Source organism: Ictalurus furcatus, chromosome 18 (assembly GCF_023375685.1).
Source record: "Ictalurus furcatus strain D&B chromosome 18, Billie_1.0, whole genome shotgun sequence".
NCBI lineage: Eukaryota > Metazoa > Chordata > Actinopteri > Siluriformes > Ictaluridae > Ictalurus > Ictalurus furcatus.
The window spans coordinates 4,266,769-4,338,857 of NC_071272.1; the positions used below are offsets into that span (position 1 = coordinate 4,266,769).

A 72,089-nucleotide genomic window follows, 5' to 3' on the forward strand; every position below is an offset into this window, starting at 1 on the left:
TTCACACCAAAAAATAAAAATGGAGACACTTTACATGAAAAGAACAAATGTCTCAGGTTTTCACTCTCACCATTACGAAAGGTACATGTATCAGTTACTTCGCAATATCTTGATAATAGTGCACTGCATGGATAGATTTTGTGCAGGATTCTAAAATGAACTTCCATGATTTTATTTGGTATGCAATACTTATATGGTAAGAACCAAGTTTTTTTGAATCTATAATCAATAAGAGACATCCAATAAAAATTTCCTCTTGGGGCAGTTGAGGTTTGAAATTGGGATAATTGGCACATAAATTTGTTATTGTCATAGAATAAAACGTGAAAATATCTTGAGCTTGTGTTAATCACAGACCTTATTCCAGGATTTAATTTAAAAAAAAAAAACAACAACAACTATTTACTGCACTCTATTGTGGTGTAATGTAATGCGTGGTTGTAATTCTTCTCCTAGGGCAAATTGACCAATAGCACCATCTGTTGGTTTGGAAGAGGAAGTTGCTTAGCTGCATTTGTGAGAAAATCAAGCAGACACATTTGTGAGAAAATCACTTTCTGTTTGTTTGAGAGTCGAGTTTTACTTTGCAAAGCAAATTGTGTTTGTTTACAAAATGGTATATTTATTTGTTTAGTTTTGGCACAAATTGAACTCCATACTCTGTCCGTTTAAAATTCTCCTCTGAAACTATTGGAACAGCAAGGCTAAAAATTGTTTGCTGTAGACTGAATACATTTGGGTTTGAGATCCAAAGATGGATATGAGAATAGAGTTTAGAATTTCAGCTTTTATTTCTTGGTATTTATATGTAGATGTGTTAAGCAACATAGAACATACCACATTTTGTATCAGACCACCCAGTGATAGATTTGGCAAAATGGCTTGCTTTTCTCCCATAGACAGCTCTCTGATCTTCATGTTGGCTTAACCGTTTTAACAATAAATGCCGTCTTCACAGGTGAAATTGAAGGCTAAAACTAAGAGTAGCTGTTCAGAGCTAGTCATTGTTTAAACAATCAGTCTAACAGGACATACCTGGGTAACAAGAAACACCTGTCAGTCACCTGTTCCAATATTTTTGCTCGCCTAAAATTGGGTAGTCTGATACAAAATGTTTTATGTCAGTCCAAATATGAGGAAATAAGAGCTGAAACCCTAAACTCTCATCTCATATCGACCTTTTGTTCTCAAACCCAAATGTCTTTGGTGTATAACACAAACAAATGGCCTTGCCATTCCAATAGTTTTGGAGGGGACTGTAATTCTCCTGTGATGGATGGAAAATCCTACATGCTTACACTCTACAAAAGCATATTTTCTATAAATGACATTCAAAATAATATGGAGCATCTAACATGTGTTTTAGTACATTTTCACACCCAATTAATTCATCACCAATTCCCACCCATTAATTAGTTCTCCACAATCTCATGACAGCTACCACTTTGGAAGGGTGAGGGCCAAGTTCTAAGCCATTAATTCATTAAAAAACACTGTAATTAAGTTGTGTGTGAGATCAAATACACAGTCTACTTCTGCAAACATGTACATATTAAACGTTTTGTCAGGTTTTCTTTTGTTACAATTGTTACAATTAAAATTTATATACTGTATGTCCATCCATCCATCCGTTTTCCATACCTCTTGTTGTGGGGGAGCCTTGGGGCACCCTGGACGGAATGCCAACCCATCGCAGGGCACAATCGCACACACGTTCACACACTACTGACAGTTTGGAAATGCCAATCAGCCTACAACACAAGTCATTGGACTGGGGGAGGAAACTGATGTACCCGGAGGAAACCACCGAAGCACGGGGTGAACATACAAATTCCGTGCATACAGGGCAGAGGCAGGATTCCAACCCCTAACGTCAGAGGTGCAAGGCAAACGTACTCACATTAAATGTTGTGAAGCATCTGCGAAACAAGATCATTCCTTTTATCAGTTATATTACAGTAACTATAAACTCTTGCTTTCTCTCTCTCTCTCTCTCTCTCTCTCTCTCTCTCTCTCTCTCTCTCTCTGAAACTGCAAAGCATAAAATCCTCAGTCCTTAAGATTTTCCCAAAACAGAAAACATACTGACTGTTGCAAAGCACTGAAACTGGAGATTCCTTCCATGAATGTTTTTTTACCAAATCATTAATTATAACAATTCACATTAACAATTTCTCAAGATTTCAATTGTCAATTCAACAGTGATGTATGTAATGATGTAGTGTGTGTGTGTGTATATATATATATATATATATATATATATATATATATATATATATATAACAGATTGTGAGATTGTATCCCACCCTTTGTTTGTATCATTTTGTCTTCTTGTGGATAGATAGCTGGATAGATAGATAGATAGATAGATAGATAGACTATATGGCCAAAAGTATGTGTACACCTCAATACTGAACATCTAATTCCAAAACCATGGGCATTAATATGAAATTGTTTGCCCTTTGCAGCTATAGTAACCTCAGCTCTTCTGGGATAGTTTTCCACTAGGTTTTCAAATGTAGCTGTGGGGATTTGCCCGTTCAGCCACAAGAACAGAAGTGTTTGGACACCAAAGTTGGTGTGAAGTTGGTGCTCCAGTTCATCCTAAAGGTGCGCAGTGGGGTTGAGGTCAGGACATGTCCAGGCCTCGTGAGTTCTTTTACACCAACCTTGGTAAACTATGTCTTTATGGACCTCGATTTGTGCACAGGGTCATTGTTGTGCTGGAACAGGTTTGGGCCAACCATGGAGATACGAGGAAAACCTGCTAACAACCACTGTGCCCCTTACTTGTTTCATAGGCTCTTTTAAATGCCAACGTTTGGATTCCACCTCCATATATAATCATATAGCTCCATCTGCAGGACAAGTCGCATACTGCAGCAGTGTTATGTTACTAATAACTTACAGTATTTTACCCAAACGACCTTGCTTAAACATTTCAGTAATACATTTAAAATGGATCTCACATTTCCTGAACCAAACAACTAATATCAACAAAACCTGACTCTAATGAAAACCTAGGCTATTCTGCACTAAGTAAATAACACATAATCTAATAATGCAGATTTCATAGAATGGGGTTTGAAGAGTGAATGAATGAATGAATGATGTGCAGTATGTTGTGCATTAGTGACAACAAATTCTGAAAAAGGGTTCGTTGAGACTATACAAGGGGTTGGAAATATTGTTCAAGTGTAATTAAGACCTCATTCGCGTTTAATTCACGTTTTCTATGCCAAAAATCAATCAAACAAACAAACAACAACAACCACAACAATACACACACACACACACACACACACAGACACACACACACACACACACACACACAAACACACACACACACAAAAACCCAAAGAACATAGTGAATATAGCACACTAAAAGGCATGCTAATGACCTTCAAATTAAAGGAAAGTGACAAATACTATATGAATATGATTTGAACAAACAAAACAAAAAGCTTTGTTTAAAGTTCATTTAAAATAAACAAACACAAATATAATGGATATATATGTATAATACATGTTTAATAAATGACAATAAATGTTCATTTCCACCAGAAATTGATCTTTGTTTATTTATTCAGCCATACAGAGCAGTTCTGATGAAAACGTGCGGGTTATACTGAGGTTTAATTGAGTTTAATGAAATTTAATTGATTAGTCAGTGGTTATGAACATAAAAGACCGTATATACAATATAACACATTTTATATTTCTCGTAATTTTCATAATGCAAAGTGCGAATTTACTAATAAGTTCCCCTATCAATAATGAAAATAAATTTGTTTGTTTATTTCTCTCTATCTATTTGCTTGTTTGTTTCTTTTCGTTTATGCATTTATTGATGTATTTGCGTATGTATTTCTTTTATATACTACTTCATGATTATGTACATTGAATCTGAGAGACCATTTGTAAAGGTTGTGCGTAGAGTAAATGAATAAACAACTGAATAGTAGTAGTAGTAGTAGTAGAAGAAGAAGAAGAAGAAGAAGAAGAAGAAGAAAAAGAAGAGGAATTAGAAGAAAAAGAAGAAGAAGAAAAAGAAGAGGAATTAGAAGAAAAAGAAGAAGAAGAAAAAGAAGAGGAATTAGAAGAAAAGAAGAAGAAGAAGAAGAAGAGATATTAGAAGAAGAAGAAGAAGAAGAAGAAGAAGAAGAAGAAAAAGAAGCGGAAGAAGAATAATTAGAAGAAAAGAAGAAGAACAAGAATTAGAAGAAAAGAAGAAGAATTAGAAGAAAAAGAAGAAGAAGAAGAAAAAGAAAAAGAAGATGAACAACAACAACAACAATAACAACAACAACACCAACAAAGCTGAGAACAACAACAACAACAATCTGCTTTAGGCATAGCAGTTTCTGGGCGTGGTCTTATGAATTATTCATTACTGCGTAAGGTGGGCGGGGTTTGTGTATCCGGAAGTGAAATGTTGGCGTTACGCTATTCCCCTCCACCCGTATTCTGACGAATCCCGGCTACTGCGTTTAGGATCGGTTAGGAGTATTCCGCCTACGGTGTGATGTTTGGGTAACAGCTGATTGGCTGATACAGAGCAACTGGTCAGCTGACAGGTTGCGTAAACGACCAATCCTAGAGAAGGAGGCAGGATTTCACGAAATACGGGTTGACTAAAAAAAAGAACGCGTTGACGTTGAGTCACCTCTGACCAGTACACCCAGCGTAGCCGTTAGATAGCTAACAACAAACTGAAATGACACCGGATATTTCCGACTGATTAAATGCGTTTTCCCAGTTACCATTTCAGCTTAAACCTCGGATATATATTGTGTCAGAAGACCGTGTTGCCAAAATGATGGAAGAAATGGACAGATTTCAGGTCCCACCAGTGAACTCGGAGATGCAGCCGCTGGTGAGTAGCATTTCCACTAACGCACCGGCGCATAAACAGCAGTAAAACAGCCTGGCTCGCTGAGTTCTTTACAAAGCCTAGGACAGAATCATAAATAGTCCAGGAACATTGGCGCTAGAGGCTAGCAAGAAATCCCAGTATTCTGGAAAAAAAAAAAAAGGAGAAAAAAGAAAAAAGACTGGACTGGTCAATAGGCTGAGAATGATAGGAGTATTGCAGGACTGATTTTATTGTTTACAAATGATAACTGTAAACAGTCCTAACGCCAATTCTTCCCCAGCTGTGTCTCGTCTACCTCCGTGTCCCATCGATATTACATGTACAAACATTACACACATTTAAAATCTGTATTAAGTGTCCTTCACAACATCCTAAATAACTTAAAACCTTTATGAAACCTAAAAACAACATCTACAGCATGTTTTCTTGTCCACTATTATACCAGCCCACTATAACTACACTTTACCTCCAAATAGAATCATTAAAACACATGAAACACATCTTATTTTATGACTAACATGTGACATCTCATGCGCGAACCATCCTCCTCCATGAGTCAGCCATTATAGGTAATTAATGAAAAAAACGTAGATTTTAGTCTGACAACATTCCCCCTGGGAAATATTTGGAATATTCCACAAGTCACATGATCATCAGGAAGTAGTGAGGTCAGAATTTTCTGTCGATCCTGAGAAGAAGAAAATCAAGTTCTGATCTGGTGATATTGATTGATGAGGTCACGCAGTAGTTGATTTAATTAGTTTTTAAATGGTTTGCATTTCTTACTTGTACAAATAACCTGCAGAATACTTAGTACAGGACTTGACGACAAATGTATAATATAACGTGGTCAGGGCAGTATAATGTGGCTGAGAAAACCCATTCGGAAAACTGACTTCCGGTCCTTAATGCTTGTTTGTGTTTACGGTAATCATTTCGTAGACACTCTATTCTATGGGCCACTGTCGAGCCTTGCTACGGCAGCACGTATGCTAAAATTGGAACGATACAGAGAAGATTAGCATGGCCCCTGCGCAAGGACCTCACGCAAAATCGTGTAGGTCCTGGGGGTAGAGCTTTGTGAACGTGGGCAGGAATGGAGGTTGGGGGTTGGTCGGCTGAAGGGGTTTTAAAAAAAAAAAAACGTTCAAATGTCTAACCTACCTATGTAACTGTTAAACCTAAGAGCTAAGCTTGAAAAAAAATTGATTGACTAATCGTATCTAATGCACCTTTAATTACATTATTAGAATGAGAGGTGGACCGATCGATCGGTTTTGCTGATTAATCTGCACCGACATCTGAATCGCTGGATCTATCACTTATCGGCAAAAATCCACTCATAGTTTTCCCCGGTCGCGTCCGTTGCAGGAGCAGCTGAGAAGGGTCTGCTGTCATTAAGCTATGTAGCATGATAGCGGCCTCTAGAGGCGAAATAAAAACTGTCACTGTCCAGTTTTGTTGTGTTATTTGAAGTGTTTTTGATTCATTTTGCATGTCTCTATTTTTATTTGTTTTTTGGAGGGTTACTTTTTGGTTCAGTTTATATATATATATACAATCATTAAAAAAAAGTACAGTAGATTTTCATGATACAGTCAGTACTGTTTATTTTTGTAATAAAGTTCAGCAATATTTTACTTTGAGTGTTATGTTTTTATTGTTTTCAATCGGTTGATTAATCGGTTATCCGCAGGTACTGCCCAACTTAGTTATCGGTATCGGTACAATCCTCGATCATTCGACTTCTAATTAGAATGTCCCGAAGGTTCTAGTTGCTAGTAAACCACAGTTACTAAGTCTGTTGGTGTTGATTAATTGTCTATAACAGCAGCTCTGACATGAGTTCCAGCTGCAAAGCAACACACCTTCTAATTATCATTATAATATGCTTTCATTTCTGTGCTGCATTCAGCTTACCTTGGAAGTGGGAAATCGAAGCTCAGAATTGTATCAATTTCAAGCTACAAATTGGGGGAAAAACATGTTCATCTCTTGTAAGCAACAAGCGCAACATACGTTGTACGTGATAACAATAACTTGTACGTAATAACTTCTTTTGCGGACATTTCACAACAGTAAAAGTAACTATAAACAGATAAAAAGTATGATCTATCACTCTTGAAAGTTCGCGTGAAGTGCCTTGAAACACGCAGTGTTATTCGGTTGTTATTCGGGCGGTTGTGGCTCAGGTGGTAGAGCAGGTTGTCCACTAATCGTAGGGTTGGCGGTTCGATTCCTGGCGCACATGACTCCACATGCTGAAGTGTCCTTGGGAAAGACACTGACCCCCAAATTGCTCCCGATGGCAAGTTAGCGCCTTGCGTGGCAGATCTGCTACCATTGGTGTGTGAGTGTGTGTGAATGGGTGAATGAGACACAGTGTAAAGCGCTTTGGATAAAAGCGCTGTATAAGTGCGCCATTTACCATTTATTTGTTGTGTTTGCGTAATTTCCACTGAAACAGGAAGTCAAGGCATGACTCCTCCTTCTTTTAAAAATAGCCAATCTCGTTTAGCTTACTTCACAGCCCGGGCTAAGTCATACTTGACAGTTAGTACCGTGTATATTTATAATGTTGGGGGCGGGACACTTCAGATTCTAGCGAGCATTTGATTGGACAGAAAATCTGATGAGAAGCTGAAGTGCAGATTGATGTCATCAAAATTGTTGATCCGTATCGGTGGTAGAGAAAGACTGTACATTTTGAACGCATATATCTTCCAAATGCGAATTTTGTCATTGTTTTTTTAACCTATTCATACTAAAAGATTTCACGGGCACTTTAATAAGTTATAATTTGTTGGTGTTGGCAAATTGCTGTAGTATAAAAGCAATGAAACGTGTCAACAAAAAACAAAAAGTCCTTTCCTCAGTGAGATAAAACGCCCCAAATGGATAATAAGCTAGCACAGTCGGTCCAGCTCTGAGCTTTCGATCGAGTAAGCGTTTCCTGGCTGAGATACGTTAAGAAGGATTTTTCACTCGGTTAATAGGCTTATCCTATGCTGAAGTGGGAAATAGAAATTCTTAATTACAGATGAAAGTAATTACGTTTTCTAACAGCTGACTTACAGAGAGTCATTTCTCAGACTACTGCAAAATTTTATTCACACTATTGAGCACACTGAAACTGACAGGGCGAGATAATACATCGGATGAATTTGCAAATAGATTTCACGTTTGCCGAATATGGATGAAGACGAGTAGCCTGGCTGGAATTGGACTAATCTACATGAGGAGAACGACCGGCAGCAAATATATTTCACAGCTTACAATTGTGAAATGGGAAACGTTCGGGCTGTAACCATATAGCGTACCATATCTTGTCATTTGATACATCTGCGTATCGAGCGGTACACTTACCAGTCCGCATGCTAAAGTAGGTCATTTGTTGTAACATACCACTTATTGTAATAAGTGGTAATAAGCACTTAATAAACACTTCAGCTTGCTTAAACCCACATGCCCAAAGTACTGTTTCATTAGACATGTTTCGTTTTTGTTGCATTCTAATGCACAGGTTTTGTTTCGTCATATGCTGTTTTTAATCCATTGAAAATTGAAACCATTTCCAGTTTTTTTGTTGTTGTTGTTGTTTTTTCATCATTTCGAGACACCACCGTGAATTTTGTGTATCGTAGCAGCCTGGTGCAATATGTCCCTAATGATCGAGAGAATTAAACTCCCCATGAAGTCAAAATGGAAGTTTTTAGTTGGCTTTTAGTATGAACATGTTAGCCTTAAGTTTCTCTGTAAGCTAGTACGCTCTAAAAACAATGACCAAATTCGCATTTAGACTCAAATTCAAAATTTACACTCTGTCTCTACGACTAATACGGATCAACAGTTTCGATGACATCGTTCGGCACTTCAGGTTCTCATCCGATTTTCTGTCTAATAAAATGCTCTCTAGAATCTGACGTGTCCCGCCGCCCAACATGATAAAAATCACCTTACCGACATGGTCGTCGTTGAGCGAGAGAACTCATGTCAGCGAGCATGGGTCGTGAATGCGTCTTTGGCTGTTCGAACGTGCGTTTTATTCCGTTTTCCAACTTAAGAAGGAAATGGCTTGAATTCATTCACTTTCAATTTTTTCAGTTGAAATTTTTTGTCGCATACGACTTAGCCCGGGCCGTGAGGTAAGCTGAACACTATTGGCTATGTAAACAGGGGGAGGGGCTACTTGATATGTCCTGCCCTGACTTCCTGTTTCAGTGGAAATTTCATCAACACATCGAATAACACTGCGCGTTTCAAGGCACTTCACAGGGACTTGAAGTCCTAAAGAAGTATAATGTAATGGTGTTTTTTTTTCTTCAAATAATATAAAAAGTCTGACATAGACTGATTAAGTCTGATTAGTGAGCTAGCATGGTCAAGAAAGACCAGAGACTAGGCTTAATCTATAAATCATATTCTTATGCAAGGAGACAAAACTATCTTTTATTACTTTTATATACATTTTATACATATATAGCAGTTAAAGGATAGTCAATAGGGTATTCAGGTTATTTTTTTTTCTTCAGTAATTGACCTAAAAGCTAAGCAGACTAAACACAGTGTGTTATGTCTGATCCAAGACGCATCCACTTCACTCCATCTTCAGACTTCCACTTCCATAGTGATCAATCTTGCACTTGACATGAGTGTGTGTAGTGTGTTGAGCTCAGCTTCGACATTTGCTCATTGAACTGGAGCTGGGATGAGATGACACAGCCTGGGGTGATATTGTGCCTCTTTTTCATCCTGTCCTGCTATTCAGAGCGCCAGCTGTTACCCAGCGCTACACTTTTCTCATGCTAATTCCAGATTTAAGACTATTGTGCGTAGACCTTAAAATGGGTTGTGCCTCAATGGTTGGAATTATTGTTATCTATCTTTAGACCACAGCGCTGTTGAATTCTCAAATCTGATTGGACAGAAGGTGTTCATTTGTTTTCTAGAACAGCATTGCACCGAGGGTAGTTCTGGCTGTAAGAAGTCCCTCCAGGATTTAGCAATTTTTGCAATAGATAGCACTAAATCAAGCAAACGTGTGGACGTGAGGCCGAAACAGAGAGGAAAAAGACGTTTTCAAATTTATCCAGATTAATGTAGACATAGCCTTAATGATGACCTGTGGTTTGTGTACCAGGTCTCATGATCTGGTGGAGTGCCAAGCCAGCCCTAGGTCTACTCACTCTGTGTGTGTGTGTGTGTGTGTGTGTGGAATGAATTGCACGGCCAATTAAACCTGTAGGCGAGCAGGAATAACTACTCATTCTTCTGATGTTGGATTTTGGTTGGATCTTTTTGTCATCTGTGTTGTCGAAGGAAAGCTGTCTGTGTAGGGAACTGCACTAATTTTCTTTAGTGGCGCATCTTGTAAAAGTGCGAGTATTTTCTAATTAAAGAAAATTGTTGATTTGAGACGGGCACTTTGTGCTTCATTGTTTACGTGTTTCCATCTTTCATCACGTTCGATTTCGGAAGTGTTGCGTTTTTGCAGCTCGAAGAAGAAAAAAAAACCCATCTGGAAACAGAACTAGTTTCTATTTGAGAGATTTTTTGGTGTCAGATTTAATGTGCTGACTTTTTTTCTTCGTGTCAAGCTTACACGCAGCGTGATCTTTTTCACATTCATCAGTCAAGCTGAATTATTTATCATTCCATGTGTTGCCTGTATAAGCCTGTACAATCATCTTTTACTAAAAGAACATACAGTAGACATTTTGTGCACTTGGTGTATAATAATGACATTTACAGGCTTTTCCCAGTGTCCCAGTGTTCCCTGAATCATCGCCCATGGATGTGTTCTGAAGCATTGTGGAAGTTGGCCCAGCTTCGTCATGAGTCCAAAAGGAGTGCCCAGGCAGGACGGGTTCCAATAGGACCACCCACCACTGCCATGTGTGTACATGTTCCTCAAAAACAGAGCTTGTTCCTATCCTGGTTCTTCCCCAGAGGTTCAGACGGAACCAGATGACTGAATGTTGTTGCAAAAATGAATTAACTATTAAGCTGGACAACAGCATTTGTTCATTGTTACAGCAATAATGAGAATATGTCAAAAAGATCCAGTATTCCAATAATCCTGATAAACCACCACACAAAGAATAATACTAATAATCATTTTTAACCACTATTATAGTATAAGCTTTTTGATATATGCAAAGGTGGAATTTGGGGAAGCAGAATATTGTCCTAATCTGAATCGGGGCAGTCGGACTGCTGCGTGTACATGACTCAGTACTAAGTATACTGACTCAGTACTAAGTAGAATACAGACAAATTCCAATTAATATCAGAATATTGATGCGCATGTAAATGTAGTCATTGAGCATCTAATCGGTTTTTCAATTTGAGAGAAGGGTTGTTCGAGGTTCACAGTTAGTCGCGGTGTATGATCGAATGATTACCTCACCGACAGCTTTTTCAAAATTGAAATGAATTTCCATCTAATACACATTATTATTATTATTATTATTATTATTATTATTATCTTTTACCCGTTCAAGTTGCTTACACCAGTAGTTCTCATCATGTTTGTATCCAGCTGTGACTCGCCAAAAATGTTCACAACCTCCCCCCTCTGGACTTCTCAGTGAGGAGGGTAAAATACGTACCACGAAACCGTGATCTGATATGATTCTGTGAACATATCAAACCGTGACCCCCCTATTTGAAAGTGACGAACAACGAACGGTATTAAAGTGTCTTTCTGGTCATGTGACCTCTCTTTACCTCAGCTGTATTTGTACGAGCCTCTTCACTGGCTCGGGGTTTTCAAGACAAGGTCGCACATTGAATTTGTAATAATGCCCAGCTTTGTTTCAGTTCTGTGTTCCACTTAGGAACCTTAGTCAGAAAGTAAACATGGTCTGACAGCTACAACGGATAGCGTGGCTGTATGCTGTGAGCACCCTGCTCTGCTCTGATTGGTCTGTGACATTTACCCACGGTGCCTCGTGGCCTCCTGTAATAAGGCCAGGCTTGTGCTCATAATAAGAGCTCTGTTGGCAGAGAATATTAGTCTCCCTCTCTCACTTTCCCTCTAACAGACACTTTCTGTTCTCTTCTCAGTTTCCATCAAGGGCCCAGACCTTACAAAGTGAACAAAACGCTGGCATGGTCTTACGGAGGAAATACTAGGTGGTAGCTATGGCATCAGGAAACCTCCCATCTTTCTCTCTCTCTCTCTCTTTCTCTCTTTTTTTTTTTGTTGTTGAGAAAAGCAGGTTTAGAAAAGAAAAGTGAAGGTGCACTGTATTTAGCAGCAAGTATTCACATCTTCATAGCATTCTCCTATGAAGCTACATATTATGTTTAAGGAACATCTTACTTAAAAGCTTTGCCAGAACTAGTACTGCTCCTTTAAGATAGACGGTTTATGCAGCTGTTCATAAAGTTGACCAAGGTTGAAGTTTTTTAAATTATGACAAAACTCCCACCACAGTTTTCAGAGTAAACCGGAATGCCAGCCAGTATAGTGTGTTTTCATCGATAAAAGTAACCACATCGCATTTTATTATTATTGTGTCTACATTAGATCGCCCTCTTTAAATAAAGTCCTTTGTTTGTCTAAACATGGGCATGTTTTGTCTGGTGAGATCATCTGATATTGCTAACCACAAGTTTCCAAATCCTGAATGTTACAAGCTGATTGGCTTTGATTGGAGCAATGTAGGGAAAGGATTGTCATCAGCATTTATTCGTACTCATAAAAATGCTCCAATACCAACGTCTGATACAACGTGATAGTATATGACGTAAGCGTAGTGTACGTTGCTATGCTAAAGAACACACAATACAAAATTACAACTATCTGGATGTCAGTCAAAACAAAGACTGCAAACTGTGGCCTGTTAAAATATCAAGAAAAGGATGTACCACTCAAGTTTATTTAACTCAAAAAATGTGAGGAAACTAATTACCTCAAACTTTTTAAGTTGATAAATCAATTTCTTTAAGCCAAATACACTTAAATATAACAAAAATTTAACTCAGTCATGTTATATTTAAGTGTATTTGGCTTAAAGAAATTGATTTATCAACTTAAAAAGTTTGAGGTAATTAGTTTCCTCACATTTTTTGAGTTAAATGAACTTCTCCAGTTTTACAGTGTACTAGAATCTCTCTATGTTATAAGTAACTTGATAAAACATTTTAAACATAAAACTCAGCTCATTGCTATAGGCCTGTCAGGATCACTATATTTGTTTGAAGATATATTGTCCCAGAAATAATTGCCATAAATGATATTATTGTCATTTTAAGTCCATTTTCTGCCATTGATATAATGATAATATTATGGCATAACAATGCAAGTATACCCTTTCGAAGAGCAATGACTTCTGAGGAAAATATCCTTTAAATTTAGTCATTTGTCCTTTTAGTTGACGAGAAAGTGCCAAAGTTAAACCAAATATTCGCACGTTTTATATATTAACTTAAACATGTATCAGAAAGAACATGTGAAAGCTCCCCTTGTTGTGAACCCAATCTCCTGAAATAATAAAATTACAATGAGTGCGCTATTGTACTACAATATTGTGAATTATTTATGCTTAAATAATTAATTATTAATTATTGCCCGTGTGTTGTTATGAAAAGTTACTTAAGTTCTTTAAGTTCGTTACTTAAGTTCAAGTTCACTTGTGCGTTCGCGTCATTTTGTGAAGTAGCAAGTTGTAATATTATATGTATGTAGTGTATATGTCTGATAATAATATCATATGTGTATCGGATGCATTTGGGTGATTAATTAATTAACTAATTAATTAATGAGTTAATTAACCCGCTAGTAAAGCGCTTCAGTTTACTGGTTGTCAATGCACCGTTTAGCTTCAGCTCACTCAGCTCAATCCCCGACATTATTGACTATGATGGGATTGTTTGAAACACTAGAATTCTTATTTTTAGATTTTTCTTTTTCAAAAAACATTGTTAGTATTAGCAATCATTTAGTTTAAAGGAGAACTTCGATACAAGAGAGTAGGATGAAAGGAGATCTTTGGTCTGACAGCCAAGAAGCGACAAAAGTTTTTGTGAGAAGGTGTTTGTTGGAATCAAATGAAAAATATAAGAAATTAAATGCCATTCAACATATAGTTCATACAGTATATAATACTTAGGGCTTGTGTAAATTGGCTAATCTTTCATCAAACTGAAGATGTCCAAAGAACAACAGGAAGAACCAAATATGTTCTTAATCAGTAGGCTGTGTAGAATTGTCTTCTACATTTCTCTTAGACCTTAATCACTGAGTGGCTAAACTGGGACAGGCTCTGAGAGGAAGATTAAAATGGGTTCTGAAGACTGCTGAGTCATGCAGTGCGAGTGGACTAACACCAGCTTAACCGACACTCACCCCAGCTAGACACTCTCTGGAGGCTATTTACTGTTTGTGCACCGCCTTTCTGTTGCTATTTCTTTCTTTCTACTCATGATATATGTATAGACCGTTTGGAGCTTAGCAAGTGAGGGTAAAATAAATAACCTTCATCAAAGCATGTGCATGTCTCATTTACTAACAAGCATCACTCTGAAAGGTTGGGCAAAACAATTTCACGCAATTGCAATTTCGCTAATTCAAGTAGTTTTCTGCAAAAAAATAGCACAGAAAATTTCAGAAATTGCATCGTAAATTTTTTTAAAAAACCTCAGCAGAATCAAGCAAAAAAACCAAACAAAACTCTGTACTGACTGTTAGCGAGGGCTAGCGATAAAAGTATATTGACGTCATAATTACGATAATTACAAATGTGCTGTTTTTAATGGCAATCCACACAGCAGCTTAACATATTTACAACACCTCATTATAATTAAAAGCAAGTTTTTGTTTGTATAGAAATGCACACAAGTAATTACAGGTTTTTTGTTGGTTCGATCGAAATGCACAAAACAAGTATTTGGAAAAGAGGTCTTCTATTATATTCATGATTACTTAACTGTTATTATTGTTTCAGTTTTTCTTGTTTATACCATGATGTCACTGTAAATAACTCAACAACGATTCGAACAAAAGCTCGTGAGTACCGGAAGTACAATGACGTGATTTCACTGAGCCATGACTAGCTAGCAAATTAAATTAGGTGTCTGAGAGATTGCATTAAATTAGCTAGCTAAATTTAGCGATCAAGTGAACAAAAATATAAACATCACTGACATTAGATACAGCGTTTGATGCCTTTGTGATAGCAATATAGCGTATTGAATATTTCCGTATTGTGTAATTGATTAGAATAACATGACTAGTTACATCTGTATTGCCATTTAGAGAAAGTAAAAAGCATTTATCTACTTCCTTTTAACGTTTAACGTTGTTCTTGTGTGTTTCTGTGTGTCAAGGATCCAGCAGCGACATCCACGTTAGAGGCTGACTCTGAAACTAGAGAGGCCGAGTCCGTGCCCATCAACTACAAGCCCTCTCCGCTACAAGTGAAGATCGGTGAGTTGTCTTTGTGTTAAGCCACTGACGTGTAAAGTTGTTCAGGTCAGAGTGCTCTGGACGCGATATAGTACAGTTCAGCTATCAGTCAAATGACTACAAAGCTATTATTTATTAGTTGATGGCACACATACTGTGTGTGAAGCAAGAGCACTAATTCCTAATCAGCTTCTATGGTCTCAGACTATATTGGATGTACCATGACGTACAAGCAGTATCTGCTGCTGAACATGTTATCCATTGTTTTCTGTTTTGCGTTATCATTTGTGATTTTATGGATTGTGCAAAGGGTCAGTGGACATGTCTTTCCAAAGCCTAGTTGACCAATAGTCTTACGGTGTAGGTCCACCCAGGTGTGGAAGAAAATAGTCACATAGAGCAACAAAATAGAAGCAAGCGTAAATAATTGTCGATAATCTTATCAGTCCTAGCTGTTGTTAAAATTTCAGTGTATTAATGTCTTATTTAATGTCCTATTGCCTTCAGTTTATTTTTTTTTTACTATGATTAAGGAAGTCACCAAACTGAAAATATAATACAGCATAATGTGTATAATATCTCTTGGTTTTAATGTTAGCATTCATTTAAACATAATGCCACAAGCACAGACAGATGAAAAATCGTTTTCCTCTTATTGAGAAATACGTAACCAGCCACTTTAATAGGAACACTCGTACACTTGCTCTTTCATTCAAGAAATTATTAGAACTTTCGTTCAGTTTCGGTGCCCACTACAGCCTCAGATTCCTGTTCTTGGAGGACAGGAGAGGAACCCAGTGTGGTCTCTGGCAAGGTTTGAAGTGTTGTGCGTTCTGAGATGCTTTTCTGCTCACCATCGTTGTAAAGAGTGGTTATTCAAGGTACTGTACGTACTGTGCTGTATTCAATGGTAAATGGCAGTTCTCCTTTGAACTGCTGATGAACGTCTGATCACTGGATTTTTTGTTTTTCGCAAAACAAAAATCTAGAGACTGCAGTTCGTGAAAATCCCAGGAGGTCAGCAGTTTCTGAAATACTTAAACCAAACTATCTGGCGCCAAAAACCCAAGTCACTGAGATCTTTGACGTGAACATGAACCGAAGCGCTTGGCCTGTAGCTGCATGCTTTTTGTTCATTATAGTGCTGTCACATGATTGGCTGATTGGATAATTTCCTGAATGCGCAGGTGCTATTACAGCTATTACGGCTTTTAAAGTGGCCAGTGAGTGTATATTCTTATAGTTCTTCTTAAAAATTTAGGTCATAAATGCATATTGTATTTTTTATACTATTTTATCATCATGATTGTTGAAAATCTGCCTTGCGATACCGGCTACTTGCTTATCGCTACTTAAAGTCTAGGCTCTGATGTATTTTCTCTCTGACTGCAGAGAAACAGAGAGAGTTGGCCAGGAAGGGCTCGGCGAAGAACGGAACGGTGGGCAGCCCGGTCAATCAGCAGCCCAAGAAAAACAATGTTATGGCTAGAACACGGTAAGGCAACACGGCTGTTTATTATACCCAGGGAGAAAATACCATGGAGCCATGGTCCTGTTGGACATCATAACTATAGAGCTGAAACAACAAGCAGCTCTACTGAAGTGTGAGAACAGACAGTGTGAGCGCTAACGAAAGGCAGAGAGAAGACAAGTCCTCGTCGCACTTCTACTGGGAGTTAAAAAAATGAGAACACACTGGTGTCGATCAATAGATAAGTCTCCTCAGAGAGTGGACGGACTGCAGATTAGGCCAAGCCTTTGTTCTATGGAGGGAAAGAGGAGTGTGTCTTCTTCCTGCAGGCCTTCTCTTACTCCTATAGAAGATCAACTAATGATGTGTATTGCTTTGTTCACTTTTTTGCTATCGATTACATCAGCTATTTTTCGATAGCGCTCATATTATTTCTCTCCACTCAGAATTCCAGTTTGTCTGTAGAGAATGGCTATTTCAGTACTTGGTTCTTTAGACGAGAGAAATGTTGCTCGTTGCTGTAAAACTAGAGATACAGGACTAATCAGCAAGCCCAGGTGGACCTCCTGTCACAATTAAAGAAAGCAAAAAAAGAAAAACAGCTCTGCTACTCGATACATTGCGTCATGGAGTATATAATACTTGAAATGGTCACAAATGGCCTGTATAGCCGAAAACGGCCAAAATTGACACGCGGTTTCAGAGTTAAAATGCAGAGAGATTTCAAGTTTATACATTTGTCACATAGTCCATGCTTGATTTTGCTACGGCTTTTTTCAAAATCTGTGAATTGCAGTGACACGAAATTGTTTTCCACGGTTTTTCACAGTGATGTTTGTTGGTAAACGAGACCTCTTACCTGTACTCGTGTTCGACGTATGTGAATTGAACAGGGCTTCGGCTGAATCATCACATGATGCGTCTTGGCCCAAATCTGTGGTGATTTAGAAAAATTGCAAGCTCCTCCTAATATCGCGGCGTTTGCTTGATTTTGCGTTCATTTCTGCGATCGCAAAAACGAGAAAAATCCTGAAGGGAGAGCATTGTATGAAAATGTGCTTGGACGAACGAGTAGATTGGAATTTTAGCATTTTACTAATCACTTGTTAGTTGATGTGTTTCAAACGTAAACAGCTAAAGACCGTTGCAAAACTAATCGCAATTTCGCCAGTTCAAGTAGTTTTCAATAGTCTTCAACAACCCCCAAAATTTTTTTGTGAAATCCTGTACAGACTCTTTCATGCTGAAATATGTGAATCTTTTTTTCTGCTTTGATTGAACAAAACTGTTTTATTTACCTCTTGTTTCTGCCGCAGGTTGGTCGTTCCTAATAAAGGTTACTCGTCTTTAGACCAGAGTCCTGACGAGAAGCCCCTGGTAGCACTGGATACAGACAGGTACTGTGATTTTGAGCATTTCATTTCATGACGTGATTCGCTACAGGAGCTTAGCTGTAATCTCTTCAGTTGATAGTTCATTCTATTCAAGACACTCGCTTAAGAATAATAATAAAAAAAAGACAAACTGTAGCAGATTTCACACCCGCGTGAGAAATTTCCATCCATAAAAGCAGGGTAATTAATCCGTATAACCCATCTATGGTCTCGTTGCACTTGGGAATCTATATAATTGGTTTTGGCCAAAGTCTTTTCTGAACTGCTTTCAACTTCAAAGAGGCTCTGCTAATTATGTTCATATTAAAAAAAAGATTTTTTTTTTTTTTAAATGTGTTGGAGAGACATGCTGACTGCATCTCAGTCTCGTCTTTAACGGTCCTTATTAACCAATAGAAAGTCTATCAATAGGAAGTGCTCTGCTTTCAGAGGAAGTCCAAAGGGCTTTAAATAGCATTACGTATCGAACGATTGATACTCCGGTCTGAAAACATGGTAACACAGTATGTCTGTATGATTTGTTGGAGTTATTATTTTGCCTGCAGTCAGCACGTAACACATATTTGGACCTCACTGTTAAATCCTCATATAACGACGTGCCGTTGAATTCTCGATTCTGATTGGACAGAAGGCTTGACTAACATTCTAGTCCAACCAATCAGACCAAACAATTGAGAATTCACATAAACATTAAATATCTGGTGTAATTGTTGATGTTTTGTTGATTATTTTCCTGTAATAGCACACCATGTCAGGTTCTCAGCTGCCAACAATGGTCTCCCTGTGACGTCATGTCTATGATGTCAGGCCATTGGCTCATGCATTAGATCACTCATCTCCGCTCTCTCTCGCTCTCTCAGTGCTCCATCTCTTATTGTCACTGCGTACGTTAACGTAGTCCAAGCTTAGCTTTCTTTCTCTTGTTCTCGTTTCACCCCTGTATTTTTAGTCTCATTCATTAAAAGCAGGCTGTAATTAGCAGAAGCGTCGATAGACAGATCAGGGTTGTCTCTGCTGGATACCACTGTAAATCAATCCCACTAAAATGCCACATAATTGCATCTTGTTTACTCCTAACGGAATCAGTGTAAACGTGCTCTTAATTGTTGACAGTGGAAATAAAAATTCTACACACCTCTGCTAAAATAGCAGGTTGAAAAAACAAAATGAAACCAAGATAAATCATAAGAGAAACTTAACAGTTACCTGGTTGCACAAGTGTGCACACCCCTTGACTAATACTTTGTTAAAGCACCTTTTATTTGTAATACAGCACTCTGGGATTTCGGTTAAGTGTCTACCAACTTAGCATAGCTTAATCTGGCAATTTTATTCCAGTCGTCCTCGCAAAAACGTCCCAGATCTATCAAATTGCGACGGGATCTCCTGTGCACAGCCCTCTTCAAGTCATTTCACAGGGTTCCGATAGGATTTAGATCTGAGCTCTGACAGGTCCATTCCAAAAACGTTGATAATCTTCTTCTTCTAAAGACATTCCTTCGTTGACTTGGATTGTGCTTTGGATCATCGTTGTACTTTAAGATGAAATTTCTCTTCATCGTCAGCTGTCTAACAGAGACCTGCAGGTTTTGTGCCAAAATATATGTATTTCGAACTATCCATGATGCCCCCGATCTTGAATAGTGCCCCAATCCCAGCTGAAAAGAAGCAGCCGCATAGCACAATACCGCCGCCACCATGCTTCACCGTGGTTATGGAGATCTTTGGGTGGAATTTTTATATCCACTGTATTCCAAAGCAATTATTATCATTATCTTTATCATTTTAGTCAGTAGTTCTCAGTTCCAGTCGGACGGCCCTCAGTTTTTGGATGTCCTTGCTTGATCATAAAATAACAATTAAGCCATCTCAATTGTGCTGTTCTATGAAAAGAATCGACTTCATGATAGGAACAGTAACTTTGCCTTGTGTCGGGCCACATCACATCACTCCGTTATTGATCATTTTCATATAATCGCACACCTCTTCATGTTTTATTCCTTACATGTGGTGCTATAACTATTCATTGGAGTGCCTTATATATGGTACGCTGGCCTCTAATTGTCATTTATTTCCTTATTTTTCAGCGATGATGATTTCGACATGTCTAGATACTCGTCGTCAGGATACTCCTCCGCCGAGGTGAGATCTATGAGGGACCAGGTACCTGTGCACTACAGCAGCGTCTTTTAGTCATCACCGTTGATCCACACCATTTTGACCTCTACGTGTCTGCTCATCATCACCCCTTTCAGTACTACCCTGGAATTTCAGAAGTCCTTTCAAATATGCATTCCCATTATTCCCATTATATATTCTTCCTTAAACCACAGCAGTGCTGAAAATTTTATACTGATTGATCAGAAGGTATTGATTAATCTTCTATAACAGCAGCTCTGGCAGTAAATCCAGCTGCGAGGCAAATCACAGGTTTATATGAATAATTAATTTATTATATCAATGCACTCGTTCATGTGTGCATTTATGCTCCACATAAATAGATTAGAAATGGTAATTGTTTTTAGGGTGGTTTTTCTTCGAGGAGACATTTATTTAGGATTTTTCCTAAAATAGGATTTTAGGAGTCTCCAGTGTCAGTTGGAGGTAACCATCATACCACTCCATTATTTATTATTTTCCTATCACAGCACATCCGGTGGAGTTTATTCCTTAACTTTTGTGAGCTATGAAATAAAACAGATTGACATCATTTTAAATCAGCGATCGACTGACTAACACCAGCTCTCCTGCTTTTACGTCCTCTTCAGCAAATCAACCAAGACCTGAACATCCAGCTCCTGAAAGACGGCTACCGTCTGGATGAAATCCCGGATGACGAAGATCTCGATCTGATTCCTCCTAAATCAGTCAACCCTACATGCATGTGCTGCCAGGCGACCTCTTCTTCAGCCTGTCAGATCCAGTAACCCTGTCTTCATCATCCCCTCTTTCCCAGACTCCCTGTACTGTGAGTTTAACTCACCGCTCGACTTTAATCCTCGAGTAATTACTAAAATAATTAAAACGGTTATCCTACAACTAATATAGGGGAAAAAATATCAGAAGGAAATGCAGTAATAATGATAAGTCATTGGTTCCTCCTATGGTAGGACATAGTGTTGGTATCATCACCAGAGGGAGTTAGATTTAGTTAGGTAAGTGTATTGTATGTACTGTATATGATGCGTTGACATGAAAATGAATGCATTTAAAAGGCAGAAAGGAGTAACATGATTATTTGTAAACATTTCACACAAAGTTATTCTGTAAAATCTAAAAAAAGAGCCTCTGTTACAGCTTTTTGTTTCTGTTTTTGCTTGTCTTGATGCACAGTGGTGTTCAGATATTGGTACAGTTGCGTGAAAATATAAGTACGCCCCATGGAAATTGTTGGCTTTTTATTTTGACATGTTTGGACAAGCAAACATATGATCATCTTTGAAACAGTGCCTATTAATAAAGTTGAACTAGGAAAATGAGCTTTTTCCATCATTTATTCAACTGAAATATCAATAGATGTGATATTCTTCTGTGGATAAAGTAAGTACACCCTTGGCCTCAGAAATTCGTACTGCCCCTGTTAGCAGAAATAACTTCTTGTAGGCGTTTTGCATAATTGTCCACCAGTCTCTGACATCGGCTTGCTGGAATTTTTGACCACTCTTCCATGTAATATTCTTTCAGTTGCAAGATGTTTGAGGGTTTTCCTGCATGTTCTGCCCATTTCAAATCCCCCTGCAACATTTCAATGGGATTCAAATCTAGGCTTTGAGTAGGCCATTCCATAACCCTCCATTTCTTCTTTTTGAGCCGTTCCTTGGTGGATTTGCTCGTGTGCTTAGGATCATTATTCTTTTGAAAGGTCCACTTTTGGTTCAACTTCAACTTTCGGACTCACATAATCTTCAAGCACTCTTTGATATGATGCAGAATTCATAGTTATAAATTAATGCAAGCTGTCCAGTCCCTGAGGCAGCAAAGCAACCCCAAACCATAACATTTCCACCACCGTGCTTCACAGTTTGTATGAGGTGCTTCTCCTGAAAAGCTGTCTTTGGTCTGCGCCAAACATGTCTGCTGTTACTGTGGCCAATCAACTTTACCTTTGATTCATCTGTCCAGAGTACATTATTCCAAAAGGCCTGGTCTTTACCTATATGCTCATTGGCAAACTGTAGTCTTGCAAAGGCTTATTCATGGCATGCCTTCCATGCAGGTCAAATTTGTGCAGTTTCTTTCTAATGGTAGACGCATGCACTTTGACACCAACAGTTGCAAGACTCATTAGCAGATCCTGTGATGAAATTTTTGGGGATCTTGGAGACTTCTTTTTGCATCAGATGCTCTGCTCTTGGGCTGAATTTGCTGAGACGGCCAGTCCTGGACAAATTGCCAGTCGTTTGAATTCTGAGCCATTTGTAGATTATTTTCCTTACAGTATTTCAAATCATTTGGAGATCTTTTTAAAAACCCTTGCCAGACTCAGGCATCCACAACCTTTTTTCTGAAATCTTTATAGAACTATTTAGATCTTGGCATGATGACACCACACACCTCAATAGCTAAGAGAACACCAGACACTAGATATGAGAGGGGTTCCACCTGCACTCCTTAAGCAGGTTCTAATCACTGGCATCTTGAACACCTGATTCTAATTTTATGGATTTGAAGGTCTGATAAATGTAGGGGTGTACTTACTTTTTCCATGTGACTGATCTGTTTTTTTGTTCATTTAAATTGTGAAAATTACTACAAAATGTCAATTTTATGTCATTTGATAGACTGTATGAACTTTATTAATAGACACCGTTTCAAAGAGGATCATATGTTTGCTTGTCCAAATATGTAAAGTAAAAAAAAAAAAAAAAAGCCAACAATTTTCATGGGGTGTACTTATTTTTCCACATGACTGTATGTGAGGAACAAAATGCTGTTCTCTGTCTTAGGTAAATTTATTTACGATCCGTTCATTCGTATCCCAAATTGCACTAACTGGATACTTCAATACACGTACAGGATTTCACAGAGTTTTTTTGTGCTTTTTTTTTTTTTTTTTCAGAAAACTACTTCAGTTGGTGAAACTGCAATTGCACAAAATTGTTTCGCACGGTCTTTCGCAGTGATGTTTGTTGGTAAACGAGACCTTTTCGCTGTACTCATGTTTGACACGTGAATCGAAGAGGGCTTTCGCTGAATGCGCGTTGTGATGACGTCACATGACACGTCTCGGCCCAAATCTGCAGAAAGTCCGCGGTAATTTTGAAAAATTGCAAGCTCCTCCAAATATCACGGAATTTGCTTGATTTTGTGTTCATTTCTGCCATCGTGAAATCCTGGAGGGACTGTTTAATCGGAACACCTTTACTGCTGTTCATTCCAGCAGTTATTGAATCATATAATAGTGGCGCAATGCATAGAATCATGCCGGTCAAGAGTTTTAGTTAATGTTCACATCAAACATCAGAATGGAGAAATTGTGGAATGTGATCTCAGAGTTTGCACAGAATGTCTCTACAGTTTACACAGCATGGGCTGGAAAAGCTAAAAACATCCAGCTCTATGGGCAGAAACGCTTTGTTGGTCATAGAAGTCAGAGGAGAATGGCCAGACTTATTCGAACTGACAGGAACTCTGCGTTAACTCACCGCTCTTTACAACCGTGGTGAACAGAAAAGCATCTCACGACGCACAATCGAACATCACCTGGTCTATTTGTCCAGTTTCATTTTCAAGAACTGCCACCTCTCTCATCTCTACACAAAGAAATACCACTTACTAGATGTTTTTTTGTGTTCACACCATTCTGTGTATACTCTAGAGTCTGTTGTGTGTGAAAATCCCAGACTCGGACCAGTCCATCGGGCAGAACCCAGGCACTGAGATCACATTTTTTTCTGTATGAACATTTTTAATGTATGAACATTAACCAAAGCGATAGGTGTGGTACATTAAAACGATATCAAATGCTTTTGCATGGTTTTCATCTACCAGAGTAAGGACAATAGAGTTCTGCCAGTGTTTGCATGGTCGAGCTTGAAGAGTCATTTCATTGAAATTGCAACAGCACACAAGTTAATTAATTATTTAAGATCTTCATTCATTCACTGTTCAGACTTGACAGATGCTTTGGATAGAAATACGTGCCGTTGTTTTTTAATGGGTTTTTTTTTTCATCAATTATTGTTTTTTTAGATGCTGTTGATAGTTTTTTTTTTAGATGCTTGTTACTTACATAATCTGTTTACCGCTGCATGAGGGCGATGATGTGAAATGAAGGGCATGAGAAATGGATTTTCAAGACTTGCCGTACTACCATAATTACTTAGCATTTCTTACTACAAAATGTATCTGTGTAGGACAATATAAATAGCACTGTGTCAGGGTTCATTGCACAAGTACATACCGTATCATAAACGACAAAACATTTTTGCGTGCCAAAAGCACATTACCACAAGTTTAGAATGAGACAGTATTCAGAGGTGCCAATATTTCGGGTTTAGCCATAGTATTTATGATTTTTGACTCTAGAGCAATGCCGAAGACACTACACGTTTCTGCCTTTTTTTTTTTTTTTTTTTTTTGATTAAAGTAGCGTTCAGACCAAACACTAATAAAAAGCCAATTCACTGAAGGGGAAAGGACGTGGGACATCATATTTTTTTTTACATTTGCTTCTTTTGCTTAGCTCTGACTGTATGTGAGTGAACTTTGACCCGTGAATTCACACGCCTCAAGTTTGTGAGCCAACAGAAAACAAATGGCCCTGACTTTTCCCTTTTCGCTAGGATTTTCTTGTTAGCAGTGTTGGCATCTCTGCAGTATGAATTTACGACTTCTTACCATGTGACAGGTTTTCATTCGACCGGCTTTCTTTTTTGTAACCTTTGTCAAAATATGTTTTCACAAGCATGTAATTCATTTGCTTTTAGCCAAAGACTAGTGAATTATTATTTCACTACGTTTGGACTGTGATCTGGACCACGACAGTGTGACCGAAAAACACTTTTTGCGACAAGATAAAATTTAGTGCCACTATATAACACAATATAAGCAGGAATTGATACTTCTTTAAGATTTGAAATGCAGTACAGTTGATGTACACAGTAATACATATATATATATATATATATATATATATATATATATATATATATATATATATATATATATTCATTACATAGTAATATGTAATTGTACCCTGATGATGCTGTTATTCACAAGCACTCAAGCTTTTCTAAAAATGACGTACTGCTTTAGAGTAACATATGAAGGGAAATAACTGTAGACTTTTATACATACTATTTAACTTATGTGGACTTGGTATGCTAATTAAACGACCGGAACGGTTCTTCAGCAAAGATCAGAATGATGAGTTACTAATAAGACGAGCGAGTAGTAAATAGGTTGAACATAAACTCATTGAAGTGCCCGTTTAAGGTTTAAGGTTTACACTCAAATCTGCTTTCAGTATCTACTTAGGTACTGTGTTATCTATCAAATCCAATGTAAATCCTCCATTTCAAAACTAGAAATGGTCAACTCCATAGTTCTGAATTGTGTATTTATTCTTAGCAGTAATTAGAAATTAGAAGAAAAGGAAAAAAAATCAACATTCTTCTCTCTACACCTGAATTTGTGTTACCTGTATTTTGGAATTGCTTTGGATGTAAATCAAGCACTCCTCTTTGTTTTTGATCCGTGATCCATCGTCACGTTCCTCTCCTGGTCTGCTGAATTACCCGAGTATGCTGAGTATGCCTTAAGTCAGTGTCTGTAGAACATATTATTTATTACGTGGGGTTTGTTTTAATTTATTGAAACAAATGCGAAAGTATGCATTTTTAACATAGATATATTGATTTTTTGTTTGTTTGTTTGTTTTTTTATCCTGATCAATATCATGACTGTAAAAATGTGAAGTTTCCATACCAGTATTTAACAATGTTGTAGTGTACCATTTCAATAAATATATCTGGAACATAACACTTGCAGTCCTTCTGTGTGTTTGTTGGGCACAATTTACACCGTGTGTATCTGTATCTGCTTAGTGCTCCAAATATCTGGAGCTGCATTTGGATTTAAACCTGAAGTGGGTGTGGTCTAAAACAGAAGGTTTCGTGTGTGTGTGTGTGTGTGTGTGTGTGTGTGTGTGTGTATTTATATAGGAACCAAATATACCACTATGCCCCAGGAAACACGGTAATGGTAGGCTCTGACAGTTCCTCAACCTCAGCTATATCACTCGAGTTTATAATTAGTTTCTAATAGAAATGTGCGCAGGGTTGTTTTTTAAACAGTTTGTACCTGCCTACGATTTTTCTAACAAAGGTAGTTGCTACTATTTAACAAAATAGAAACAAACCAGTACACTAATTTAATCCACCATGACCCTGACCAGGTGGTTACTAAGGATGCTGTAAATGCATCATGCATTGCCGCAAGTTTTTTGGTCTTCCTTGTCCTACAAGCTTCGCATCGGACCGCCTATACTGTACATGTCAGCATAAAAGTAAAAATCTCCATTTTTTTTTTTGCATCCTGAGAGATCCCAGTCCTGATGCAGACCTCGAGTCACATTCCAGATCCCTCATGAACCTTCCTGTCAAGCTTTCTTAAACAAAACAATTCACCTCCTGTTTGGATCTGTATTTGTATGTGTTTAGAACACATTATCTATTCATTCCAAATAATGTATTTGTATTCGGTTACATCCCTAGTATTTGTGTGGGTGTTAATGCACCCTGTCTGGTCTGAAATAAGAAAAGATAATAACTACAAGTTGTCCCTGGTGTATGTCAGATAAAGTGTACTACTCCATGGTAATTGCTTGCAGTATTATTTGCCATTATTTGGTATGCCGTGTTAACCAGTGTTCCAGGAGAGAGTGTTTACTGAAGATGGATCTATGACTTGGTATGACTTGGTATTAGGATCTGTGCTAGTGATAAGCCAGGAAGTGGTAAATCTCGCACTCGTGTAGAAGGAGGCCAGGGATTGGTGGTCTGGTCTGATTAGCCGTACTTCATCCGTCCTGGAACAGATGGTGCAGACGGCTTACCTTCAGGCCTTGACGAACCGTCTTAAAAAACATTTTGCTCATGCTGCGGAAAGGGCCCGAAGACCACCTCGGATTCAGGTAAGATTTCAAACTTTAGGGTCACAAGGGTCTTTAAGGTTTCATGTACTTCTGAAAAGCTTTTGGGATGCATTGATCCTATATGGATGGAACATAACCACTGAGCTTCAACACTAGTGCATTTTGAACTTTCACTCTTGGTTTGTTAGACCTACAGTATATCCGTATATATTATAGTATATACAGTATGTATTACATTATACAGTATATATTATATTGTAGATTTGCTTGGTATACAAGATGACAGAAACGTGTAGCAGAAGCATGACCTACAGAAGCTTGAGAATTGTGGTTCTGCTGCTGCTCTCTGCACACTTTCTACATGCTTCGGCTCTTCCTGCTGCATCGTCGTACGAGTTCACAGCCTACAGGATGCAGCAGTACAATCTGCAACAGGAAAAACGCGGTACCATCATCTCATTTTGATAAGGGTTTTTTTGTTCCCAAGAAAATTTCCTGTACTAATTTTTAACCCCCAAATGTTAGATTACACCTTGAATTTTGACTTGCTTTAATTTAACCTACGACTGGTAAATAATGTTCTACCCAAGTTGATATGCCTGAATTCCCACAAACTTTCTGTGATTATGATGAATAATTTAATATGAGTAGTTTAGCAAATTTCCCAAAGTATACAGCATTTTACTACAGTATGTTTCATGAACAGGTTGTCATGGCGCCATGGTTGTTGCAGAGGCACGTTCACCAGACCATTCGAGTCTGACTCGTCGCTGCGTGATCATGAAGCTGTCTGACTTTACAGTAGACCGCTTTCTAGAGTCTAAGAGGCAGAAGGCAGCGGCAGTGCTCATACTGATACCTCAGAACATCTCGACCATATCTGAAGATGTCATCCAGGTGGTTACCAGCGAAGTATTTTTGCATACTATTAGCCTAAATACATTTTATGTGCACTTTCTATTTCTCTTTTATGACCAAGACAGTATATCTGCTTTATTTATTTCCTCAACGCAAAACTCTAGTTTTCAAAGCCAGTGATATCACAAGCAATCGATTTAGCTCATGACATGAAATGATGAATCGGCAGATTCCTTGTTCGTGTTTGGAAAAAATTACTTGTTGATTGTTTTGACATGCGAAATGCTTCTCCCTTTGTTACTCATGCTGTTAGCTAGCTAATTTGCCAGCATATGCTAATGTAAACTTGCTGACTTGTAAGTCCTACAGCTACAGCTAGGCTACTCTTGATAACCCTGTAGTATAAGCTCAGTAGTATGAACGAATCCTCTTGTTGCAGCAGCCACATTTCATTGCTCATTACTGTTCATAATTACAGCACATTACTCTTGAGTTCTCAAATCTGATTGGTCAGAAGTTGCGGAATCATTTTCTATAATAGCAGATGCTCCACATACTCTAAAACTAATAAGAAATGGGATTTAACAAATGCACAATCATTGATGTGTTGAAACTGTCTGTAAGGACAATTTCAGAAATGTTTTATTAAACATTTATGGAAGGAGTCTCCAGTGTTAGTGCTTTGAAAAGCCAACATGGAGAGTCTACAGGACAGAGCACTTCCGGTTTCTTGGAAACGTATTCTGCTTTTTGTTGTCATACTTCAAGAGCGAGAACAAAGAACGGAAGAATTGTTTATAGCTGTGATGTCCATTCATCCATCCATCTTCTATACCGCTTATCCTCGAACTCCCGACCCTGGAGGTGTGAGGCTAACCACTAAGCCACCGTGCGCCCTAGCTGTGATCATTAATGATCATTGATGTTTCACAATATTCAGTGTAACTATACATAGTTAAATACTATGATGTGTTTCTTAATGAATGAATAAAAATAAATGTTGGCAAATTGCTGTGGTATAAAACTTCAGGATGTGCTGTTATAAGATCAACTTGGGGTGGTTTGCTTTGCGTTGGGCTACTTTACACCACACCATTGTTGATTATTTTCCTATAAATGTCTCTCATCTGTTGAGCTACTGGTTTAAATAAGAAAACTCTCATCTCCAGGGTTTCATGGTTACAGAGTCGGAGGCTCTGAAGATAGACACCCTCATGCCTGTTTACGTGGTCCCTGAGGATGAGCAGCTACTATATATGTATGCAGAAGTGAAGCATGCCACAGCCACCAAATCTGCCTCCATCCTGATTAGAGGTGAGGACAGATGAGCTTCATTCTGTTGTGTGTGTTGAAAATTAGTAAGTCAAGGCTATTGAACTTTAGAGACTTTATTAGTTCACCAGCATATAACTATTTCATGGTAGTCCAATCCATGTCTTTTTGATATCCTGTCTGCTAAACTTTTTTAAGGCATGGTTTGTTCCAGTTTGACATTCATTTGAGGTCAAGGAGATAGTTCTAGAAAGTGAAAGAAAATAATGGCTTACAATTGCAAATGTTGTCTGTTGGTGTATAGGTAGTCTAGTTCTTTTGCTGGCAGAGACAATTTTGCAACATGTTTTACTCACTGGTTTAAGTTCAATCTTGATGGAGTATGTGCGTGATGTTACAGGAGCCTGAATTTAAATTTTTCAATCTTGTGTCATTAGTCAATACTGGTTAAGTTGGATGGTCCTCAGAGCCAGAGTTTGGATCAACTTGGGTCTTCTTTTTCAATGTTCATCAGTTTGAAAATGTTCTTGGGTTAGGTCTTGTCTTTTTCATACTGTATACTGGCTGGCTCGCCAATTTTGATAAGAACTAAAAAGCTGTGGAGGGGTGGTTTCTTTATTTACAGCACAAAATTATCATACTTCCACAAACAGTATATGTTTGACCTGTGTATTCATGAAGACCAATCCCATTTAGAACAAATGTGTGGAAAAGGATTATCTGCTCTGATTAGACCAAATGAAACTTTTTGGCTATGTTTGGCAGAAACCCAACACTGCTCATGACCCAGAGAACACCTATCCCTGTGGTGTAGCATGGTGGTAGTAGCATCAAGTTATGGGGATGCCTTTCATCATATGGGACTGGGAAACTAGACAGGGTTGTTGGAGCCAAATACAAGGCAATCCTAGAAAAAAAAATGTTTCTGTCTTCAGGACAATGACCCTAAGCCAAAAGGTACTGTATAAGGGAGTGGTTCAAAAACCAAGAACCTGAAAGTGTTAGAATGACCCAGTCAAAGTATATGGCGTTAACAGAATTCATTAACCTTACACTCACTTTTAAATTGCAAGAAATACTCCACAATTTAACAAAACTGGTGAACCCTTTCAGAAGAGTGATGCAACATTTCCAGTCTGAACGATTTACTGCCACTAGAGATTGCAGGATGACCTGGATGACTGTTTCGGATCTTGTATTGAATAAATGTAGTAATCTTATCCAGTTTGCATCCTACTGAGACTCTAATGTTGTGTTGTTTTTGGTGTTCTAGTTCTCTGCAGTATGGTCACAACCACTGCCTTTCAGATATTGGTGAACAACAACTCCCCCATCAAGGCCATCACTGACAACTCTATTATTACATTAGAGGTGAGCTTGATGGACTGCCTTAATGAGGAAAACCACCAATTTGAATATTGACATTTGAATTGTCAGAATGAGAGAAATTTCTCTATTCCAAGGGTGTGCTTCCTGGAGTTGGTGAGGACCCGCCCACAATTGTTATCACCGCCTATTATGACTCGTTTGGCCTTGCACCAGTAAGCCATGATTACTAATAAAACTAAATTCACGCACTATCAAGTCATTATACTATACTTATGTTTGTATTAGTAATACATATGTAACAGGGTTTATATATATATATATATATATATATATATATATATATATATATATATATATATATATATATATATGGCCAGCATTCTCTTTCAATGTTAAGTTGCTAAAGTTGTTAATGTTATTTACTTTTAAAGATAAATCATTCAGCATTCATCTACATCTGTGATTAATGTATCTTTAAACCATCGTGCTGTTAAATTCTCAAATCTGATTGGTCAGCGGGTGTCGATTAATTTTCTCAGAGCTGCTGTTATATCACAAGTCAAGTTTTATATTAATGCGCTCATTCGAATATGTTATTGTTTTTATACTAACAGCTAGTTCGCATGGACTTGTATAATGGACACCCCACATAACTTAAGCGTTATGAAAAGATAAACGGATTTAACAAAGAAAAATATATAATCGTTGACATAGTGTAGGTTTCTGTTAAAAGATGTTGATTTGACATTTATGGATAGTGTTGCCAGTGTCAACAGTAAGTTTTCCTCATTGCGGATTCTTCAGGACAGAGGGCCTGGTTTCTTGGTAACATGGTAACAACTTCAAGCATGAGAAAGAGACTGTTTATAGCTGTTATAACATAAATTATAACAGGAAGCATCATTTTTTGAGGACATTCCACTAGCCTCTAGTAGCTTGTAAGGTTGCTACTGGAGGACTTTCCCATGAATGTTGTTACAAAGAGAGAAGAGACTATTTGCAGGAAGCTTCAAATAGTATAAAACGTATAATACCACTACTATTTTATACGTTTTTCTTCAATAACACGGTTTTTAATCCATTATTATTCACCTTTCATTATGTAGACTACCATAAAAGTCCCAGTGAATGGATTGTTACTATAGAAACACTATATAACCCATTAGAACAAGTACATTAGTAAAACCTGTGATTTGCTTTGCAGCCATAAGAACTGTCAGAGCTGCTGTTATAGAAAACCCGACTTCAACAGCGCTGTGGTATAAAGTCAGACGACCAGTGGTCAAGATATAGGTATATTTGGTTTAGTTCATGCATGTAAAGCCTGTATGTTTCCCAGTGGCTGTCATATGGAGCAGACTCGAATGGCAGTGGCGTCACCATACTGCTAGAACTGGCTAGACTCTTTCAACGACTTCACAGCGATCCTCGCAACAAGGCTCCGTAAGTTCCGATTCCATTACTAGTCTGGAGGAAGCTACAATACGGTAGAAGTTTTTAGTACACAGTGCCTGAGGAGCATTTCATCCAGCCATCAGCATAAACTAAAAAACAAAACCAAAACTAAAAACCAACCTACTATATGCTATGCAAATATATTATAATGATAATGAGTCTTTATTGATCACATATACACAGTCAAATTATTTTCTTCGCATAGCCCAGCATGTCAAGAAGCTGGGGTCAGAGAGCAGGGTCAGCCATGATACAGCACCCCTGGAGCAGAGAGGGTTAAGGGCCTTGCTCAAGGGCCCAACAGTGGCAGCTTGGCAGTGCTGTGGATTGAACCCCCGACCTTCCGATCAGTAACCCACAGCCTTAACCGTCAAGCCACCACTGCCCCACTGTAATATAACATGTCCTACATGTTAATGACTAAGATCTCAAATAATTACAAAACAGTATCATTAACACTTTGATCAATATGTCATGTTGATTTATATATGCACTTTCATATTTTATATATATATGCATTTATATATTACCACTTACCTTGTTCTGTCATTGTGTTGTTTATAGGTTTCACCTCCTTTTCTCTCTTACTGGTGGAGGGAAATATAATTTCATCGGCACCAAACGCTGGCTGGCTGAAAACATGGACCATGCAGGTTAGTGACCTGGTAGGATGATAACTGCTGAGTTTGGCCATTGTGGGAAGTTAACCGAATGATTATTAAATAGAATTGGCATTGTGGGATGCTCTTGCTTGATGCACCCCCTACTGATTCAACCCCAGTAGATTTCTCGTCATCATGAGGCGGGTGCACAACCAACCAATTTGCTTAAAGTTTGTAACTAAGAAGAATGCCCAATGAAAACCGTTCAACAACCAGCATTAGAATAAAAACTATTGACTTTTACGACACAAAGCATTTCATTTGGTTTGTAGCTATGTTTAAACAGTGTGCTTCGTGGTGATGCATCACACCTCGATGATGTAACTCTATCACAAGCTACTCGTTCTGAATCCCACCTCCTGCTGCACTACATGCATCGGCCAAACTGTGACCTGGCTGAAAATAGAAAGAATTTTACTAGACGGATTAATTAACATAATTAAGATCATTAACTCTACAGCTAGCTCAACATGAAAATAGCGACATATATTTTTACTTGTGATACGAGGACAGAAGACTTTTAGAGCTCATTCGCCCATGACTTCTTGTCACCATATTGGTGATAATGCGCTACAACAAAAAAATGTTATCTGGAGAGAATAAGGACTATGGCTACACAGTCGTCTCCTCCCTGGGAATTCATATATTCGTTCATATCCCTTAGTCTGTATTAATGCACTTAACTAGCTAACTCGCTCCCATACGTTACTACACTTTTTACCATGGCCAGTTAGGTGTGCAAGCAACCAAAACATGGAACTGAGTATCACACTGCACACCGGAGTTTTCACTTTGCTTGGTTGGCGAGCTAATAAATTTACGATTTGCCAACATTGGTGTCCCTCCATTATACAGAATCCAGTCTTTTGCATGATAATGTGGCCTTCGTCCTCTGTTTGGACTCTCTTGGCTCTGGTGACGAACTGTTCCTCCATGTATCTCGACCCCCAAAACCAGAGACGCCTCATTTTAGCTTCGTCCAGCAACTAGAAGAAGTGAGACCAAATCTAGTACAAACCATCATTTAAAAAAAAAATCCATACACTTACTGAATATAACGCAACATGCATGCATCCCACATTTGTTTTCGTCTTGCAGGTGATCTCATCCAGGTTTCCATGGGTGCGGTTTGCAACCGTCCACAAGAAGATCAACCTGCAAGAGTCTACTCTAGCATGGGAGCATGAGCGCTATGGAATGAGACACATCCCAGGATTCACTCTGTCTCACTTGCAAGACCCTAGATCAGAGCGTCGGGGCTCCATCCTTGACACCATGTAAACAGAAATCAACATATCAATTGGAATCAAAAGTAATAGTACTTTAATTTAAAAAAAAAACAATCTATTATATTTGCTGTTTTATTTGTACATGTAGGTCTCAGGTGGACATCAGAAAACTGAAACGTAATGCAGTCATTGTTGCTGAGGCCTTGGTGAGGTACATGTATAACCTGTCAGACAAGGTGAGGGAAAATATTACTGCAACTTTTCTACGCCTTATATGCTGTCAACTTGTAGCTGAAATACTCAAGCTGCTCACTTAAATGGTATTCTCTTTTAATTTATGGTACAGGGTTCTCCAAAAGAATTGCAAGTTTTCCGGGGCAGTTTGGTATGACTTATTGACCTTTTGTTGTTTGATGTAATCTTTTTCTATTAGAAAATTAAAATGTTTATTATTGAGGTTTTCAGTCATTAACCCTGATTGATATTGTGTGAAGAAACATTGAAATAAAGTGTGACTTCAAAAACATCTATTTTATATTAATGCTCTCGTTCTAATGTTTCTATAGTAACTATTTGGGGGGCATGGTGGCCTAGTGGTTAGCATGTTTGCCTCGCACCACCCAGTGTGCACGGAGTTTGCATATTCTCCCCTTCCTTCAGGGGTTTCCTCTGGGTACTCTGGTTTCCTTGCCCAGTCCAAAGACATATGTAGTAGGCTGAAGTGTGAGTGTGTGATTGCGCCCTGCAATGGGTTGGCACATCGTCCAGGGTGCCCCCTGCCTTGTGTCCTGAGTTCCTTGTTATAGAGCCTGGAGCCTTCCGACGACCCTCTGTAGAATAAGCGGTATAGAAAATGAATGGATGGAGGGTACCTATTTGGAAGGAGTATCCAGTGTCAGTGCTTTCTTTCCCAGACAGAAGTCATGAGAAAGTCTTCAGGACAGAGAACCTTGCTGTTCAGGAGGGTGTGTCTTTGTGTGTTGCAGGATGTCCTGGACAGTCGTTTATCTGCTCTGATGACCATGTTGACTTCTGTGCCGCGAGCCACTCAGCTGATGGACAGAGAGCCGCAGCACACTCTGCTCATCGATAGCCTGGAGCAGGAGTTCAGACGGCACCTCCAACAGGTCTACAGACACACTTTCCGTCAGGACCACAGGTACACACACTCACACACAAAATACATCTATTTAGATGAACACAAATGATCATTTACCACATAATAGCAGTAAATAGTACAGTGTAGTACATACAGGGGTGGACAAATCAGTAGTTCGGGTGCTGTCTAAACAACGATGAAACCAATTTGAAGCAAAGCTGTCATGCAACTCATAACATATCGAGACAAAATAAACACACTTGCCAGACTTGAATAATATCTTCTATGTGCAATGCAAGGACAGAACATCGCTTCTCATAGCAATGTTTATTATATATATATATATATATATATATATATATATATATATATATATATATATAATAAACTTATATATTCAAGTGGTATTTCATTATAATTAGCCTGTATGAGTTTCCAGAAGGAATTTCTTTCAATATCAATGGAGAACAGTCATTTAAAAATGGCGTACAAATTTGACAATATTTTTTAAATTGAATGAAATGATTATTTTTTGGAGAGCCAGCAGAAGGATCTGCTGTCTGCGTGAGCTATATGGAGCAGTGGTACAATATATGAAAGCATATACAGGTACCTTTGTGTTTCTGTAGAGCTCAGTAAGGTAGTGTTTAAAGCTAAAACTAAAGAGTGCATCTCCTATTTGTATGATGTTAATGAACTTCCAGGTCTCACGTGCAGGGTTGTCCGGATCTACGTATAATCCCTATGTATTGCAGGAACTGCAAATCAGAAAAGTGTGCTACTGTTACCAACGAAAAGACTGAAATAAGCAGAAAATTGGTCTAGCTAATATTTCTCTTTCTGAATAGTTTGAACTAGTTTAAACTCTTTTTGTGTGGGTTTTGAGATGTGCTGTAGTTTGGGTGGGAATTTTGCAGAAACCTGCTGAAATTTTGGCGAATAAAAGCCTTGTGCTTATTATGTTACATTAGCTATCACTTTTTTGCCTGTTCGTTTAGTTCTCTAGGCTACCAAAATGTGAGAACTGTGACTAAAATCATACTGAAAAGTGTATTAGTGTGTTAATATGTGAATTGATGCATTTGATTTTGTTTCCCTTCAATCTTTTCCTTGTCAGGGATCCTGACATTACATTCTTCGATCAAATGAAGCAGCCAATGATGATGTACAGGTTAGATTTGCGTAAGCCTTATTTATCTCTTACCACATCCAATAAGAAAACCTAAGCCTCATGAAAAAATTGTATTTCCTCCGTTAGGGTGAAGCCGGCTGCGTTTGATCTCTTCCTGGGTGGCTGTATTGCCGGATATTTAGGATTAGTGTACTACGCAATCCAGGTTTGTTCCACAGTTTGTGACGGGCCTGAAACACATATACACTACATGTGATCATTTCATGAACATAAATCATTGCATTATTGTATATTTGCAGAACTTTGGAAATGTCTATGCAAGACTCAAAGCTGTCATGAAAAACAAACAGCAGTGAGACGGAGTAAGACCAGTGCTGAAGCGTGTGTTAAAAAAAAACAACTGTTTTAGAAACGAAGGAGTGTTAAATGGTCCTACAAGACATTGGCATTTATGTTGTGTTGTACTGTATTTCACTTGTTTGTGTACTTTTATTAAAAAAAAAAAAGAATGGTCCTTTTAGCTAATATCATTGCATTTATTCCATTATTCAGTGCTTTCACCTGTCACATCGTTGTGAATTTCCCCAGATGTTGATTGTGGAGATGGTTCTAATGCTGAATAACGTTTCATAATGCTTAATAATGGCTACAATGATCATCACAATTATTTACAACACTTATTCAGCCAATTTAAGAAGAAACTATTATATGATTTTTAATGTATTCTCATTGTGCATTAAAAATGCTACATTCTTTCAAATGTTTTCTCACACTGTAAGGTAGGTTCACCAAGCATAAACTACCTTACAGTTAAGCCAGGTAGCATGTTGCTAGCACATAGAAGTTAAATCTTCTAAACAGACTTTGTAAAGGCAAAAATAACAGTGAAAACGAGAGGAAGTCGTTCAGGATATGAACATTTTCCTCGGATGTGTCGAGAAACGACTGAGAAGAGACTCCACACAACCCAAAATGAATAATTATACTGTCGTTAATTGTAAGTAGCATTGAATGCAAGACTGCTAGATTGAGTGGGATCTGTCATATTAGAAAATATAATTCCGTCACAAGTTATAAAACTTTTTTTTTTACTTTTTGAAGACGTGAATACCACAAGATTGGATCATTTACAGTGAAAACAATCCTATTTGAGTGTATTTTGAGCATATAGTCTAATGGACTGCTAAATGCTAGCACAATGAGTTCATATTTTGGTACTTGACTATAAATAAATGAATATAAACAAATATAACATTCCACTACAGTATGCATTCAAATGGACAGTTTAAAAAAAACATATGAATGAACAGTTTAATCAAACATTTTATTGAAACATTTTAGAGCAGTAGGTTTCCTCCCACATCCCCAAAACATGCCCGTAGGTGACTTGAGTGTGACTGGACTCCCATTCTCCAGGGTGTATTCCCATTTTACGCCCTCTTGGTGTTCCCAGGATAGGATCCAGATCCACAAGCTCACCATTAGTCCATCATGATTAAATCATAATCATGATTAAAGAAATCCACTTAATTCTGCAGTCTTATTTTTGAACAGAATTGCAGGCAATACAGTTTGATAGTAGATTTGCTGATTGTCTAGGGCCAGTGTGACTACAAGTTTCCATCCCAGCCAAATAAAAGACACCACATAATCAAACAAATGAAACACGGAACCGTGTAGGAGTCTTGTTTCTGAATCAAATTTCTTTTTCTAGAAGAATCACTTGTTAAGTCCTGGAAGACTTGCATTAAATGAAATGGAGATTATGTCGAAAAAAATGATACACTTTTGCGAGACCTATTTGCAATAAACAATGAAAGAAAGAAACAAACAAAAAAACCCATTAAGGATTTAATTTGACTCATCCTCAAATTTTATGCTTTCAATAGAGGTGTATACGAATTGATTCATATCTGAAACGTGAAGGATACGATCATACAAGATCCAGTGTAGACATGCATTCTTTATTTCTTGGACTAAATGATGGTTAATTATAGTTAAGTATGATCTATTATTTATCAGCGTTGGCCTCAGTACAAAAGCCACACATAAGGCCCCATCCTGCTTGGCTTAAGCTAAACAGGCTCCAGTTACCTACAGCTGCTTTAAACCTCTCATCATGTGGGCAAAACAAGTGAAGCCACACTGGGACATTGTTTGGGAAGATCAGGTGCCAACTTGGCTAAGCAAAGGTCTCATTCTCATTTCCTTTGCGCTATTGGTACCGAGACTTCCTGCTGCTGAGTAAACCACTGACAGGATGTGGAGACAGGCCAGTGTTTATACCGATTGCATATACAGGTTCCCTTTTCATTCCTCTAGCAACCATTTCACATAGAAACACGGTTCAGTTCTGATGTCCCATCACATTTACCGTTGAAATTTAGATACACTGTGTTATACAGTGATCAGAGCCATATCCAACAAGGCGTAGTGTTTGCATGTGTGTCTTGTGTTAGAAATAATTGACATGTTTATTTTTATTTTTTTTCATGAACCTTTTCATGCATAAATTAGTATACAATATCGAGATTTTTTTTTAAAATGGCGATAAAAGTCATAATACATAGGTAAGTGAAGTTAGTATCCATGAAGTGGAAGTAACATGGTGTAAAATATCACTGCTGAAAAATGTTTGCAATGTGTGAAGCTATTCATTAATATTGTAAGGCTAACATAAACAAACAAACAAACAAACAAACAAAAACCCTTTGAAGCCCAAAATGACAGAAAAATGTGTATTTATATATGTAACTATACTGTATATAGGTTTAGTTCTGAATTTATATGATGTCTTATTTACAAATGAAAGAAAGAAAGACAGCTAATAAGGTTTGTTGCAGACATTTATTTATTTATTTTTTAATTTAAACAACCAATCAAAAACACCCCTTCAAAATGATTGACACGTGCTCTGTCACCGTCAACAATGTAGGTTTGGGAGTGTTGTGAGCAACATTTAATAGAGTAAGAAAATATTACTGTTAAAATTTAGTAATAAAATATATGGATTATATGAGCGTGGAGTGGTATGGAGCTGTGTTTCTAAACACATAATAGTGGATATCACAACCCTCCATTATCAAAGTGTATATTTATAACTGTTTAATATGTTTGACATTAATAACTAGAAAAAAAAAAAAACTGCCAAAATATTATTGTATGCTCTCTCTTTCTCTCTCTCTCTCTCTCTCTCTCTCTCTCTCTTTTCAGTTGCATTGCCCCCTGCTGGATGGCTGCCCAAACCACAGCCAACAAAGGATCAGCAATCACCAATCTCACCCTTTCTTGATAGTGTACCTCCATATTCAACAAAGATTTTACTAGCTATAACACTTTAATAATTTTTCATAATGATGTCATTTACGTAACAACTTCTGAAATCAAGATATAAGTATGCCCAATCATGCCCAATCGTTCAGTGTTTGGTGCAATTTTTTGTAGTTTGCAACATCTGCTTTGTCGTGCTTTTGTGCTTTTGCATCAAACTGGCAAAGATGAGATTATTTTAAATCTGTAAATTTCAAGCAGGATATTACATCATCAACCCTGATTTCATGCCTGTAAGGCTGCTGTAAAAGTGTGCAGCTTTCACTGGATTGCTCCTTACAGCCTGCTGCACTACAGTCTTTTTATTCTGTGTTTAACTGATGGTCGTTTCATTCAAATATATATATAAATGAAAGTAGTCTCTATTGGGGAGGAATTGCATTAAAGCACTTTTGAACAAGGATAACGAATGTGACTTAAAGTGGACTTAAAGTGGATTTAAAGTGGATTGTTGATTGGATTATATATATATATATATATATATATATATATATATATATATATATATATATATATATATATATATATATATATATATATTCCATAACTTTACTTTACTTTACTTTATTGTTCAGTCGTAACTGAAAATCGGACCTTGGTCTCGCCATATGTACACAAATACAGACTTTACATAAATTCACAACAACACGAAATAACGTGTCGTATAATAAAACGTCATTATCATAACACCATGCCACAATTTACTTCAATAAAAGTAGTATTATAAAAACCTTAAAAAGGGTTTAGCCAGTATGAATTCATATCCCAGTTGATCAGCTGTTGAGGATAGTTATTACATGTACCACAAAGGACTTTTTGTACCTTAATAATAATAATAATAATAATAATAATAATAATAATAATAATAATAATAATAATAAATAAATAAATAAATAAATACATACATACATACATACATACATACATACATACATACATACATACACAGTATATAAATAAGTTCTCAAACTTTTCCAGGAACTTTATCCAGTAGGACAGACAGCTAGATAGCTAGATAGCTAGCTAGATAGATAAATAGACAGACAGATAGACAGACAGATAGGTAGATAGATAGATAGATAGATAGATAGATAGACAGATATATAGATCGATAGATAGATAGATAGATAGATAGATAGATAGACAGACAGACAGATAGATAGATAGATAGATAGAGAGATAGACAGACAGATAGATAGATAGATAGATAGATAGATAGATAGATCTAATGATCATTACGTCTGTTATTTAACTATAACAGTTAGCATGTACATTTACATTTATTCATTTAGCAGACGCTTTTATCCAAAGCGACTTACAAATGAGAAAATACAAACAAAAAAAAAAAAACAAAAAACAAAAAAAAACTAGCAGTTTTTTCATAATCTCCATCTCAGTAACATCAGTGGTCCATCCCCATGGATATTCATGAAAACGAACAAACAAACAAACAACAACAACAACAAATACTACTACTATTAATAATAATGCTAATAATAATAATACTGCTACTACTACTACTACTACTACTAATACTACTACTACTAATAATGATGATGATGATGATGATGATAACAATAATAATAATAATGATACTACTACTACTACTACTACTACTGCTAATAATAATAATAATAATAATAATAATAATAATAATAAATAAGTAGTAAATAAATGAGTTCTCAAACTTTGTCCAGGGACATCTTCCAGATAGATAGATAGATAGATAGATAGATAGATAGATAGACTAAATAAATAAATAAACCAAAATAAATAAATAAACCAAATTAAATAAATAAACCAAAATAAATAAATACATAAGTGAACTACTTCCTGACGCTGCTCTCTCTGAACACTACATTTCCCAGACTGCCACAGAGAACAGATTTCCTGAAACTGAAGGCTCCTCGCACCGCGCCGCTCAGCTCAGGCTTAAGCCCCGCCCACCTCTGAAAACACCCGCTCGTCTTTCCCCCCTCTCTGAGCAGCGGTTGGACGTCTCGGAAGTCAATTTAGGAAGTTCGGAGCACTCGTGTCGGTAGGTAGAATAAAACAAATACGCGTTCTGACATGTGTTATGTAATAATCTGTTTGTACGCAGAGTGTAGTTACATGTTCTAACTGCAGCTGTACATTCACACAGTACGCTGTTTGTGTTGAATTACGGTCCTGAAGGAAGATTAGTGCTGGGACCATGAGCTGGACATGAGCTGGACATGAGCTCAGATCTTCAGGCTTGCTGATGTTTCTGGAGGAATTATGTACGTCCTGATCGTATTCTTATAACCTCTATGCTGTCCTCTTTCCTCTTGAAATGTCCTTTAGAGGACTTGGCTAATAAATGTTTACAGATCTAGCTTTGGAGTTGTGTAAAAGCAGCCTGCAGTGTCACTGCAGTAAAACCACACAGCTTTTCTAACCTCCTTACTTTCACATAGCTGAGCTTATTTTAGAGCTTCTGTCGACATGTAGGTATGCAGCTAGCTTCTGCCTAGGAAAGAAGTCTGAACTGGACTGGGATAATGCTGGGGAATCTTGTCTTTAAAATATACGGTACAGTTGGCATCGGTTATTAACCCCTGCACTTCATTCTTCTCAGATCGCTGTTTGATCTTCTGAACAAACAAACAAACAAACAAACAAAGTAACGTTGCTACCAGTTTTGCCTATTTTCCTTTGAAACCTTTCATAATATGTAACAAGAAATGCATCATCGTGTTATTTTGAGACTTTGTAAATTCATTTATCTAAATTCTGTTGTATTTTTTTTCATAGTTAGATGCTCAACAGGGGATTTTAAATCACACACACACACACACGCACACACACACACACACACATATATATATATACACACACACAGTACCTATACAGTACCTATGGGCCTGCCTATTTAAGCTGGTGGGATGCTGTACAGATCAAAACATTGTTGTTACAGTTGAGGTCATAAGTTTACATACGTCAGTCCTGCCCTGAATAAGCTATTTCACATAACAGATGTTTACATACAGTCCACAATTTACACAAATGAACCCGTTCAAAAGTTTACACACGCTTGATTCTTAATACCGTGTGTCGTTATCTGGATGATCAACTACTCTGTATTTTTATGTTTTGTGATAATTGTTCATGAGTCCCGTGTTAGTCCTGAGCAGTGAGACTGCCCACTGTTCTTCAGAAAAATCCTCCAGGTCCTGCACATTCTTTGCTTTTCCAGCATATTCTATATATTTGAACCCTTTCCAACAGCGGCTATATGATGTCGAGATCCATCTTTTCACACCGAGGACAACCGAGGGACTCGTACACGACTATTATAAAAGGTGCAAGCGTTCATTGGTTCTCAGGAAGGCAGTACGATACATTATGAGCCAGGGGGGTGTAAACTTTTGAACAGGATGATCGGTGTAAATTGTTAGTATTTTGTCTTCTGGGAGACGTAAAGATCGTCTGAAGGGCAGGACTAAATGAAAATAAAGATCTTTAAACAAAATAATAACAATTTACACTGATCAGCCTGTTCAAAAGTTTACACCCCCCTGGCACTTAATGTACCGTGTTTACCTTCTTTTATGCAATTGAAATTTCGCCAGTTCAAGTAGTTTTCGGCAAAAAAGCACAAAAACTCTGCAAATTACATCACAAACTTTACGGGACGTAAAAAATTGCACTATTGCCATTATAGTGAACAAGCCTGAAGCATAAGTGCCGTTTTGGTTATAATGAGAAAGTATTTGTGCAAGTAGCCCATTTGTGAAATTATTTGTGAAAGACAAAACTTTTAGCTATACTTAGATACTTTTTTTTCTTACCTTTGTATGTTTGTATGTTAACGCCAATTTACTATTTACTGTATCTATTAACAACACAATTTTACTCAACTCAAAACTAAAATTCTTGGGCAGGTTTTTAGGTTAGGTTTTTAACACCTTGAAAATTACTCCATCATTAATCTACCTTTGGACAATTTTAAAAGGAGCACAGAGGACTGGCGTGTTCTCTTTTATATAGTCCAAGTCTTGTAAAAGGACCTGTTTGTCAAGGACCAAGGTTTGCCAAGGGCTATTCACGTTGTACTCTAATCACTTTGTACCTTTGGAACAATTCACACACTGACACATTTAAAGGACTTGGCTTTGAGCGGAGGGGTTCATTATGTGCCTCTGCTTTCCCTTAAACTGAGATACGGAAATGGTTTGGCGTGTTTTAACTAAAATCTGAAACGCAATAGAAGAGAGAAATACAATACCCGACTTTGAGTTAATAAATCGCACTAATTCTTAATATAAGTTATTATAAGGGGTAAAACTAAATCCTGACGTTTTGCTTTTCTTTCACAGATTTGTGAAAGGATAATGACAGAAGCAAAGAAGAATACTGGGCCAAGAAAACGTTGCTCAAGATTACATGCCTTGAGCAATCTCTAACCACTCTGGGAACTTTAACTGTAATGCGACATAAACATGTTGCAAACAAAAGTGTTGTACTAGTCGTTTAGTTTCCATGAGAATTGATAGCCACCAGTAGACATTCACACTTGTGAAGAAAAGAGAAGAAACACAATGTACCAAGTAGTACCTGGAGGAGCTGGGGGCACGATCACGGAAGGGGTGCCCCTTAAAAAAACAAACAGGCAAAGTCGTCCACTAGTAGGTGCTGGAGTTCTGGGTCTGGTCCTGGTTATCGCTGCCGTAGCAGCGTGGTGTTACTATATCGCCTCCCTCCGCAAAGCCGATCTCTTAAAGACAGAGTTGTTGGACCTTAATAAGGATGGCTTTCTCATCCGCAACCAAGCTGGCGGGATTGTGTTCAAGATGGCTTTCAGGTGGGTGGAAATGATAAAGCATGTATACTCAATATATTTTTTATTTTATTTTATTTTTAAAGTATATGAAATGAATACATTGGTCTTAAACATTGATAAAAGAAGGGAATAAGAAAGTAACTGTTGGTGCATATAAATTTCAGATCTGGAACCCTTGATTTGGACTCATGTTCTAAGGAGGATGTGATTCTGCGGTGTTCACACTCCTATGCTGGCAAAGTGAATTTCTTCATAATGACTGTGAAGCCCAAGGAGACTGTAATGTGCTACCGTGTGAGGTGGGAGGAGCTGGAGTCGGACCGACCTGTAATGCACGCCATGTCTTACAACGGCTCTCACTGGTATGGTGGTTCCGAATCTGCTGTCCAGCACTGGCCCATTGCCATCTCGGGTCAGCAAGCGCCCAAGCCCTTTGTCACCAGTGATGTTTATTCAAACCGCAATGACTTCGGTGGCATTTTGGAACGCTACTGGCTCTCGTCCAATGCCACTGCCATCAAGATCAATGATTCAGTGCCCTTTCACTTGGGCTGGAATGACACAGAGAAGTCATTGTATTTTGAGGCACGATATCAGGACAGTCCATATAAACCCCTTCCTGGAATGCCACCATATGCTGAGCTTAGCTATCGCGTGTGTGTGGGCCCTGATGTGACCTCGATCCACAAGGTCATGGTCCGCAGGTACTTCCCCAAACCCAACAAAGTACCCTTAGAAGCAATGTTCCGATATCCTATATGGTCCACCTGGGCTTTACATAAAACTGACATTAACCAGGATAGACTTTTGAAATATGCAGAAAACATACGAAAACATGGCTTTAACTGCAGTCAAATAGAACTGGACGACCGGTACACCAGCCGGTATGGTGAGTTTGATTTCGATCCTGAAAAGTTTCCTAATGCGTCTTTAATGTTCCAAAGGTTAAAGGCGGATGGCTTTCTGTTGTCATTATGGACACATCCCTTTGTGAACTACGAATCATCCAACTTTGGCCTGTGTGTCCAGAAAGGTCTTTTTGTGATGGAGCCCACTGGACAACTTCCTGCTTTAGTGCGATGGTGGAATGGCATTGGTGGCATTCTGGACTTTACCAACCCAGAAGCTCGCAACTGGTTTACCTCCCATCTGCGAGCATTGCGTTCCAAATACGGTGTGTCATCCTTCAAGTTGGATGCGGGTGAAACAAACTTCCTGCCCTGGCATTTCCGGACGCAGGTCTATCTTCCAGATCCTAGCACATTCACGCGCCGGTACACAGAAATGGCCCTGCCATTCAACGAACGAGCAGAGCTACGTTCAGGCTATGGCTCACAGAACATCTCCTGTTTCTTCCGCCTCATTGATCGTGATTCGGTTTGGGGCTACGAGCTTGGTCTCAAGTCCATCATCCCTACGGTCCTCACCATCAGCATCCTCGGCTACCAGTTTATCCTGCCTGACATGATCGGGGGCAACGCGTACAACAACCGAACTTATGGGAACGGAAAGCTCCCTGACCGTGAGCTTTACATACGCTGGCTTGAGCTTTCTGCCTTCATGCCAGCCATGCAGTTCTCCATCCCACCATGGGCATACGATGATGAGGTGGTAGCCATCGCTCAGCGCTTCACAGCACTCCATGAGACATTGGTGGCCCCCAGAGTTCTGGAGCTGGCAGGGGAGGTGCTAAATACCGGTGACCCCATCATCCGTCCTTTGTGGTGGATAGCCACTGGTGATGAGACGGCCTACAGAGTGGACTCGCAGTTTCTCATAGGAGATGACCTTATGGTGGCGCCAGTGCTGGAGCCTGGCAAGCAGGAACGGGATATCTACCTCCCGACTGGCCACTGGAGAAGCTACAAGGGCGAGCGCTATGATAATAAAGAACCTATGCATCTCACAGATTACGCTGTGGATCTCGATGAGATTGCATATTTTCTTTGGGTTCAGTGATGCTATTACAATTGTTACTATTTTTTTTTTCAGGGGATGAGCATTATATACTTTGCATAATCGCATATTCAGGGCTGTTGTGTGTTTCACTTAAAGCAACTAAAGCTTGACGCATTAAGACAACACACTTGTGATGTAGAAGCAAACATTTACTGTGCCGTTTTAACCAATAATATAATAATTTGTGTTCCGTTTTGGCTGTGCAGTTGCAGAAGCTAGATGTGCGTACAGTGCTCATACTCACTCATGCTTTCAACCACTTTATCCAGGTCAGGGTTTGCAGTTCATCCTGAGCCTTTCCCAGGAATACTGGGGAATACACCCTGGATGGGATAGCAGTCACACAGCACACACACACATTCGCATACTCATTCATGGGCAATGTAGCATATCCAGTAACTCTAATGGTATGTTTGGGAGGTGGGAGGAAACCAGAGATCCCAGAAGGAACCAATGGGGAGAACACGCGGAACTCCGCACAGTCAGAAACTTGAGCTCAGGATCGAACTGCTGTTCCACCATTTCATCCCATACTCATGTGCCTTACGTTTTGTTTTGAACGTACATATAACAACACGCCAGGTTCGCAAGCTTAAAGACTAAACCAAATACTAGCTAGAGCTAGAGCACACTTTGAATGGTAAACATGGTATGAACCATTATGACAATTCTCACTTGATGGCCATAATTAATACTTGTCTACAGCTACCAACTATCGCATAAGCTCAGATTGTTTTATATATTTGAGCGCATGTAAAGTCTAAAGTTGGATAGTAATAGCTCAAATGAAAGGGAATGAATTGGTTTACTGTGAAAATAAATGTGTCCTTATCTTAAGGCACTGTCAATGTGGTACACACAACAAGCGTGTACTCCTCCAGATCGTATGGTGTTTAACGCATTTTTGTATGTGCTCGAAATTTTGGTCAAAGCTAAGCTATTGTGGTTATATGCATGTCTGCAAGGTTATACCAATTTAATAAGCAGTTATACTGTAGCATTCGTGGTGTCTTAAAAGCACACACTAGCACCTTTTGAACATGGGAGAAAATATGTATTCTTTTTTATATACTAAAGCTGTATGCTGTTTCATACTCTATTTTTAGAATGCATCCTAAACATTACTAGTGTAGCAAACAGTTTTACTTTATTCCGTGTAGGTTCAATATAGCACCCTAGCAATCACAGAAATTAACGCAAAATTAAGCAATATTCGCAGGAGATTACTACGGGTTTACATTTTTGGCATTTGGTAGACACTCTTATCCAGAGCGACTTACATTTATCTCATTTATACAGCTGAGAAGTCGAGGGTTAAGGGCCTTGCTCAAGGGCCCAGTAGTGGCAGCTTGGCAGTGCTGGGATTTGAACTCGTTTCCTTTGGAGCAGTAGTCCAATGTCTTAACCAATATGCCACTAAAATATTACTTCCCAGATTTGGGCCAAGACACGTCATTTGATGTCATCACAATGCACACGTGTCGCACGTGAGTACAGCTAAAGCGTCTTATTATTATAATTATCCGTCCATATAGGATGTTGTGAAGGTTTTTTAAAAAATAATTTTTTATTGTTGTGGCCAAAAATACTTGAATTGGCGAAATTGCAATTGCATGTAATTTTATCTTTCGAAGTGTTTGTTGGTAAACAAGACCTTTTAGCTGTACTCATATTTGATGCACGTGAACTGAAGAGGGCTTTGGCTGAATGCACGTCGTATGACGTCACATGACGCGTCTTTACCCAAATCTGCGGAAATTCTGAAAAATTGCAAGCTCCTCTGAATATTGTGGAGCTTGCTTGATTTTGCATTAATGTCTGCGATCGCAAAATCTTGGAGGGACTAAATTGTCTTTATTAAATAATATTTTCCAATATTGAGACTAGACTATATACTATATATACCTAAACCTACGTAGTGTTAATCAGGGATGATTAGTCATGGAATGTTTTTGTTGTTGTTTTGTTTTCATTGCATCGGAATCCCTCATTGTCACTAACCAGCTATTTTTTTCCCCAGTCACCTAGCGTTCTCACCTAGCTAGCATTTGCTAGAGTGTTGGCTGCTGCTGTCAATGCACTCCTCAAGATTTATTTCATGTTCACGTTTTACCAGGTTTCTTGTATTGTAGGTACATACTGCACTAGCTTCCTCTTGATATTTTCACAGTGCAGTGCAGAGCAGCTTGCTTTGCTTTGATTGCCATCATTAATCGTGACATGTGTCCATTTCCTGTTCATTTTCTAACACCACAATGTACACTAAGCTTATGTCACATAGTATCACCTGAAAATAAGCACAGGATCGAACCAGGATGCATCCCTGATAATCCCATTGAGACATAGAATAAGCTGCCATGACATTGCCAAATACTACCACTGGCGAAAATAATGGAATCACTACACTTAAAGGATGTTCACCTGTTTTCTTTTTTTTTTTACTTCGTACTAAATAAACAAATCACAGATATGACACAACATGATTTTTGTTTAATAGCTGAACATTCTGGAACATTGAAACACATCAAACAAATTAAATGAAATTAAATGAATGGCATATTTTTTCCAGATCAAACAGATGAAAAACGTGAAATCATTCAATATTGAGGAATAAATTATGGAATCATCAACACCCCCCCCGACGGACTTCACTAATGAAAAACAATATTCTCCATCAAGCTGGTTCCAACTTTCTCGGATAGCAAATCAGCTTTGCAGGCTCGAGCCTTGTCATGGACCAATTTTTTTTGCGTTTCCACCATAAACGTTAAATCGGATTGAGATCTGGACTGTTTGCTGGCCATGTCATTGAGTTGATCTGCCTTTCCTGAAGAAAAGCTTTAACACTCTTTTACTCTGTGGCAAGACGCATCCTGAAAAATGCCATTATAATAACCATCACCAAACCTATTTTCTATCGATGGAATGAGAAAAGTGTCCAAAATTTCAGTGTACACCTGTGCATTGACTGTTGAGGTCTTCCGTGGTCTTTTACCTGACATGCAACCCATTATAATAAATGAGTAGGGAAATTAGATTTTTTCCTTCAGGCAGACATCTTTATATGTTTCATTAGAACGCCACAAGATAAAAGTTCCAGCATCGTCTCTTTGGCCAATGCAGATTCATGATTCATCACTGAAGATCACTTCCATCCAATCATTCACACTCCATGACTGCTTCTCTTTAGCCCACTGTGACCTTGTTTTCTTCTTTTTAGGTGTTAGTGCTGGTTTTCATTTGGCTTTTCTGTACGTAAATCCCATTCCATTCAGACGATTTCCTACAGTTCTGTCACAAACCTTGACTCCTGTTTCCGCCCATTTGTTTTTCATTTGTTTTGCTGTGCGTTTTCGATTTTCAAGGCGTATCGCTTTGAGTTTTCTACCCTGACGCGTTGACGTCTTCCTTGGTCTACCCGTATGTTTTCCTTGTATTACCTTCCCATTTTGTTTATACTTGCACCACATTTTAAACACAGCTGAAAGGAAACAACCAACATCTTTCGCTTCACTCCGTGTCAGATTTCCTTCTTGAAGGAGTTTTATAATCATTTCCATTGTTTCAATTGACAACTCTATTGTTGGTGCCATGTTTCCTTTCAGTTCGCCAAGTTCAACAGCTCACTAATGTCTGTAAGGACTCTCTTTTAACTGCAGACGAATTTGCATTGTTAGACTTGTGCTGGTATTTGTTTTAGAAATGCAAACTACAAGGTGACTCCATAATTTTGTTCCTCGCGATTCCATAATTTTTTCCTCTACTTCATCTGGGAAAAAAATGCCATTAATTAAAATCATTTCATTTCATTTGTTTGAGGTATGTTTCACGAAGCCAGACTGTTCAGCTATTAAACAAAAATTGTTTTGTGTCTTACCCGTGATTTGTTTATTTGCTACTAAGTAAAAAATTCGGGTGAAGTGTAGTGATTCCATAATGTTTGCCAGGGGTAGGTATGTAACACCATCCAGTCTTATTTCTCCTGCCATATTTATATTTCACATTACATATTCATGTTGTACATGAGGTTTGTATGCAGTGTTAAATGGTTGTTTTTATAAATACACTAGAATAAATATTCTTGAAGACTGCTTCTATGAGCCACTTTATAAGGGATGAGATCTCAGTGTTTACCGTACATATAGTGGGAGAATAAGCGATATGCGCCAAAATGTTTGTGTGTGTGTTTGCACGTGTACGTACGTGGAGCTTTCGTCTGAAGAGTTTCTGTATATAAAACAGGATTATTTTTGGTGCATGGTATTATTTCAGGGTAGTGCAGCTTAAGGTACAGTTTGGGAAAATCCATTTTCTATGCACCAGTATGTGTTGATCAATTATGATATGATATGTGCAAGACATTTTTCACTAGATACATGCATGGTTGATTAACAGAGTTTATGCTGATCGTGCACGTTTAGAAATGGATCCAGGTTTCTGCATTGCAAAACAATGAAGCAGCGAAGCTCCAATGAAGCAAGAACATTATTTACACACTCTGTACCCCGCTTATCTTGTTAACACTGACATGACACCTGGCCCCTATATAGCTCCCGGAACATTGATTGTAAAATGCTGATGCGCAGGAAAGTTACTAGAGCAAAACCGGTCTTAGTGTCTCTCTCTCTCTCTCTCTCTCTCTCTCTCTCTCTTAGTGGTCTTAGTCTCTCTCCCTCTCTCACACACACTCCATGTCTCAATAATTATAAAAACACCACAGTTACTGCTGATGCTTCAATCTAACTACAGTGTGACTCACATGGAGATTTTCTGTGAAAGCTCAGCTTCAGTGTGTCTCAAAGCTGTAGAAAGTGTTTATCACCACTAGGAGGCAGTGTGTACCTTTTCTTCATAATCCAGTCATAAAGAAGTTTACTTCTTTTCCTTTGTCTCTATTCCCTACAGCTGTATTTACATCAATATGTTTTTTTTTAACAAGCTATTTTAAGCTGTTAACAGTTCTGACCTCTTCAAAATACAATACAGTATAAGGTTGCTATTAATCAAACCTGAGCCATCACTGCTATAGGCATGTGCTAGTCATTATTACTTTTGTTTTTGCAGCTAAAATGGTGCATACACTGCTACCTAAAGCAAAACATATATATATATATATATATATATATATATATATATATATATATATATATATATATATATATAAAACTCCTGCAAACAAAGTGAACCTATTTCAAAGTGCGAGAGTTGAATATTGTTGTATATCACTTGTGTGACTATGATGTATTCATTTTTGTGAAAGTTCAGAAGGATGGAAGCACCAGTGTTTCGTCCAGGTCAGTTTCCCAGCCCTGACTTCTGTTCTGTTAAGAACTCATTGCCACTATACTATGTGTCTGCTTGGTGGACAATAAAGGACACGATTATTAAGAAATTGTGTGAGGCGCTTGTCTAAATGAACGTTTACGTAAGGAATAATACACTTATTCCAGAGTGCTGTTAAAGGGATCAACGTAGGGTTTAAATGATTTTTATGCTGTTTTTTTTTTTTTTTTTTTTTTTTGCTGCCTAAAAGGCAAACAGTTTAAACGTCATTCCATTAACTTAAAAGTTAGACGCTGATAATTGGCTGTTCCTCATGAGGAGGCTTTAATTATGAAAGGGCTGTTAAAGTCAACAGAAAGGACGATTAAGTTGTGAATCACAATTATGTGTGTTAATATAAATCATGCAAAGGTGACAGGACTAGCAGTGATGATAACGTTATTATATACCGTACGGTATATTACTGAATATTATAAGTATTATCACATCCCTCCAGTGTTTACTGTAGCAACTTGAATATTATTCAGTAGTACATCTTAATGCAAGGAATTATTAAGTAAGGAATAATGCATGCCAGGGTGGCATGATCCATCATTTCCTGTACTGCTTATCTTACACGGGGAGGCCTGGAGCCTATCCCAGGGAGCTCGGGGCGTGACGTGGGGGATACCCTGGACAATTTGGAAATGCCAGTCAGCGTACAACGCATGTCTTTGGACTGGGGGAGGAAACGGGAGTACCCGGAGGAAACCCCGGAAGCATGGGGAGAACATGCGAACTCCACACACAGGGCTGAGGCGGGATTCAAGCCCCACAACCCCAGGGGTGCGAGGCTAACGTGCTAACCACTAATCCACCCTAAATAAATAAATAACAGAAAACAGTGCAATAATGCAAACTTTTTCATACAGTAATCATTGTCAGAGCTGCAGTTATGGAAAATGATTCACCTTTCGATTTGAGAATTGAAAAAATATTCAGTAAAATGTCAGTACTGTGAAACTAATATGTAAGATGTGTTGTAACGAGGGTCTGGACCCACCAATAGAACTTGGGAGCTTGCTTGAATTCTCTCTCTCTCTCTCTCTCTCTCTCTCTCTCTCTCTCTCTCTCTCAATTTTTGATCAACTATGCTATTGTGCAAAGCGCTACAGAAGTGTAGTAAAAGTTGTGCAGACTCTCAGAGCAGAGCGAAGTGGTGAACTTCGCAGTGTGTCATTTTTATCTAAAGATTACGCTACAACTCTCAGCTAACTTCAGACAAAGCCTTCGGATCACGCTCCGTTACGGGTCCCTGGACTCATTGAACCTCCAACCTTTTCTGGCCCCTGACAGGAATAGTAATTATTGCAAAAGAGGTTAAGCTTGATCAAAGTTGGAATCGGCCTTTGGTCCGGCATTGAATTAAGTCTCCTGTGAGCGGTGTCTTCTGGGTTTTTTTTCAGGCCCTGCTCATCACTGCTGGATAATGCCATAGGGCTGAAGTAATTTACAGGTTATATGGAGGTTAGCTCTGGATCAATAAATCATTTAGTTGAGTTTGGGTCAGAGGAGGGGCAGCGGCGGATGGCGGGGGGGTGGGGGGCTGGGCAGGGCAAAGAGCGAGGCTGGATTGTGAGCAAAATGTCCACACCTCACACTGAACAATTACAAAACACGCCTCCTGGACAAAGGGCCAGCGCTGTGCTTGTTAGCCGTATTTGTGCTAGTTAGTTTCATTCCTGTTTTGCGACTGCATTGTGATTGCAGATGTACTTGCAGCATCTGTGTTGTCTCGACTTTCTTTTAAACGTTTCATGGTAAGCAGGTCACTAAATGTGCCAAGGAGTGGGTTTACTTTGCCTGTCGATGACATCTCCCCTCGGCATCGATCCGTCCTCGCAGCCCACACGGAAGACACACACATTCATCGATTAGCTGTCTGAATTCCATTGCTTAGAAATCAATGCTATTTGTAGCTTTGCTGCTTCGCAATGATATTGTGTATTATTGAAAGACCGGACTAACCGACGGCTTTCTAATCATGTTTGAAATGACGGCTTACGTATTTTGCTCGGATTAGAGGAGTCTGTTTAACGCGAGCGAGTTGATGCGTACACTTTTCTTCACCTTTGGTCTGCTGAGGGGAATTTTGCGACTTCACGACGTTTTAAATGCATGCTATACAACAGTGCTGTTGAATTCTCGAATTCTTACTATACTGACTCTATAGTAAGAGCTTTTTTCCGAGGGATTTACATGGCAGCCATGTTGCATAATCGAAAAAAAAAATCTAATAAACGAATTTATAAAGAAGTAAAAACCAACAAAAAAAACAAAAAACACACTTTACCATCAAGTACCAGGAATAAAATAATTTCCAAAGACACTTTTATGATCGTAGAATCGATTTCGCTTCATGAAAGTATAACGTAATATAAACTATTCGTGTACATTAGTGTAATCGAACATAAATCCTGATTTCTCTTGCTCTTGAGACTGTTTGCCATCTCAACATCTACACAAAATCCTAAATTAAATAAAACGTATTTTGTGAGAGACTGCAATGAATGCCTTAGCTTTTTTTTGTTGTTATTATTTCTTCAATTGAAGATAGAATTGCTGCATCTTGCAACAGTCCTAATCTGCGTAAATTATTGTTTATAACCACAACGGAAGACTTTTTTTTTTTTTTTAAGGTATAAGGTTTAATCCTTTTATACTCATGTGTATTCCTACACAAGTACAATCTATTTACTTCTGAAAAAAAAAAAAAAAACATCTTCAATTGTCCACTTTTTGTGAGTCTGTGCCTACTGTAGCTTCAGATTCCTATTCTTGGATGGCAGAAGTGAAACCCATTGTGGTCCTCTGCTATTGTAGCCCATCTACCTCAAGGTTTGATTTGTTGTGCTTTTCTGCTCATCACGGTTGTAAAGAGTGGTTATTTGAGTTATCATAGCCTTCTTTTCAGCTCAAACCAGCCTGGCTATTCTCCTCTGCTCTCTCTTATCATCATGGGTTTTTCCACCTACAGAACTACAGCATCAGGATTTTATGTATATATATATATATATTCACATGCTGATCTTGGATCTTGGACAACACTGAACTGAATTGAAGCTCTTTAGACAAAAAATAAAAAAATAAATAAAAAATTTGGAAACTAAAAAAAATTACTCAGCGAAATCCTGGGATCTGCATGATTTTACGCATTCTGCTGTGCCACATGATTGGCTGATTAGATAACTGCATGAATGATCAGGTGTACAGGAGGTCCTATTAAAGTGGCATGTGAGTGGAAGTGATAGTATTTAGAAAAAGTGAACATTCACATGACATTAAAAAAAAAAGAACATGTAAAATGCTGAATATCTTTTCAAATAATTTAAGAATGAAATGGATAAAAAAAAAAACCCATTAAGATAAAGTTAAAAGGAATTTTTTTGAGTTTTAGATTCACATCTTTCATTTCAAGCAACTATCCAGACTATGAGAAATAATAACCATAACAGTCTTGATAACTAGTTTATAGTAATCTCCAGCAAAACAATACAATCATCAACCCCCTGGACTTAACTTAGAGAACCATGGGCCTGTATTAATCTTGAAACTAGAAGCAAGGTAACAAGACAAACATCCTTTAGAGGGCAGTGCAGCTTCACGTTGACCACGCTGGAAGTGTGGACCTCAGCCCAGATGTGATCAACGGAAAAATATAGGAATGCATACTCTGAGCAACAAGGAGGACACAAACCTGGCAGATCCCCCCCCCACCTTCCAGCTCTCCCTCCTGTGCTGCCGGATGCCCACCTGTGTGCCCATCTGCACCAGAGAAATGCCAGTTGTTGTGTATGTGTGCCAGGCTGAATCAAGACCCCCATCCCAGGTGTGTGTGTATCTTCGTGTGTGTATGTGGCCATCACTTGCTGACAGCTCTCTCGGGAATGCACTAGCTCTCCCCAGTGAGGACACAGTGGGTACAGGGCTCCAAAAGTCCGCTTGTCATAATGCAGTGTGTGAGCAGGAATGAAAACAGATTGTCACTTTGGCGTCCGATCTATCATCTCTTTAATGATGAAGCATCCTGATCCTGCTTTGTATTAATCAAAATATAGGTTGCTATTTGTTTAAGAAAGCTCAGATTAGACACTAAAATAAGGCTTGTTCAGTATCATAGCTTTTGAGTTCTCAAATCAGAAGGTGTGGGCTCATTTTCCATAGGCGTGGATTTGTTTTCTATAGCTGTGGATTTGTTGACTATAGGCGTAGATTCATTTTGCATCGGTATGGATTCATTTTCTACAGGCATGGACTCATTTTCTACAGGTGTGGATTCATTTTGTATATGCGTTAATTTGTTTTCTAAAGGCATATTCTATAGGCATTGATTCATTTTCTATAGGCGTGGATTTGTTTTCTATAGGCATTGATTCATTTTCTATAGGCGTGGATTTGTTTTCTATAGGCATTGTTTCATTTTCTATAGGCGTGGATTTGTTTTCTATAGGCATTGAATCATTTTCTATAGGCGTGGAGTCATTTTCTATAGGCATTGATTCATTATCTACAGGCGTGGATTTGTTTTCTAAAGGCATTGATTCATTTTCTACAGGCGTGGATTCATTTTGTATATGCATTAGATTGTTTTCTAAAGGCATAGATTAATATTCTATAGGCATTGAATCATTTTCTATAGGCGTGGAGTCATTTTCTATAGGCATTGATTCATTATCTACAGGCGTGGATTTGTTTTCTAAAGGCATTGATTCATTTTCTACAGGCGTGGATTCATTTTGTATATGCATTAGATTGTTTTCTAAAGGCATAGATTAATATTCTATAGGCATTGAATCATTTTCTATAGGCGTGGAGTCATTTTCTATAGGCATTGATTCATTATCTACAGGCGTGGATTTGTTTTCTAAAGGCATTGATTCATTTTCTACAGGCGTGGATTCATTTTGTATATGCATTAGATTGTTTTCTAAAGGCATAGATTAATATTCTATAGGCATTGAATCATTTTCTATAGGCGTGGAGTCATTTTCTATAGGCATTGATTCATTATCTACAGGCGTGGATTTGTTTTCTAAAGGCATTGATTCATTTTCTACAGGCGTGGATTCATTTTGTATATGCATTAGATTGTTTTCTAAAGGCATAGATTAATATTCTATAGGCATTGAATCATTTTCTATAGGCGTGGAGTCATTTTCTATAGGCATTGATTCATTTTCTACAGGCGTGGATTCATTTTGTATATGCATTAGATTGTTTTCTAAAGGCATAGATTAATATTCTATAGGCATTGAATCATTTTCTATAGGCGTGGAGCCATTTTCTATAGGCACTGATTCATTTTCTATAGGCGTGGAGTCATATTCTATAGGCACTGATTCATTTTCTATTAGCGTGGATTTGTTTTCTATAGGCATTGAATCATTTTCTATAGGCGTGGAGTCATTTTCTATAGGCACTGATTCATTTTCTATAGGCGTGGAGTCATATTCTATAGGACACTGATTCATTTTCTATAGGCGTGGATTTGTTTTCTATAGGCATTGATTCATTTTCTACAGGCGTGGATTCATTTTGTATAGGCATTGATTCATTTTCTATAGGCACTGATTCATTTTCTATAGGCGTGGAGTCATTTTCTATAGGCGTGGATTTGTTTTCTAATGTATTCAATTTAATAGGTTATTGTTTCATTAGTACCAGCACATTCCCAGGAAATTGTATGGCAGATGATCCACATAATCTAAAAAAAAACTGATTTAAAAAAAACTGTGGTTAATTAAGGAAGAAAAACACATAGTTGTTTGTTATTGTAAATCTTTTTGTTTTTCTGTTAGGAGATGTACCATTTATAGAAGGAGTCTCCAGTGTCAGTGAACTTCACATCTTATCAGACTTCCTCATGTTACAACTTTCGGTTCTAAGTAGCATCAAGTGACCACAGTTTATGGCTTGAAGAGCTAAGAAAAGCAGAAAAGTCACTAATACTTTCCATATTTTAAAACAGAATTTAAAATTAGGGACTAATTAGGGACTAAATCGTGCTAAACGGCGTTCAACAAGTTCAACTGTGTCCCATATTCTAAAGTCAAGATCAATTATAATATGTTGTTCAGTTGATACCTAGAACTGAAGGTACAATTACGTCTAATAGAATGTAAATTTAGATTATTATTTCATGCTCAATAGTTTGTATTATAATGGTTTTTTTTTTTTTTTAAGTGTGAATAAAGTCTTACCAGAATATGCAGTTCTCGTTTGTTTTGTTTTTTTTGATTTTTTGATTTGAGAGTTGATTTCTAATATCAAGTCTTGGCCTTTATCAGGAACGTTCCTCAGGAAAGGTCTCACAAAATGCACAAGCATGAATACTTTAGTTTACTTGGATTACATTCTCAATAAACCACACTTCTTTGTATAAGTTTTTTAAAATCTGTTTTGATCAAAAGCCCTGAAACAAATGAACAATCTACAGTATTAGTAACTCCCTGCCAGTTGCTGCAATCCCAACTGGGCCTTCAAAGCTATTCATATGAGCTGCGCAGTAGGAATTCACAACCGGGAGGAAGCAATTTGTTGCAGACCAGAGACAAGAGACAAGGTTAAGTGCAGTGTGAGATGGAAAGGATGAGAAAGCGATCTGTTTTGATGTTTTTTTGTTTCCCCGCTCATCACTGAACTACAGCCTTGTGTATTTTTTCAAGTCCAGATACGAAGAAAAATATATTGTTCATCTTCGTGGCACTGAATGATGTCATCTGAAAACTGTATTTATATGTTAAAAAAAAAAAAAATACTGCACATGCTTGCAAAGCATGATGTTTTTTTAGACTAGGAGCAACCCATGGCCCTGGCTTGAAATTCCTTTGATTCACATTAATGCATTCATTGCTACATCTTCAGTTATTGCTTTATCACGGTCAGGGTTGCAGTAGATCCAGAGCTTATCCCGGGAATACTGGGTGGGAATACAACCTGTATGGGATGCAAGTGAAACTTGATGTAATGAAACTATGAAACTTCACAGTAATCCAAGCCCAGGTTCAAATCAGGGACCCCTGATTGAGCTGTCAGGTGGCATTACCAACCTGCTGCCCTATTCACATTAACAGGTGGGAAGTTTTTCATCAATGATACCTCAATACATTAATACGTCTTAGTCACATCCCAATGAAGAATAATGGAAACAAAACCTACTGGACTGTAAGGACATAATATACAGTATGACTACTCTAAAAGGCCATTTAATAAAATTACTCAATAAATGATGAGCACTGTTCCTCAGGAACATCTGTGAACCCTTTAAATCAATTTTGTGGAATCAGTCCACTTACAATGGATAAAGTGGATAAGAATCGTCCATGCAATTCTGCAAGATGGCTTTTTATGAATATTAGTTTTATGCATCTGACAGGAATGAGTTGAAGTCAAACATGGTCTCTTGGTTATACAAGTTGCTGCCATAATAGGTGACTCATTGATCCGATCTCACTTTATATCTCCATTTGAATTGATAGCCATGTGCCACAAGGAGATATTAAAGTGGCGGGTAATTAATGAACTTGGTAATGGTCCGAAATGCTGCTGGAAACCACTCGGTTATGAAGACACAGCTGGTCTAATGGACTGACCCAGAGCAACGTCATATCGCAGAGACCATTTCTACCAGTGATGGGGTCTTAGCAGCTTGAAGCACTATTCGACCTTCACTGTGTCATGTTTTATGCATTTAGACAAACTCAAACTGTGAGGCCACAGCAGTGAGGCAAGTCTTGCAAGGAACATCTGGAAAATCAGAGGACACATACAAATTAAAAATCATTTCTACAGCCAGTATTTTGAAATTCAGTCAGTCTCAGTTATGAACTCTTCAGAGTCATCTCCAATTATTTGCACCCAAATCCATGCCTTTATTATTTTGCTTTTTCTGGAGTGACCTCCCATCTGCTAGTGTCGAGCCATGTCTGAGCGGAGTGTGTCTGTCTTTGCTGAGTAACAAATGAACCTGACACACCAGAGACTGTGGGCCTGCACCTGCTTAGCTTTTTCACCCGCCTGTCTCCCACAGTGCCAGACTGACAAAGCTCAAGCCTCGGCGGGCTCCAGACGATGCCTTTCTGTCTGAGCGCTATGCCGCAAGGCACGTGCTACTTATTTGGGCTATGGCGGCATCTGTCAGCGCTGGGGTTGGTACAGCCCTTGGGGGGATGATAGACTTGCTTATAAATAACCCTGAAACGAATAAAAAAGAGATAAATAAGCAGGGCTCTGTTGCTGAGGAGACACAAGACCAGAGGACTGGTCAGGATAAGCTGATTTTTTTTTGTTTTTGTTTTAGAGATGTGGTATGAGGACAGCGCCCTACCTAAACATGAGGCCATAATTGAAACAGTGCGCTGTGGTATTGCGGCCTTGGGGTGATTGATGCTGCTTTAGAACACTGGGTACTTGGGATTTACCTGAGGAAGCGACAGACATGGGAGAGGCTGCTTAGGTGACTCATCTGGGTTTGACTGAAAATTGGCACCATCCATCAAACACCAGATTTAACGAGCACCAAAACCATGCAGCCCAGCGAAGATTTCCTATTTAAGGCGGTGAAGTGGGAAAGGGGCAGAGACTAGTGAGGGTCTATCAATCAGGCAGTTGGCTCCTTTATTTAGCAAGCGGAGGGACAGACTCAGGGGCCTCACACAGCGGGTTCTGGCTTGTTGGACATGCCTTACTCCTGTGATTGGAGGTATAGAGAGGGGGAGGGAAGGACTGAGAGAGGAGAGAAAAGAGCAAGAGGTGTTAGGGCTCGGCCATGTCCCTTGATAAGCTAGCATGCTTCATCTTTCTTGTGCGTAGACCTGGAACTATGGCTTGATGGGATTTTCAGCCCCATGGCCTCCATAGCTCTCAGGTGTTCTGTGAGAGATGTGAGGCCAGCCAAGTGCACTGCAACAGGGCCATTTCACTTTCTCATACTGCTTTAGCACAGTGATGGTACTGCTTCAGTTGTCTTATGTAGTGATGAGACTGAGAAAGGACTTAATGGTCCTGCATATATATGAACTGTCATGAAAGCCTATAATGTTCATAATGGTGATGCATGGATCTCCGGTTTGACGCATCCACTGAACCACAAGATTGATTGTCTTTTTTGGTGACGGTTTGCTTTGATTAAAGTTTTATTAACGACCATTACATCATGTATCCTGTATCCACGGATATTCAACAGGCTTCATTCTTATTTCCAAAAAAGGATTCCGCAGGTCACTGAACAAAGAAGCAACCTCCTTGCATCTCCTTTTTCTTGTTCAGTCTCCCCTCGCATTTTTCTCTCATATAGATTTTCCCACCACTATCCGGTCTGGTAAAATGCCGCCCACAAGGACACAGGGATGTAAACATTGTTTTGTTAGCCTGGCCAGATATGGGGAGAAGGAGGGCTAGCGAAAGGAGACTGAGAGTCCAGCGTACACACAGACACACAAAATCAATGCTGATCAATGTTTTATATTACTGAGATGCTCCTATTCCAGACCTGAATCACCTGAAGTAAAAAAAAAAAAAAAAAAAACACCTCCCAATCACCTCTGGTATAAGAGGGCATCATCTCCCTCTGGTATTCTAGCCAGGGTTCAATAAGCCACTCTGCTCTCAATCAGAGAAAGAAAAGATGATAATGATTGGGGAAGAACATGCATGGACTGGAGGGACCGAGAGACAGTAACCAGAGTAAAAGGTTTCTGAATCACGGCATCAATATTTAATATTGTAATGAAAGATATCATTTCTGTAGATATATTACTTGTACTGGCCATGCATCCTGCTTCTACTTAAAAAGGAGAACCGGGACTCATAACAGACTCTAGTGTGTGATTGTGATTTGGGAGGCAGATATATACAAACATCCATTACATAGATATTGCTGTAGTATATTACAACACATGAAGATAAAATATACCATCATATGAGGCTGATGTGGTTCCCTGTAAATGATTACATAATTATATACTTATTTTTTACCACCCCAATTCCAAAAAAGTTGGGACGCTGGGTAAAATGTAAATAAAGCCAGAATGCAATGATTTTCAAATCTCCTAAACCCAAATGTTATTCACAATAGAACATAGAAAACATATCAAATGTTTAAACTGAGGAAATGTACCATTTTAAGAAAATAAATGGGTCATTTTGAATTTGATGGCCGCAACACGTCTCAAAAAAGTTGGGACGGGGCAGCAAAAGGCTGGAAAAGTAAGTGTTACTAAAAAGAAACAGCTGGATGAACATTTTGCAACTAATTAGGTTAATTGGCAGCAGGTCAATAACATGATTGGGTATAAAAAGAGCATCTTAGAGAGGCAGAGTCTCTCAGAAATAAAGATAGGATGGAATCTGGACGGAAGAATATGCTGCTCTAAAACCCGTATATACCTTTCAGCACTGATGGTGCCTTTCCAGATGTGCATGCTGCCCATTCCATAGGCACTAATGCACCCCCATACCATCAGAGATGGAGGCTTTTGAACTGAGCACTGATAAAAGGCCGGATGGTCCCTCTCCTCTTTAGTTTAGAGGATGCGGCGTCCATGATTTCCAAAAAGAATTTCAAATTTCAATTCATATGACCACAGAACAGTTCTCCCCTTTGCCTCAGTCCATTTTAAATGAGCTTTGGCCCAGAGCAGATGGTGGCGTTTCTGGATCATGTTCACATATGGCTTCTTCTATGCATGATAGAGCTTTAATCAGCATTTGTGGAGGGCACGGCGAACTGTGTTCACAGACAATGAGTTCTGGAGGTGTTTCTGAGCCCATGCAGTAATTTCCATTACAGAATCATGCCTGTTTTTAATACAGTGCCACCTGAGGGCCTGAAGATCACGGGCATGCCATGCCATTGCCCAACTTTTTTGAGACGTGTTGCGGCCATCGAATTCAAAATTACCTTCTTTTTTTTTTTTCTTAAAACGGTACATTGCCACAGTTTAAACATTTGATATGTTTTCTATATTCTATTGTGAATAACATATGGGTTTATCAGATTTGCAAATTATTGCATTCTGTTTTTATTTACATTTTACACAGCGTAACAACTTTTTTGGAATTGGAGTGGTAAAAGGATCTAAGATAATGGGTCTAATTTTCTCTTCGTGTACGTGTTAGAGATAAGGATGGTAAACACTACGGACCAATGCACCACCAAGACACTAAATTCAATACAACATGGTAAACAGGATTTTTTTTTTAAAGCATGACCAGCAAAACCCAGAGACAAGCCAATTTAATCCAGAATTTTGAACAGATCTGAGTGGATCAATACTTCAATCCCTTGGTTGCAGGGAGTGTTATTAAAGTGAAAACAATGGCAGGGGAAAAAATGATACGGGGAAAGAAAAAAGGCGAACTGTCAGAATACAGCCTGGCACATCGGCAATGGTGTCTGCTTTCTCTAATTAATTTTCACAGAAGTGGAGACAAAATGTGCCAGTTTTATTTCCTCTGCCAGCGCGAGGAGCTAATGAGTTTCCCACTGAGCAAAGCTGAAGATAACCAAGTAAGAGGGGAAAGAAAAACATGCATACTACCCCGATCTAATGTGCTTTTTTTTTTTTATTTAATGAATTCCATATCTGCTCAAGTCACACCATAATGGTGATTTTTATGGCTTTTTTCGAACTGCTGCAATGGTAAATGTGTTGCAGATGGTACTCTAGAGATAAACCTTAACGTGCCTTTGAAAACAACAAAGAGTTTGGGGATGTTTGCTTTCATTCTTGCTTGCTGAATATTAGCAGTTGATGCTAAATTGTAATAAAAAAAAATAACATCATACAATAGTATTTATGTGGTAGCATTACTAACAAGTAAGTCCAAGCAGGCAGGAAGATTGGACCTCCCGATGATAAGAACATAAATGATAAAAGATTTAACGGTTAAATTGATATTTAAGAATCTTCTCAAATGTTTTGATTTATAAGCAATCACTTCAGTCATACCAGTGCATGTTCATTATGGTTGTAACACAATGATACTATCTGTATCTGTTGAGTGCTCCAAATATCCACATCTGTAGGAACCTTAAAACTGAGCCACCACTGATTATTTGAAGAGATAAACAAGTTTGAGAAACTATCCTATGCCTATTTTTGACAAAAAAGTGGGAATGGTAGATCAGAAAGTGTAGGGGTAAATCCAAAGCTTCACTCTTAATAGTGCCATCGTAGTAAGGCAGAATTTTATTGTTTTGCTTTATTACCCAATCCTTCACCTCTCTATTTTCATCCGAGCCTGAATGTCCTCCCTCGCTCATCCTTCCGAGAGAGAAAGTTGTCGTGCTTAGTCCTTGATTTATGTCCCCGGCTTTGTGTGCTTATACAATGGTTCAGTAACACTGGGGGATCGATGCAAGGCAGGATTTAACTGAGAACAGACCAGCTATGGATTCAGCACCGCATACTGAGTGACTACAACTGCATAAGAGACCACAGAGGTCTAGATCTGTGGTTAGGTTTGTATGCACTTGTGATAGCAATAATAATGTTGTAAATAATGTTGAAGGGAACTGGTAGTGTGTCTTGTGTGTGTTTATGTTACCAATTACCAGCACCACCACTGGTCATAAGTAGAATTACAGAGAATAGTATGAGGTAAAGGCTGAGTTCTTTCTAAACCAGACTGTCAAACAGCCTACTATTGTCAATTATGTCAAGTGATTACACTTGGAGAAATGTCCCCTAAGTTTTTGTGTGTCCATCCATCCATCCATCCATTTTATATATCGCTTATCCTACATAAGGTCACGGGGAGCCTGGAGCCTAGCCCAGGGGACTCGGGGCATGAGACGGGGGACACCCTGGATGTGGTAACAATGTCTCCCTCTCTCATTCTGACGAGCCACACATGATCTTATGGAGAAACTAGAGATCCTGATCCATTCTGCTCTCCAGACCTGCCTGATCCTTTCAGATGCCCTACCTCTGGATGGAGCTCTCATCTACTCCAATTACAGATGGACACTCTCACTATGGTTGCTGAGACAAGCGTTGCTTCTAAGGCCCCGGGACTGCAATTACAACATGCAGTTTTGCACTCTGGTCTCCTTTGAACAGTGGACTAGTTCAACAAACAGACTTCATATTAAACCATAATGAACTTTCCTTTACTTTCACACTATCCGTTGTTACCCAGATGAGGACGGGTTACCTTCTGAGTCTGGTTCCTCTCAAGGTTTCTTCCTCATATCATCTTAGGGAGTTTTTCCTCACCACCGTCACCACCGGCTCGCTCAATAGGGATAAACTCACACATTTAAAATCTGTATCCCGTGTTTATACGTATCTGTAAGGCTGCTTTGAGACAATATCCATTGTAAAAAGCGCTATACAAATAAAATTGAATTGAATTGAATTGGTGCCAATCCATCAGGGGCGGGAATCGAACCCCCAATTATTACAATAGCAGTTGTAATAAACATGAGTGTGGACGACTACATTTGGAAGAAATACTAGAAGCAAATAGACTAAACGAACATTATCCAATCAAAGTTCATGTTAAAAGTGCACGAAGAGACCATTGGAAGAACTTTACGTTTTGTGCAGTTTGAACGAAAGAGCCGACTAACAGCAATTGCAGCTTTTCTGTGCACCATGCTTTCTGTTCAGAAAATACATCGCAACCCTGATCAGGATAATGCACTTACTTAAGATAAATAAATTATTCAAAGGAAATGCCTTGTCATTGGCAGTTTTGATCAATTTCATATGATAATAAAAGTTTGTTTTGGACAGCAGAATATCATGACTATATTACCCATCAGCCCCAGCACGTCATGAGATCACGTGCACCTGAGTCACGTTATAATGAGCACTAATGAGCACTAATATTTAAGCTCTGTCATTTTAGCACTCTTTTATTGCATCTCAGTTCGCCCTACTTATACTATGCACTAAAAGGATGTACTCTTTTTGTGAGTGTGCAGCAAAAGAGTATGCAAGTACTGGGACATAATAACACAATCATGTAACGGAAGAGAACTTTGTTGCCTAGTTACGCACACTGTCACCGTAAACAAACTCCTCGTTGCATTTCAGCTTCTCTTCATTCATTATTCCTTATATAATTGATATACAATAATTCTATATAATTATAATATATATATAATAATGTTTATATAATTATAATAATTACTATATAATTGAAATTACCATTCCCTTGATTTTATTTTTTTTCCACATTTCATTTACACCTCTCTAAAATGCGTCCTTGAATTCGAAGAAGCAGATCGTCACAATAGTCCCCCTCCATCGCTCAACAAGTTGTGAGCAATATTAGCTGAAAAAAAAGTGTCCACGGATCCACACTTTGAAACTCTTCCGGAAATAGTAGACCATCCAGGTTTAGACCACCTCTGGGATACTCATTTCAATATACTATGATTTGGGTCACACTAATAAGGATGTGTTGTAGGTGAATTGGGACGCAAAATTTGTCTGGCATTTGTCATGGTCACCTCATGTTCTTGTGTGTTTCCAAGGTTTGCCATGTTCTTGTTTCTCTACTTCATGTTCTTAGTGTTTGCGTTGGAATTGCACTTATTAAAGCTTCATCTGCACTTGCATCTGCTTCTGACTCAATATCCTGACGAGGATGTTAATGCAATAGTATGTAGAAAATATTTTCGCTACACAACACAACGTTTTTCAAACAAAGTATAGTTGATTATGGGGAATTTAATATATATATATATATATATATATATATATATATATGTAAAATGATATTAAATAATGACAAATCTGGTTGATTTTGTCATTATTTATGAATTCATTCTGAAATATCATTCCTTAAAATAAGCACATCTCGTGAAATATGTTATTCGTATGGCATGCAGCATGAGCACTATTATTTTAAATCCAGGGTGACAAAAATAGGCCTCAGAGCTTGTCATCTCTCAACCCATCCACAAACGCAGCATTCTCAACAGGACAAGTCTGTAATGAGAACTGAGAATCCAGCAAATTATTCACAGCCTCTGATTCAGAGTCCTCAGTCGGAGGATTTTCATCCAATCAGATTAGGCTAGAGAACAATTGCCATCATTTTTTATATATCATTGAAACTGACAGGAAGTGCCCACGAATGTGCTTAATATAATGTCTTAATATAAGCTTAACTGCAACAGCCTTCAGTGCTTCACGGTGTATTCTTGTCATTTCCATTTTTCATTCATCATTGCCTGTCTGACACATTTTTCCCCCTGATCACACACACATTTTCCCCCATTTGCTTTCCCTTTGTTTACTCCTGATGAAGCTGAAGGGTAGCGTTCACAGGAAGAGCCGAATGATACGATGCTAGAGTGCTGATTAAAAACTAACAGGAACCTTACGGGTGTCTACCCCAGCGAGCTCCTGGATCGAGCTCGTTACCATGAGTGCTCAGCAAGCTGCTCTAAATTTAACGGACGTTGCGCTGAAGTGGGTGGAGTTAGCACTGGGTACGAGGACTAAACAAATGTCAGAATGGCGCTAAGGCCCCACCTGCCCACTATTAATCTATATTACTGCACGGCATGCCTTTCAGAGGCTTATGAAATAATCACACATCTGTTCACAACAGCCTCTTTATACACACTTGGCATATCATTAAAGCAAGTCCTTTGAAATACATGTCAGGCTTTGGCATTCCGGAGTGCACATGTGCTGGAAATGATTCAAAATGATGCCAATCTGAAACAAATAGTGTGTATGTAGCGGGGTAACATGAATAGAAAAATCAGTTCTTCAAAAAAATGACAGCTAGCTATGCTGCACATGTCACCCTCGGCCAATGTGCCATATCGAAGCAATCGGCCCTGTGTGCTGGTGGCTGTCACTTAGCTCTGTGCATGACAGCTTGGCTTCTCTGTCCATGTGCCAGGCCTCTAGTCATCCCTCCCACTTTTCCCATTTCCTCTACCTCCATCTGTTTTGGGATCCTCTGAGACGACGCCTTGTTCCCCCTAAACCGTAGATACCCGGACTTCATTAGATATCAAATGCACCGCTCCATGATTTCTGTCAACCTGCTGAATTACAATAATCCATTCATTCGTCCACACTAACTGTTTTATCCTGGTCAGGTTCGCTGTGGATCTGGAACTAATCCCAGGAACACTTGGGCGTGAGGCAGAAATACACCCTGGACGAAACTCCAGGCACACACATTCACACCTATTGGCACTTTAGTATAGCCAATCCACCTCCCACAATGTTGCTAGTAAGGTAGGACACCGAAAAACCTGGAGAACACGCACATGCACACAGGGATAACATATGAAATGGCACACAGACACTAACCTGAGCTCAGGATTGAAACGGGAACCCTGGAGCCATACTAATTTACAATTAAAATAATCACTATTAATAATGAATCAGACATTTTCAACAAAATATTCAACATCAATTAATTATCATAATACTAGCGAAACTTGACGTGACGCACACGGCCGCAAGCTAACTATAGCTATTGTAAATTACATCATGCCACCATAGCATGCAAATTCCTAATCATAGTACTTAATCACAAATCCACAAACTATTCTTATGAAATATTAAATGTACTAACAAACATTAAAAACACTAGCTAAGAACTAAGGTTTTAGCAATAATAATAATAATAATAATAATAATAATAATAATAATAATAATAAATCAACTAACAGCTTCCGATTTTTTATTTTAATTTATTTTATTTATTTATTTATTTATTTATTTATTTTTTTCATGTAATGTCTTATTGGGCATTCAGTCTTATGGGAAAAATACAATTCCCCCCTACCACCCAGGAGGAACATACAGGAACATGTGGGAATTTTGGTAGCTTTCTGAGAATAAAGCAACTTCCAACCTATCCAGAAAAAAGTCTTGAAACAGGAATTTTAGTTCTGATCCATTTCAACTACTCCAAGTTCATGTTCATGTTTAACATTAATACAGCTACAACATTTGTGAATGCTACATACAGTAATATTTGATACAAACCACAAACCGCAAACCACAACTTTTATCTCGCAGCTACAACGGCACCGCATACTGTAATGTACATTGTAAAACATGATAGATCTATTAAGTTATGTGAACTTATTTCTTCTCTTTAACTCCAACTGTCATGACAAATTTGTATATTGAACTCAAGTTTTCAAAAATCGAACTTATTGAATTCCGTTCTCTTGACTTGTAAAACTTGTAAAACATAACCTTTTGAGTTGAAACAAAGGTAATGTTCAAGTTGAGATTACTCGCGTTTTTAAGGTAGCAGGTGAACTTTCCTTTCTAACAAAGTGTAACACAGTGTAGCTATGTCCTATAGTGAAATGGACATAAGCGTTAAGCTTTATCGATTCATTTTGTAATTCGATGATCACTTTCAAAATGTCTGTGATGCTCCTGCACTGCACATTTCGAGGGATCCCTGACTTTCAAATTTTGCTTGTTGGGAAAAAGAGAAACATTTCAGGAAACTCTGTAGTCAGAAATCTATGATCATGTGATCGGTTTTTCCAGGCCACCACATATAAACTGATAAATTTCATCTACAGTAGTCAAAACACCTCATGGGTTGACAATACTTTCTCAGGAGGAATGTTCAAGGATACTTTTTTAAAAAAACATTTAGAAAAGGTTCAGGGGTGCACTGTGGCTTAGTGGTGAGCATGTTCGCCTCACACCTCCAGGGTCGGGGGTTCGATTCCCACCGTGGCTCTGTGTGTGCGGAGTTTGCATGTTCTCCCCGTGCTGCGGGGGTTTCCTCCGGGTACTCCGGTTTCCTCCCCCAGTCCAAAGACATGCATGGTAGGCTGATTGGCACGTCCAAAGTGTCTGTAGTGTATGAATGGGTGTGGGAGTGTGTATGTGATTGTGCCCTGCGATGGACTGGCACCCTGTCCAGGGTGTACCCCGCCTTGTGCCCGATGCTTCCTGGGAGAGGCTCCAGGTTCCCCGTGACCCTGAAAAGGATAAAGCAGCATGGATGGATGGAGAAAAGGTTCAGATTATTTTTTACACTGTAATAATACATTTTATGGCACGACAGCGCGCTATCTTATCAAATAAACATTTGATCTCTTTTTGTCCGGGCAACACTGATTTATCACCTAAATGAATTATATCAACTTTAGTGACTTTTGTAATAATAAACTTCTTAAACTGTTTTCCAGTACCTCTCTAAGTCAGGGCATAAGCATGTTTAATAAGACTCCAGTTTTTCTTCATGTTGTATAGCCTTTAAGAAGTGAAGCACAATGTAGCTGATGAGTGACATTAAATAAGGACGAATAACATGACAGAGGGTGCTGTTATAGGAAAATAATCAATAGCCATGTTTCCATCTATATATTTTTATGCGACTCTTGGGATGTCGCATAAAAAAAAACCAAACATGCTGGATGGAAACACCGGATGCGAATAAAATCTCCAAAATGCACATAAAAAACCGTATGCACTCATTTGAGGTGGAAGATCTTCTTCCTGCAGTTGTAGAAATTTGCCTAAAATTTTAATAGGGCCAGCTGCAGCACTGGACCCGTCGTACGCGATGGCCAATGCAAAAATGCAGAGAGTTTTCGAGCTTGTAAGCTTTCGTCTTTACGAAAGCCTCGCAGATGTCTTCTCCACATTAAGTACGCTGAGGCATTAAGACAGTGGTGCACTTCCTTCTCTATATACTGTGAAAAATATAAACTCGCAAACAAAAATATTCACGCTAAATTCTATTATAGTGTTTATTAGTATCGTTATAATTGATATTTTCTGTCGTACTATATAGAGTACAGTCAAGCCAATAAACCTCCTTCGAATTGAAATGAACTTGATGAATACGATGTCCCATTTGTTCATACAACACAGGTAATTGGAAGAGTTGCTGCGTACACACTATTATACATCCACACACCTCATTTGTGTCAGAATAACGCATATCACCTCACAAGCTGGGGAGACTGACTCAGAGAGAGCAAGCGTTGCCAGAACTCCAGACTACTTCTCTGTTATTTTGAGTGGTTATTTTCTGGGCTGTCTGCTCGCTGCCTTTGCCAGTCGGGACGGGGGTTTGCAGTATGCAGGCCATTTAATGAGACTTCCGTGCTGATTTGAGCACAAATGAGGCAAGGGAAGTTTGATGTGCCACTCAACACGGGTGTTTCATCATTATTTAAATCTAGCATGAAACCCTTCAGAATTCAGAGGCCCAAATTAGTTTTGGAATAAAATATTTTTGACTCGTGTCAAATCAGTGGCTAGGAATTATTCATTAGACTCGTAAGTAGGGAAGCAGTCGCTGTGTCCAGAAAGCAATCAGAGCAGGAGAAAAAAAAAATAAAATAAGCGCAATATTTTACATTATAAGGATGTTTGCTTGTAATGTTTTACAAATTAGTACACACTTTATTTACTTTTCCATTTTTTGAAAATGACTTGTAAACACGTACTTTTGCAAATTGTGGTTCATGTTCTGTTCAGTACATTGTAGAAATGCAACCACTATGGCATTACACTGAATATATACACGTTTATACGAAATAATTAAGTGTTTTCCTTCGCATATACTGACTTGCAAGGACACAAGGGACACAGCCCGGGGTCAGCCATTGTACAGCACCCCTGGAGCAGTAGATGGTTAAGGACCTTGTTAGTGACAGCTTGGCAGTGCTGGGATTTGAACTCTCCGTAGCTCAGAAACCTTTCATAGCTGAGTCAGCATTTCACTATATAATGTACGTCACATTCACCTACACTGTAAAAAACACAATAGTCTTGTTTTGTTGACTTCACTCCGAGTGTGTGTGTGTGTGTGTGTGTGTCTGTGTGTGTCTTTGTCCTGTCTCCACCCGTATCTGGCAATATTCTGTTACCTAATGTGTGCACCTGTTCTGAGTTCATCCCTGAATTAGTTTCTCTTTACATACCTTCATGATACTTTATCTCATTGCAAAGTCTTTTTTCATTGTAGTGTGTCACAGTTTTACTTCTGTGTTTAGTCCTGTGTTACTGTTTATCATTATGGCCTATGACTACCATAGCTGCCTGTACCTTGGCCACTGCTATGTTTCAGTGACCTAGATTTCCCTCAATAAAGAACAGCTATATATACACCCCTTTATATTCATGTAATCCAAGTAATTATATGTTATTTACTTGGTAGTTGACATATTTGGTAGAATCAACCATTTCTAAACAGATCCTGCTGGATCATGGACTTAGTTCATCGTTGCGTTTTCATGATTTTCTTAGGTACACTAAAAAAGTCTCTAAAATTATTTTTTTAAAAAATGTATGGGCATACCATTTTTATTTATTATTATTATTATTATTATTATTTTATTTTTTTTATTTTTTTTTTATATATTTTTACAGTGTAGCCACAAGGAAGTTTGCATTCAAAGCAGTTTTAGGTC

At 38.4% G+C, this 72,089-nt stretch overlaps 3 protein-coding genes and 1 non-coding gene across 7 annotated transcripts; all 4 read left to right on the plus strand.

Annotated features, from left to right (window-relative positions):
- Positions 1-3,876: 3,876 nt before the first annotated feature.
- Positions 3,877-24,394, plus strand: fam219aa (family with sequence similarity 219 member Aa). 2 transcript variants are annotated; one of them, XM_053649144.1, is made up of 6 exons: positions 3,877-4,876; positions 15,212-15,311; positions 16,683-16,785; positions 18,078-18,158; positions 20,243-20,318; positions 20,924-24,394. In XM_053649144.1, exons 1-6 carry the CDS (start codon positions 4,817-4,819, stop codon positions 21,080-21,082), a joined length of 579 nt encoding a protein of 192 aa, XP_053505119.1. In that variant the 5' UTR covers positions 3,877-4,816; the 3' UTR covers positions 21,083-24,394. The 2 variants fall into 2 exon arrangements, with proteins under 2 accessions (XP_053505119.1, XP_053505121.1); XM_053649146.1 differs by having other exon boundaries at positions 20,243-20,297.
- LOC128622902 (U6 spliceosomal RNA) lies at positions 5,849-5,958 on the plus strand. The gene has a single exon (XR_008388462.1). It is a non-coding gene; the product is annotated as a U6 spliceosomal RNA (small nuclear RNA).
- Positions 24,395-27,972: 3,578 nt separating the features above from the next.
- zgc:109965 (Nicalin-1-like) lies at positions 27,973-36,679 on the plus strand. Its single transcript, XM_053649370.1, has 14 exons — positions 27,973-28,149; positions 29,280-29,424; positions 30,656-30,753; positions 30,846-30,923; positions 32,051-32,154; positions 32,731-32,819; positions 33,684-33,823; positions 33,927-34,105; positions 34,206-34,293; positions 34,404-34,442; positions 35,044-35,216; positions 36,274-36,327; positions 36,415-36,493; positions 36,588-36,679. Exons 1-14 carry the CDS (start codon positions 27,973-27,975, stop codon positions 36,642-36,644), a joined length of 1,500 nt encoding a protein of 499 aa, XP_053505345.1. The 3' UTR covers positions 36,645-36,679.
- Positions 36,680-41,592: 4,913 nt separating this feature from the next.
- myorg (myogenesis regulating glycosidase (putative)) lies at positions 41,593-48,604 on the plus strand. Of its 3 annotated transcripts, XM_053649305.1 has the most exons (4): positions 41,593-41,656; positions 41,762-41,879; positions 43,959-44,443; positions 44,587-48,604. In XM_053649305.1, exons 3-4 carry the CDS (start codon positions 44,181-44,183, stop codon positions 46,379-46,381), a joined length of 2,058 nt encoding a protein of 685 aa, XP_053505280.1. In that variant the 5' UTR covers positions 41,593-41,656; positions 41,762-41,879; positions 43,959-44,180; the 3' UTR covers positions 46,382-48,604. The 3 variants fall into 3 exon arrangements, with proteins under 3 accessions (XP_053505280.1, XP_053505282.1, XP_053505281.1); XM_053649307.1 differs by lacking the exon at positions 41,762-41,879 and having other exon boundaries at positions 41,600-41,656; XM_053649306.1 differs by lacking the exon at positions 41,593-41,656 and having other exon boundaries at positions 41,663-41,879.
- Positions 48,605-72,089: the final 23,485 nt, after the last annotated feature.

Bases quoted from the DNA above. Each gene is read 5' to 3' on its own strand.
- fam219aa (XM_053649144.1), top strand. From the start codon at position 4,817: ATGATGGAAGAAATGGACAGATTTCAGGTCCCACCAGTGAACTCGGAG. The intron at 16,786-18,077 runs GTAAGGCAACAC...TTTCTGCCGCAG, and splicing joins AATGTTATGGCTAGAACACG to GTTGGTCGTTCCTAATAAAG. The intron at 20,319-20,923 runs GTACCTGTGCAC...CGTCCTCTTCAG, and splicing joins TGAGATCTATGAGGGACCAG to CAAATCAACCAAGACCTGAA.
- zgc:109965 (XM_053649370.1), top strand. From the start codon at position 27,973: ATGGTTGTTGCAGAGGCACGTTCACCAGACCATTCGAGTCTGACTCGT. The intron at 30,924-32,050 runs GTAAGCCATGAT...TATGTTTCCCAG, and splicing joins ACTCGTTTGGCCTTGCACCA to TGGCTGTCATATGGAGCAGA. The intron at 32,155-32,730 runs GTAAGTTCCGAT...TGTTGTTTATAG, and splicing joins GATCCTCGCAACAAGGCTCC to GTTTCACCTCCTTTTCTCTC.
- myorg (XM_053649305.1), top strand. From the start codon at position 44,181: ATGTACCAAGTAGTACCTGGAGGAGCTGGGGGCACGATCACGGAAGGG. The intron at 44,444-44,586 runs GTGGGTGGAAAT...TATAAATTTCAG, and splicing joins GTGTTCAAGATGGCTTTCAG to ATCTGGAACCCTTGATTTGG.